The 72089-nt window shown below is 36.4% G+C and overlaps 1 protein-coding gene across 1 annotated transcript; it reads left to right on the forward strand.

Moving 5' to 3' along the window:
• Window positions 1–19791: 19791 nt before the first annotated feature.
• Window positions 19792–55528, forward strand: LOC131155607 (E3 ubiquitin-protein ligase SP1). The gene is made up of 11 exons (XM_058108854.1): window positions 19792–20382; window positions 20509–20561; window positions 27002–27126; window positions 27212–27307; window positions 28091–28228; window positions 28338–28403; window positions 52037–52149; window positions 52237–52347; window positions 53160–53203; window positions 53295–53403; window positions 55102–55528. The coding sequence occupies exons 1-11, from the start codon at window positions 20309–20311 to the stop codon at window positions 55202–55204; spliced, it is 1032 nt and encodes a 343-aa protein (XP_057964837.1). The 5' UTR covers window positions 19792–20308; the 3' UTR covers window positions 55205–55528.
• Window positions 55529–72089: the final 16561 nt, after the last annotated feature.

The raw sequence follows: 72089 nt of genomic DNA on the forward strand, positions 1-72089 counted from the left end.
TTAGAAAGCTTGTTACTATGAAAGCTTGAGAAAGCTTATTACTAGAGAGCACGGTATTGTTGCTAGAACATGAGGTACAGTACAACCACACATTATTCTTGAGTGTGGGTATCGAGATAGTCGATTTGGTACGAAGGGCCACTGGTTGAATTACGGGTCAGGGTGGTGATGGCCAAGTCGGACTGGAGAACATGTTGTCTGACTAGTCTGGTGTCAATCAGGTCTAGATCAGAGCATTATTACCGCACAACCCTTTGCCATAGGGGCAATTAATGGCTTAGTTATGAAGTTTCAAAGTTGGGATGAGTTCAACATACATATACATGATTTAAAAACTAAAATGAGAAAAGTCACAGCGTTGAGTACTAATTAGAGGGATTGTATAGTGTATGAGCCTATACCCTACCCAAACCATGAGAACTGTCGCTTATAATGAGCCAAACTATCTGTTGCAGAAATTATATATATATATATATATATATTTATATTACATGATTGAGAATGATTTAAATGTGTAACTACTTTCTTCTAGAATAAACTCATGTTGTCACACACTTATGTAATATGATCCACCTTACTGAGAAGTGTCTCATCCCAATATACAAACTTTGTTTTAGATCTTGTAGGAAACTGGTCCTAGACTGATAGAGGGACTTTGGAGCGTAGTGTTTTTATTAGTTTACGTAAGTTTTGTATATATATTGGACAGTGGCCAGGATGTCTTTTGGGGTTTGAAATAGCAGGTTATGTGTTAGTATGAATGGATGTATGTAAGAAAACAATTAGAAACTCTGGTAAATCTATTAGAATATGTATGAATGTTTATGTTTTCCGCTGTGCATGAATATGAATCTCAGTATGAATCACCCGTTGTCCCTTAACAAGGTAGGTAGTATATGTATGTTATGTATGTATAGTAGCACTCCAAACCCACCTAGAGGGTTGGGGCGTTACAGTTTTTACATACTTTACTATGTTATACTTTGGTTAAATATACAAATATGAATATAAAAACTTACTCCCGAATGGATAAACGACATGCTTCCCCCCTATGACGGGTTGTGTGGTCCGTAGGCTGGACTTAGTCCTGGCCGGCCTGCCAGTTGGTTAAGTCAACTATACTGCATGTCTACTAGTACGAATGACCATCCCATAGCTAGTCTAGACTCCAGGTGGGAACTTTACACTTCACTGGCCCACTTGACTATTCAATACCAACACTCTCCCTCAGAGACGTGTGGTTGCACTAAACTCTTCATTATTGTAGTTGCGGTACCGAATGTTCTATGGTCCATCGGAGTTCTTAAACCATACTTTACAATTTGATAAAACTACCCGTGGTCTATACACCACTATAAACAGTTACTATATATACATTCTTTTCAACCATTCCATACAATAATATAACACCAACACAACTCCAGTATACCGTTATATCAAACTATAAACTCATAATTTTAATTAAACAATACGATTTGAGTGTTTCTCATAATTATATAAACTATTGGAAAACAGGTCATTTTATACTCAATATATGTTTTACCGAAAATACCGGTTTAATTATCTCCACCATTTATTTAACTCAAAATATGTATTTAAAGTAAGAATAGAGATAACCATTCCTACTCACTTTAATTCTTTACAAAATATGTATAATAAATCAAACCAAATATTTTTGGCTGGTCAAATCATTTAGAAAATCTACTACCATAATCCATAAATCAAATCCTTTAATTCAATTAGTTCAACTTTAAAATAACAATTATTATAAAATTCCTAAACTCACAAACACCAATTTAATTAACTAATAATAATAATAATAATAATAATCTAAAATCCAATTTCAATATGCTAGAATATTTATAAAAAAAAACATCTTGAAACTTGATAACATACATACATATATATATATATATATATATAACTATCATCTTATTGATCTAGTTAATTCAATTTAATAATAATTAATTAATTAATATTTTTTTTGGGCCAGGTTACTACAAGGTGCATGGATGGATATACTTGATTTTAAGAGAGGACTCTGCCGAAATTTTTATAGTAATTCGATGTACTGTGAAAACTCTCCTAAAATGAAATTTATTGTAATTATTTAAAGTCCTAATTGAAATACAAAAGTTATTGAAGTGCAATACTTTTTAACAATATGTTGGTAAGTAATTATTATTGCACTTTTTGTTTTAATTTATTAATGTAAAAGAATATGCATATTCTTAATGAAGCTTTTTATTTTTTTTTTAAAAGAACATTTTGATATTTTTCCAATTTTGTGTAGTAAGAGGGACAATGGACATTAATTAATGTTGTTGATAATAAAAACTGAACTTTTTTTTAAAAAAATTACATTTAGAAGGCAGTGCAAAACTTGTTAGATGGTCCAGCGAATCGTTGGACCATCCAGCAAGTTTAAGGACGCATCAAAGTGAAAAATAAAGTTTTCACCAAATCCAAAGAGTTTTAGGACGCATCGTGAGCAATAAAGTTCTCATCGAACCGTTATTTAATATTTTAATATAAAAAATTCAAAAAGGAAAAGCCTCCTCAAATTCATTTTAAAATTACAAAAGCAGTCTAGTTTTTTGATATTTTATTATTAATTTAAAATAAAATATTAAATAATACTCTATTTGGGAAAAAATTTCCCAATCTAATGCTTACTTAATCTCGCAGCTTGGTGCTGTGAGATTTAACACGCATTAGAAACGTAGGAGCCCTTGTCAAGCAAATCTCGCAGCTTGGTACTGCGAGATTTAAACACGCGTCAAAAACTGGCAGCCCTCTCAATTAAATCTCGCAGGTTGGTCCTGTGAGATTTAAACACACGTTAGAGAGTTGGCAGCCCTGTCAATTAAATCTAGTAGGACCAACCTGCGAGATTTTAAATTAAATCTATTTGACTATTTGTTACTATGTGTAATTTCCGTAAAGCATTATTCCTCAATTTTGTCTATCATCTTTGAGCTAGCTAGCTAGGTGGTAGTCCAACCATGTTTAATTTTTAGGAGAGGGGTTTGCCCAACTCCAAGTCTTCCCACTATTCTATCTTGAATGCTCAAAGTTTGGACGTTGTTTCCTTTATAGGCCCCCAACTACACAGTTGTGATGCTAAAACTACCCCTAAACTGGTTGAACGTCGTTACTCGATATTTGGTCGCCTTCAACTTCTTTCGTTCCATCGCTAGCAATATATGGAAAGTGAATGCATTTCCTCTAGATATTGCGTTATGAGCAGCCTGCCGTCGGCTATTGAAATAATGTGCAACACAATAGAATGTCAGTTGCATAAGGGCTGTGATTGGGAGGCTACGAGCGCCTTTCAGGACGACATTGAAACATTCCATAAGGTTAGTGATCATATTCTCATACCTTCTTCCACTGTTGTGGAACTGAGTCCACATATGAGGAGAGATCTGATCAAAAAATGACTTCACTGGTTCCCCACCATTGTCGAGTGTCCTCTCCATCCATATGTTAAATTTTCTTACCTAATGCTCCTTTCCCGCTCGCTTAGCCATACGCTTAAGATTGACACTGTGTACTTTCATGCTAAAGTTGCTGACCACGTGTCGAAGGCATAATCAGTGGTGGGCATGTGGTGGTTGCCAATCGGGATTGCATTGCACTGCAGCGAGAGTTCTTGGAAGTCGATCTGATATAAGGCAAATGTTGTCCCTATCAGTAATAGAACGAAGACAACACAAAAACCAATTCCATGTGTCTAGTCTTTCCTCTTGAATAATGGCAAATGCAATGGGAGATATTTGCCTATTTTGCATCCGGGCACGTCGCAATTAGGAGTTTACTTTTGTACTTAGCGTACAAGTGTGTCCTGTCCACACATATAACGGGAGGGTAGTGACAAAAACCCTTAATAGATGCTGCGAACAACCAAAATATAGATACAAATGTTGCGGTGTGCTCACTACCTAGAATAGAAGTCCACCTCCACTTGACTACAATACCAAGATTGTACGCGCACATCGCTTCCATCCACTTCGGTAAAGTTTGATAAGACATATTCCAATCGTCAAATACTTAGGCAATTACCTTTTGTTTGTCCAACCAAACCTTTTTATACGAGATCGAATAGCCGAAGCAACGATCTATGAACTCTTTCAATGTAGTGATTGATGTCGATACATCACCCCAAATCATATTCACGGTTTCCCTGGCAATGAGGGACAACGTGATTCGGTTATGGTCCTGCGAGAGAAGTTCGTTCTGAAACGTGTGCGGACCACCATATTGGGTGATTTAGAATAATCGGTGTTTCATCTGATACATTGCGCGCACTCTCCATCCGCTATCAAAGTCCTTGCACCTAGCAACCCCTAACAGTTGGGTGATTGCACGACGTGGAAGTCATGGTGCGTTTAAGTGTGGTATATTCGCACTGCCGCTATCAACTAATCATTCAACCCGAATAGCATTCCCTTACTTAACTCAGACGATTCATCCCAACGAGTCACCCATATAGGAAGCTCCTCATCACGTGACAAATCTGTAGTATCTACGTCAATTACACCGTGCATAGGAGGTTCGTCCATAAACTGGACATTGTACGTGGAATCATTCGTTTCACGGGGGGAGGAGGGTGGGTCGACTTGGGGAACTCATTCGTCCCTTCACTAGTTTCCTACTCGTACGTGTCATCTTGTAAATTAACATCATTCGTGATATTCATCCCCTCGTATAACGCATTGTTCGCAATGGCGAACAACGATCCTGGACGTTTGGCTGGAACTTCTTCGCAAACTACATGATTATCCGTGCGAAGAATAAGTCTTTCGTATGTCTGCGGATTGAATGACGATCCTGGACATTCGTTCAAATCCACAATAGGCATCCCACCAACATTCGCACTTGTGTATGGTTCAATACCTTCATCTATAGTCATATCATAATGACGTGTCTGTTGGGTGTCTTCCTCCGCATCGACCACATGCTCGGCAAACGTTCCCATCTACCTATCTGCGGCGACACCCATGTGAGGAATGGTTTTGACATATAACTGCACAGTTAAATATGTCGTACCTACACAGTGTGCATCTAACACAATGCATCGACCGTAATCATCAGTTACGGGAATAGCCTCATGGAGGACTGTATCATTATGCCCTCGCATAGGGTATCTTGCGGTCACCCACAATGCATATTGATCTGGATCAATATGCAAATATTTGTATATATTCGTATACAATTTATGTAATTTAAACCTATGGCCAATTCGAATTAGTCGAACTGGCAGAGTACTATAACTAACACCTGCTGTTCCGATTATAATGTTCCCCCCTATATACAACAATACCGTCATCGGAGCACTGCTTGAACTTCCTGCCATTTAGATCTGCGCTCGAGAAAGAAAAAAAGACCTACGCAAAATAAAATTGTATGTATAAGTGATATGTGTTACTTATAAGTGATATGGTTTCGCCAGTGACGAACATAACTTCGTTAAACCAGATGTTAGGTATAATTATTTGGTCGACTGTAAAAATATTTATTAATTGGTCACAAAAATTAAAAATATCTCTAATATTTTAGTAATTTCATAATTATCCATTCATGCAAACAAAACCACAATAAGATAATTGATAATTTAATGTACTTAAATATATGAATTGTACTTAATTGTCTAAGCATTGCCTTTATAATTTATAAATTGAGTAAATATATCCATGATGATATTAAAAATCATTGGGTTACTGATTATGGAGACTTTAGCTTACCATCAAAGCCTAAGATAGACAAGAAATAAAAATTGAAAACCAAAAACTAACAGCTTATTTTTTTAATATATATTTCCAAAGCTAAAACAAATTAAATTTCTAATTAAACGAAGTCTAGTTTTTTTCCTACAATAAAGTAACAATTAAAAATATGATTAAAGTAGTAAAATAAAACAGGATACAAATTGAAAATATCACAATAACAAATAGAAGAAGGATTCTATTGAACATGACAGGATGACAATTAAAATTAAGGGGGGGAACATTTTTGAATAATGTATTATTTTTTAATTTAAAAAAAAAGTATGGTAGTTATATTTTAAATTCATAGTATCATTTTATTTTAATTAAAAATTAAATATAAAATGTACAAAATACATGAAATACAATACATGAACATCACCAATGCTCACTGGATTACACCCAGAGGAAATGCTCACTGACCAAACAGTAAAAAAAATCATCACAAAAATTTAAGTCATAAAAAACACATGAAATACATGAATTGGTCAATTGAGAATGTATAAACACATGACTTGGAAAGTCACAGAACATGAAAAAAAAAAAAAAAAAGAAGGAAAAACGCAAATAAATGAAACCTAACCTTCGGGTGCAACCTTCAACCCAAAAATCCAAACCACACTATATTTTATGGAGCTAAAATAACAATTCGAACTCAATGAAACAAATCTGAACTCAGTAAAACCAGTCAGAACTCAATGAAATAAATTTTGTTTTACGGTAAAGAAAAAATACGTACCCCATTTTCTCTTTTAAATAGCTTTACTCGCCTGACTGTTCAAACAGTCACCTTCAATCCACTCCCGAACGGTCACCTGCTCACCAAACGGTAACTTGCTCAGCCTGCTCTACTCCTGCCGTCCTTTTTGCTTGCAAATGGAGCTCTGCAAGGTTCGCGAGTGAAATGAATGAGAAAACACTAGACCAAGCAAATCTCGTAGGATGGTCTTGCGAGATTTGCCACACGTCAAATGCCGTACCATTTCTTTGTCCTGCGACTGTCACACGTCACTAGGATACTGGGCGTATTTTTAAATTTCGTAGGGCAAAACTGCGAGATTTGCTTGATTAGGGCTTTTAATTTTCTGACGCATGTTAAATCTCATAACACCAAATTGCGAGATTACGTAGGTATTAGATTGAGATTTTTTTTTTGAAATAGAGTATTATTTAATATTTTATTTTAAATTAATAATAACACGTGATGGATTGGGATTTGTGACGGAATGTCCACAAGTCCAATCCATATCAGACTCGACCGAAACTGTCCTATATTTGTACACTATCTTTTAAAATACCGCCAATCCCGTTCAGATAAGACTAGGTAGAAGAGTTTTTTCCGGTTTTAACTTTTTTTAAAAAAATATATATTAAATAATACATCATTCTGGGAAGTATTTCCCAGAATGACTCTGACGTAATCTCGCTACTTCAAGTAACAAGATTTAAACAAATCTCGCTACTCCAAGTAGCAAGATTTACTTTTGACTGAAAGGCTCGTGCTGACGCGTGGCAAATCTCGCTACTTGGAGTAGCGAGATTTTATTCGGATAATTAATGCTCTGCCAACCGCCTTTTGACGCGTGGTAAATCTCGCTACTCCAAGTAGCGAGATTTTGTTGCGATAATTAATGCTCTGCCAACCGCCTTTTGACGCGTGGTAAATCTCGCTACTCCAAGTAGCGAGATTTAAATGACCATCCACCCGGCTGTCGATGCGTGGCAAATATCGCTACTTGGAGTAGCGAGATTTGTTTCAGAATAACCTCACCCGTGCTTCCTCTTTTCTTGCGCGAACAGACAGTAAAGTTTGCTGCAGAGCCGAGCAGGTTACCGTTGAAGGAGAGGAGACCCCAGAGCAGGTGACCGTTGCGGGCTTCATCAAATCGAGAGTTATCTAACGAGATGGGGTAAGTTATGTTTTCCATGTTCGGTGCATAGATTTTTAAATTATTTTTATTTCATCCAAAGCTTTGATAAGAGGAGAGACAGAGTTTGTGATCTGTGTTGAAAGATTCGTGGATAAACACTTTTCTTAAGGTTTGTATTTCATTTTTTTGGTATTTGAATTTGATTTTTTGCCGAGAATATTTAATTTTTTCCATTCAAACTATTGTTCAATATTTAATTTTTTTTTTTGGATTGTTGTTTCATTGTAAAATGCATTATCTTTCCTTCCCTAGAATTTGTTGAAGTTTCCTCCACTCACTAAATTTGTTGAATTTCCTTTTGCTCTTTTTAATATAATTGTGCAATTATAATTAGACTCCTTCAAACGCTTTCTTTAAGATAAATGAGATAAATTCGAGTTTATGTTTTAAACTTGAAAAGTAAACCAACTGAACTTGAGTTAGATGGTATAAAATTTGCTAATCTTACGTATAGTAGCTTGAAAGTTGACTTACTTAAAAATTCAGACAATAAACTTGTTTAATAAGCTTATAAGTTAGCTAATGAAGTAGTTCATGAACGGATCAACATTTGTTGTTCTTAAGAGGCTCATTGATTTATATGGTTGGTTTAGAGTTAATTTTTAATTGAGATTATTAAATTTTATATTTTTAATGAACAAATTCATTTGTTTGTTTACATCAATGTGCAATTTTAAATTTAGTTGTAGATTTCATTAATATATAATGAAAATTTTAATATAACTAGACTTGCCTTGTTTAAGCTTGTTTTAACCTTGATCAATAAATGATTCGAAGACAAATATGGTTGAGTTCAAATTGTTTAAGTAACATACCCAAATCGCAGTCATTTTTAAAAGCTCATTTTGTTAAACAAGTTAGTTGAGCATGCTAAAGCTTAGCTTGGTTTAACTTATTTGCAATTTTAACTTTTCATATTAGGAAAGAAGTGAATTTAATGTAAAATTTATAAAAAGTAAGGACAATATTATTTTGTTTTAAAAAGATGATATAACAGAAAATGGCAGAAAATTTTTAATTACCTATTTAAAGAAAATTAAATAGATATTTTAAGTTCAGAATTGACAAATATGAAAAATATGAGAATTATTTGCAAAATTAAAGTAGCTGAAATTTGGAAATCCCTAGGTAATAATGGACTTATATAGTTGACCAAGTTATTTAACATACTTATTGAAAGGAGTAAAAACACTTTAATATTTATATATAAAAGTAACAATATATTTAAAATTTTAATAACTATTGCAGAATTAAACTTATGAGTTATACAGTGATATTATAGAAAGTGTTGTTGAACAAAGATTAAGGCTAGAAATGAGGGTTTTAGAAAATTATTTTTGTTTTATGCCTAAAAAATCTACAACATAAGTTATACATCTTCTAATAAGATTAATGGAAAAATTTAGACAAAAAAAAAAAAATCGAGTGGCTTGCTTAATTTTTATTAACCTAAAAAAAATGTCACAGACGTCTCTTAAAGTATCAAAAATGTTAAAAACCTCATTTGATATTTGTCAAAAGAAAATGAACTTTCTCTTAAAAAAAAAACTTGTTTTTTTGCAAAATTTAAAGTGAGATTTGTATATTTTTAACAAATCTCAAAAGAGATCCTTGAAATTCTTGAAATGTCAGCGGACGTCCTACAAATTCTTAAAACCCCTGGGGAGATATTTAAAATTCTTCAAACCTTAGGAAATGTGATTGTCTTTTTATCAAATTTTTGGGAAGATTAGTGTCTTTGCCTAAATTAATATACTTTATTAAAATTACCTAATAATTTAGTTCACCAATCACACTAAAAAACTTAAACTTGCAAAAATTATATTTAAAATAAATAAAAATATCCAAAGGAAGTAAGAGGAGATAAAGTGGGGAATTCATCATGAGACAAGCCCCATATGTATAAGATCCTAGGGTGGGGGGTGCCTGAGGAGGCCACAGTCCACAGAGCACCATTAAAGATCCAACGATATGAGGGTGAAGCCGGCCTCGACTAGTTACCGTCGATGACGTTGATTGGGAACACCGTAGAGATGATAGCTAAAAGGTCACATTATTAGAGGAGAGTAGTAATGAGTTTTTACCTCCCCGAATTTATGTATTTTTCACCAATATATCGATATAAATGTAGTGTTCACATTTTAACGCACTTGCCATAAGACAATCCCATTCCCATTTCATGAATCGAGATGTTATGCGTCCTAAGTAACATTTTTCCAAAAGATCCCTTCAACTCCTTTGAGTATGGCTGTTCGGATCAGCAATGAATCCTTAAAAGGCTACTGAACAAAATTGAACTTCAAATTAAGTGGCAACCCAACCCATAATGAGGCAGGGTACGAAGTACCATTTTGGAAAAATTACTCTTAAGAGCACTATTTCATAGTTCTTTAGATTCTAAGTTGAATTACAATTTTGGGAAAATCCGAAGTATATGTCATATGGGGAAAATCAATATATATTCATGTTGTTTATTCATAGACGTTGAATTCATCTATTTATTTTCTTGGTGGGAAAGTTAGGTCCAAACTATAAGTTCATTCATTTATTAGAATTTGTATACATCTATTTGGCTTATAGTTATTAGTTATTTCGTCTCATTTACACATATCACTTATACATACAATTTTGTCTTGCATAGGTTTTTTTTATTTCCCGATCGCCGATCTAAATGGCCAGAAGCTCAAGCAGTGATCCGGTCACGATATTTTTATATATAGGGGGAACATTATAACCGCATTAGATGGTGTTAGGTATAGTAGTCGGCCAGTTCGACTTATTCGAATTGGCCGTAGGTGTAAATTAAGTAAATTATATACGAAGATATATAAATATTTGCATATTGATCCAGATCAATATGCATTGCGGGTGACCGCAAGATACCCTACGCGAGAGTTAAATAATACAGCCTTCTACGAGGCTGTTCCGATATTAGATGATTATGGGTTGCATATTGTATTGGACGCACACTGTGTCGGTGAGACATATTTAACGATGCAATTGTATGTTGAGACCATTCCTCAAATGGGTGTAATCGCAGTTAGGCAACCAGACGCGCCCGCGGAGCAATTGGATGAAGTCGGTGAAGACACTGAACAAACACATCAGGTCGATGTTGGTGGGGAGGTTCGTGCTATGTCCACGATCCATTTTAATGAATATCCGGGATCGTCATTCCAGCCATCGGAGTACGAAGTACCTGTTCCTCACACATTTTCGCAGGGAGGTTGCAAAGATGTCCCGAGTGCGGGACCAGCATCGTTGTTCTCCATTGCGAACGACGCATTGGATAAGGGTATGAACATTGCGAACAATGTTCATATTGAAGACGAACACATGCACGAGCAAGAAATGGGTGAAGGGTTAAATGATGTCCCCGATGATGTGAACTTACCTCACCATGACACGGATGACGCAATGTTTGACACGCAATTCATCGGCGAGCTTCCGATGTACGGTCATATTGACCTAGCTGCTGCAGATTTAACTGCGGTCGATGAGCTTCCTATACGTGTCACACGTTGGGAAGAATCCTTTGAGTTGAGTAAGGGGATGCTCTTCGGATCGAAGGATCAGCTGATCACCGCAGTGCGAATATATCACGTTCACACCCACCATGACTTCTACGTGGTGCGATCTACTCCTGAGTTGTGGGTTGCTAGGTGTAAGGACCACGATTGCGCGTGGAGATTGCGTGCCATGTATCGGATGATACACTGTTTTTTCGAAATCACCTAATATGGTGGTCCGCATACGTGTCTGAATGAACTTATATCGCAAGACCATAACCAAATCACGTCGTCCCTCATTGCTGGGGAGATAGTGAATATGATCAGGGGTGACGCGTCGACATCGATCGCTACATTAAAGGAGTTCATTGATCGTCGATTCGGGTATTTAATCTCTTATAAGAAGATTTGGTTGGGCAAACAGAAGGCAATAGCCCAAGTCTTCGGTGATTGGGAGAAATCGTATGAAACGTTACCGAAGTGGATGAAAGTGATGCGCGCGTACAATCCTGAGACTATAGTCAGGTGGAGGTCAACTCCTGTTCTAGGTAGCACTAATAGCGCAACCTTTGTATCTGTATTTTGGTCATTTGCAGCATCTATTCAGGGTTTTCGTCACTGCCCTCCCGTTATATGTGTGGATGGGACACACTTGTACGGTAAGTACAAGGGCAAACTCCTTATTACGACGTGCCTTGATGTAAATAGGCAAATATTTCCTATTGCATTCGCTATTGTGCAAGAGGAAAGCCTCGACACATGGAATTGGTTTCTGTGTTCTCTGCGTTTGATTACCGACAGGGACGACATTTGCCTCATATCAGATCGACATCCAGGGATTATCGCTGCGGTGCAGCACAATCCTAATTGCAACCACCACGTGCGCACCACCGATTCTGCCTTCGACATGTCGTGAGCAACTTTAATACGAAAGTGCGGAGTGTCAATATGAAGTGAATGGCTGAGCAAGCGGGAATGGAGCATCAGGTGAGAAAATTTGACACCTGGATGGAGAGGATATTCGATGAGGGTGGAGAGCCAGCCAAGTCGTTCTTCGATCAGATCCCTACTCATATGTGGACTCAGTGCCACAACGGTGGAAAGAGGTATGGAAACATGACCACTAACTGATCGAATGTTTCAACACCGTTTTAAAAGGCGCACGTAGCCTTCCCGTAACAGCTCTCGTGCAACTAACATTTTATCGCGTTACACATTACTTTAATAGCCGATGGGAGGCTGCTCGTAACGCAATATCTGGAAGAAATACGTTAACTTAGCATATATTGCTAGCGATGGAAAGAAGGAGGCTGAAGGCGACCGGACAACGAGTCACGACGTTCAACCGGTCTAGGGATACTTTTAGCATCACGACTGCGCAGCGGGGACCCCATAAAGGAAACAATGTCCAAACTTTAAGCACCCAGAGGCGCGAATGCTCCTACGGGAAGTGGCAATCTTTACACTATCCCTGCTCACACCTTCTTGCAGCCTGTGCCAAGACACGGCTAAATGCGAGCCAGTATGTTGAGACATATTGGAGCACTACCGAGCACTATGCAACATATGCTATCGAATTTTATCCAATCATGCATGAGGCATATTGGCCAACTTGCTCGTTGCCAAAATTGCAGGCAAATCCTGTATATGCTCGACATAAAGGTCGGCCTAGGAGCTCACGTATACATAACGAGATGGATGCTTGGGAAGGTCGGAAACATATCACGTGTAGCATATGCCGTCAAGAAGGACATAACCGCGCAAGATGTCTGGGAAGGACACAACCTGGGGATGTAGTTGGACCTTCGCACTGACCTATAACTTATAGGTTTATGCGATTTGCGTACTCATACTCCTCGCGTCACGACAAGTTTTCAGCTGCCATTCTACTCCTTCCTTCTGAACAAGGCGATTGTAAATAAGTCAGCCGCATCTATCTACGTGAAGATTCATGAACTTGGGCCTGGGTCAAGATAACCTTTTTCCTATATTCCAAATGTAAGATCCTCAGACCACTTTCATTTTTCGATGAACACGCAAATGCTCCATGCTTAATTTGGCTCTGAGCAATTGAGTCACTGTGTTCATCAATCGAGAATAGTGTATGTTCAGATGAAAACTTGGTGAGATATTTTCATTTGTACACATATAGGATAAACTCTGAGATTTTTGTTCGGTTCCACCATACAAAGCACCGGTGACAGATACTCAATTCTGATGATTTTTATGTTAATGCTTTCAATATTCTGGCTTATTTGCAAGATCGATCCAGGGCCGTCCGATACTAGTGTACTAAGTATGGGCGATCGGCACCAGTCCAATCAAGCGTGGACTGATTCGCACGCTGATGTGTTATATTGCCGAGGGGGCAATCAGAGCGTACATGATAGGATAGACGCAGACCCTCGCATTATTCATTGGATACGTGACGCGGGTTTTTATAGGATATATCAGATTGGCCATATCCAGTTGGATTGGCATCTTGTGACCGCGTTGGTGGAGCGATGGAGGCTAGAGACACACACTTTCCACTTGTCGCACGGGGAGGCGACTATCACATTACAGGATGTCGCAGTGTTGTTTGGGCTACTGATTGATGGGTTGCCCGTCACTGGTCTTACAACTGGACCAGTACAGGATGGAGGCGTCCGTCAGGGGGGAGGACTTCGCCGCATGTGCGAGAGATTGTTAGGAGTGGTGCCTCTAGATGGTGAGCTTGTTGGTGCCCACATTCGCATGCAGTTACGCACACTTGATGTTCCTTCCACTGCTCACGGAGCGAGCAGAGATACGCCATTATAGTTGGGGCGCTGCAACGTTAGCCTGGCTGTACCGGGAGATGTGCCGCGCCGCTAACATTTCGCACTCACAGATTGGAGGAGCACTCCGCTTATTGCAGGTTTGGGCGTGGGAGAGATTCACGTCGTTAGCTCCTACACATCGCGGTCTCCGGCGTCTTATTCAGAGGGACGAGGACGGACGGACGGCCCATTGACCCAACTCCACTCGCGTGGAGGTTAGTAACTCCACTTACAATTATTTCCTTCAGTTGTACTACATACTAGTAGTTACACCTTGTTAACTTACGTTTCATTGTGTACAGGTGGAGGGATCAGTTGTTGGCGCCTAATGTTGCGCGACACATGCTGCCCTGGTACAGATTCGAGTTGGACGTGCATCTGGAGCACGAGGTAGTCTCGGTTATGTGTATTGACAGTATTTTTCAATATTTGCATATATTCCCATCCCACCTCTGACATTTACTATATGTATACGCACAGTTCATATGGGTGCCCTACACTAATGACATTGTTGCCGACCTACCAACTGGCTATGCGGTTGGGTCGGACCTCTGGGTTGCCCGAGTGCCACTCATATGTTTTCATATTGTCGAGTGGCATCTCCCATACCGAATGATGCGCCAGTTTGGCTTTCGACAGGGCATCCCTAGTCGCTTCTGTACTTCGAGGGTCGATGTATGTGGGGAGGACTTGCACGAGATTGATGGTCGCGGTCGGGGGAGCACAGATTGGGTTGCAGAGCACGCGATGTACGTGAGTATGTGGGGACATAGGCGGGAGTACATCATCGAGGGAGTGCGGGCAGACGGCACGATGCGTCCAGAGGATCCGTATTATGCGTGGTATAGGTCGATCACACGTCACTTCGTAAATAGGACTATGGCGGTCTACATGAGCCTCGTACGCTTACTCAAACGTATACCTAATTTGTTATCGTTTACATTAGCAGTTCAATGTTGTAAGCACTATTTTCGTATGCTGCAGGCTAACGTATTACACCAGGTCGACTCGCTATCATCAGACCCCGCTGTGAGCGATTTAGCGAGAGCTGGTTTGGACATTGTCTACAAGGACGAGCGACGGATCCCTACCCCACGCCTGCCCCCAGCCCTACGAGGTGGTCGAGCAACTCCAGTACGAGGGGGTCGAGCAACTACCTCCAGCCGTCCATCGAGTTCGGCCTTCTCACCGCCCATTGTACATAAGGAGTATATGTTTGGGCAGTCCGCACCGTATGCCCCATTGACAGCTGCTGATTTTGCGGGACCCTCCAGTAGACCGACGGATTATCAATCTGACTCTGCCGCGACGCCATCGATGTCATACTTACTAGACGACCCTCTCGATGCAGAGGAGGTGGACGCACCCGGGTTGCCAGCTCGGACTCGTCCAGAGACTACATACGACATAGCTCCCCGTCCGCTTCACCTAGAGATGGATTATCCATTACGTATGGGCGGAGACGACAGACATGTAGCCCCTCGACATGACCGGACGCCAGACACGGACGAGCAGCCAGGTGAGGGCAGACACAGACGACAGCCACCTCGACACCGGAGACGACCTCCATGCGGTACCAAGTAGGCGATATATGTATTTGTTAATTAGTTCATACATTCATTTGTACATCAGATATATGTTTACAACTTCATTTGTACATAATGTATTTATTCATTATTCATTTGGGCATAGTGTATTTATTCATGACTTCATTTGTACAACATCTATTTGTATTGAATATATCATTTGTACATAATGTATTTGTTTGGAGTATCATTTGTACATAATGTAATTGTTTGGAGTATCATTTGTACATAATGTAATTTTCTTAATTTTGAATCTATAGAGCAGCACTAGGTAAAGTGCCAAGCAGGTATCATTTAGTGTAGTAATTTGATATGTTGAATGTATACGAATCTTATAAATGTAACGTTGTGAATATACTAATATCAATTGTATTTGAAGAATGTTTTCTTTGCACAGGTGCGTGGATGGATATGGTCAATTTGTAAACAGGACATAGTAATTTGATAGGTTGAATGTATACGAATCTCGTGAATGTAACGTTGTGAACATAATAGTATCAATTGTATTTTAAGAATGTTTTCTTTGCACAAGTGCGTGGATGGATATGGTCAATTTGTAAACAGGACTCTACCAAAATTAGTATAGTAATTTGATAGGTTGAATGTATACGAATCTCGTGAATGTAACGTTGTGAACATAATGGTATCAATTGTATTTGAATAATGTTTTCTTTGCACAGGTGCGTGGATAGATATGGTCAATTTGTGAACAAGACTTTGTCGAAATTAATATAGTATTTTGATAGGTTCAATGTATACGAATCTCGTGAATATAACGTTGTGAACATACTGGTATCAATTGTATTTGAATAATGTTTTCTTTGCACAGGTGCGTCGATGGATATGCTCAATTTGTAAACAGGACTCTGCCGAAATTAGTATAGTAATTTGATAGGTTGAATGTATACGAATCTCGTGAATGTAACGTTGTGAACATAATGGTATCAATTGTATTTGAATAATGTTTTCTTTGCACAGGTGCGTGGATGGATATGCTCAATTTCTAAACAGCACTCTGCCGAAATTAGTATAGTGTTTTGATAGGTTGAATGTATACGAATCTCGTGAATGTAACGTTGTGAAATATAATTTAGTCTCTCTATGTATGCTTCTTAGGTTTTATTTCTACTTTTATTTTCACAATATTGAAAGTAACACCAAATGGGCCCCCGAGGAAAAAGGAAAAAATTCAATTAGGTGCAATTCAACTTGAATAGCGTTGAAATGTATACTCAGTAAAAGAACTGTATGATATGATGATTTATCTTTAGAACTACCCAAAAAAAATAAAATCCTAAAAAGTGTATACCGAGCCATTTGTATTTCTACAACAGTTCGTTCATGGCATCATTGTATCCTTCCACTTTCGGATGCTTCAAAATTGTGCTACTCAAGATACAAAATTTTCATGAACATAAAAATTTTAATGTTTTGACCACAAACATATTGCTAATAGATTCTTTTGCATGGAGCATTAATCTTTTGTTCATAATAAGATTGATATGGAAAGGAGGGTATGTCTTATTTTTTTAAATATAAATTAAGATTTTTTGTTAATTAATACCAAGTTGCGAATTTAGATATGAATGAACAGCTTCAATAAAAAATCTTTATTCTCGATAATGGAATTCAAACTAAACGAGGAAAAACATTGGAATACTTTGGAATCATTGAATGCACAAACCAAATACCAAGCAAAGGCACAATAGAACCAATCATTAAATCAGAAATGTAATGACAATCCAAAATCTAGAAAGTTAAACGTGAGCCAGACGGAAATAATAACCTATGATCTGTAAAGGAGGAAGTTCTATTAACTCCTATCGATAATGGATACATATATGATGAAGAAGTAAAAGTTAAAAAACATTAAATGTAGGACAGTGTTGTCCCAACTCTATATGCTAGAACATGTTAATAACATAGAAGAAGGAAATAATTTACAAATCTCTAAATTTTGTAGGATTCATGAAGGGTGAAACCGTTTTAACATTCGGAAATGTAAAGACAATCCAAAGGGGGATTGTCGTATGAAGGAGAAGCGTAATCAAAATTCAGCTTCTCTCAGCTACTCGCTGCCTTCTCTTCATTACCACCTACCCTACCGAACACTGAACTACTCTTCTTCTCTGGTGAAATCCATGGATTCTCTGCAGGCTTCAAAATGTCCGTCAGCAGCTTATGACCTACTAGCTGAGGCCGCTGCTTATTGTCTTGTCCTCTTTTCTTTCATGCAGCTGTTGCTGCCGATTTGGCATTTATTGCTGCTTGTTTTCTTCTACCCTCATTCTTTCCAAATTCTGGGCCAGCAGCTACCACATTCACCTTAAAATCTTCATCGCTGAAATCATCGTTTTCATCATCCCCATCAGATATCTCCGTAACAGTTAACGACTTTTTTGTGCTGCAGCCTTTGATACTTTCTTCCTCGCTGGCACTTGGGGAATTTCATGTTAATTCCCAACATCAAGAACAAAAAGTTTTGAAATGAGCAGAAGACTCGATAAGTATAATTGTAGTAGTCATTGGAGGAGTAATGGCTAGTCTATCTGATCTGAGATCATCAGGGTGTTCCCTTACTTGGACAAATGGTACGGTTTGGAGCAAATTGGCCAGGGTGATTGCTAATCAGAGATGGATTCTAGGAGATCTGAGGGCTAAGGTTGAATTCCTTTTCCCTATGATTCTCTCTAATCACTCGTTCTGCCTAATTTTCCTGTTTGAAGAGGGGTGTCTGGGAAGACGATCTTTAAAAATTTTCAACATGTGGACTCTAAACCATAACTTTCTCGACATTATCAGACAAGGTTGGGATGCGCAGGTCCAGGGCTTTGACCAATTCAAATTGGTGAGGAGACTTTAGGGCCTGAAAAAACCTGTAAAGGCTCTTAATGCATCCCATTTCTCCCAACAAAAACTGCACGACAATCCCTTGAATGGTGACTTGCAACTACTACTAAATGAAAGGAGGGAGACTGTGAAATGATAGATGGGAAAGGAGAGGGAATGTGAAATGATAGGTGGTCTGGGTGTGCTGGATCTGAAAGCCTGGAATCTTTCCTCGCTCACAAAAACACTTTGGAATATCCATTCTAAAAAAGACTTTGTCTGGTCCATATGCGTCAATCAAATCTACCTGAAAGGTTCAAGTCTGTGGGAGGCCAGGATATCAAATGATGAATTCTCACTATACAAAAAGCTCATTAGAATTAAGAATTAGATTATGTGAAGATGTGCGAACCACCTGGATGCATTGCTTTAGCTTTTTAAGGAATGGGACCTCGATCATTCTAGCTCTTTCATTTGCTATAACTTCTGGATAACTAAAGGAACTACGGTTCCTTGGTCCATGGTGGTTTGGAAGAGTGGAAGTACCCCTATACATGCTTTCACTCTTTCGCTGGGAATTATAAGGAAACTACTTACTTGTGATAGGCTTTTTGGGTTTGAAGGAACCTGTATTGTTCCTTTTGGTTGGTAAGAGAGTTGGTTTGACCTCTACTATTTATCTCATATGGAATGCCAAAAATAGGAAAATGTTTGAAGGAAAATTCATATCCCCAATGGAGTTGATTGTGACCATCTAGAAACATATATACACAGTACTAGGCCAAAAGGTCCCTATATTTGCTCAGGCTCTCTTAAGATCCTGAGTGTTAACTTTATTGCTTGTAATTTTGATGGAGTTCATTTCCCCCCCTATATCTGCCCAGTGTTCCATGTAAATACTCATTTTGATCAATATATTTACTTTTCGATCAAAAAAACAGTATGATAAATTGATGGATCATCGACTCTCTTTGTGATACAGATAGCGGTAATAAATAGAATATAACATTTAAATATTTCCTACTCAATAATAAAATATATAAAGATTTTTCTATTTAATTAAATATAGTTAATGTATATATATTTATAGTGTATGATTGTTCTATATTATATTTTAACTAAATCACAAAATTGTAAATTCAGCAAATCTCGCTACTCCAAGTAGCGATATTTAAAGGCGAGACCCTATTCTTGTGGAGACGCATGGCAGCGAAATCTCGCTACTTGGAGTAGCGAGATTATGTCAGAGTCATTCGGGGAAATACTTCATAGAATGAGGTATTATTTAATATGTTTTTTTAAAAAAAAGTTAAAACCGGAAAAAATTCCTACGTAGAAACCATCTGATCTGTGCGCCGACTGCGCCTAATCCTGTTCGGCCACGCACGAGGCCGAAGTGATCAATGTAACATTCTCCCAAACTGCTGCGCGCTGGATAAGCTCCGACGCAAACTGCGCATCTTAGACTCACCCCTGAGCAGATACCTCTCCCCCACTGCTTCAGCTCCTTTTTTCACCCTCTCTTCCACACCAGCATCAGATTCTCCAACTCTTTCGCTCCATTCTCATCCCCACAACTTTCTTAATCTTTCATTTCCTAACTAAAATTTGAACTAGTTTTCCTCGCATTATTCTCTTTTTTAATTTTACCTCTTCGAAGAATCACTTTGCGGCTCTTTTGTTTCCTCAGAAACCCTAAATATTTGATCCAAATTCATGATAAATTTTTTCTCTATCAATTCAGTGCTTCAGTTTCTGTACTTGGGAACCCTAATCGCACATGATCTTCCTTAATCTCATTAGCGGTCTTTTGCGCTGCCAGTTTTTGCATATGAAGACTTTTAGTGACAGTGTTGGAGTTTAGGGCTCGTTAAGATCGTCGAGATGCTTCCATGGGGTGGACTGAGCTGCTGCTTGAGCGCAGCTGCTCTTTATCTTCTCGGGCGAAGCAGTGGGAGGTCAATCCTTTATCCCCTGTTCGCTTGCTCGCGCGTGTTTAGAATTTCATTGTTAGTGTTGTTATTTTTTATTTTTTTTCCCAATACAGTCATCCGTAACATTTATCAGGTGGGTTTTGAGTGCAGGGATGCGGAGATTCTCAAGTCGGTTATACGAGTTAATCAATTGAAGGATTTGGGTACGCGGGTTTTAATGTGTTGAAACTTTTTGTACTGTTCATTAACATTATGCTTGGTTGGTAGGAAGGAAAGGTTGAAGGATGCTATTTTGTTTTATGTAATGACTAGGATTCACAGGAAGAAATGAGGTTGCAAAATTCAGCCATTGGATAAAAAGATTTCCGTCCTTCCACCCTTTCCGTTAGCACTGCAAACCAGCCAAGCCAAACCGATCTGTACCATGTTCAAGCTTGTTCATTAGGTTCTTAACTGAGCTTGAAGTTCAAAATCAGCTTGAATATACTTGTTTGGGCTTCTTGATTAAAATATGGACCGAGTTCAAGTTTATTTGAGCTGACCTTACTATGCTCCAGCTTATTGGTTGCATTTCTGAGGATACTATAGAGGCAGATTTGAGCTTAAACCGAGTTTGAATATACTTTTTCAAACTTTTTTCGTTAAAGAATAAAATGAATTCGATCTAAATCCTGCTTGCTACTGAGCTTTGGTTAATTCTAATTTAAAGGTAAGCTTATTAGATAAAGTTATGGAATGAACATGTGTAAATGTAGGCATGGAGTGGTATGATGATGCTACTATTTAGCATCATTCTATCTTAAAGACGATAGCAACTTCTCTAAATGAATTTGCAAATGTTGTCTCTTAATTCTTGATATTTGAAGTAGAGAGTTTGTTGTGTGTTTTTCAAATTGGAAATTAGGGATTGGGAAATAGTGGAAAAAAAGGACAGAGTCATATATATACGTGTATATATATTATGTATATATGTTTGTATAATGTATGCATGTATTGTTGGGTCACTGTCCGGTGCCTGTCTAAACCTAAGTTAGAGGATTAAGTTGAGCAAACTATGGGAAAAATATCTTTTGTTAAAAAAAAATCTTTAGACAAATATTTGACATCTAAGCTTTGTGAAAGGCTTATGTTGAGCAAACAATATGGAAATTATTGATAAAAATAATTTATATTTTTGGACAATGATTTGATGGTTAAGTCTATGTGGAGGCTTTAGTTGGGTTGTTGACCAAACCAGGTCGTCATGGTAATCAAAATAAAAGAGAACTAAAATATTAACCTAAAACATACGATGGTGATTTGCCCATGGTTTTGCACTTGGGTTGAAATCTCAAGTTGCCTGCTTATTTCCTTCTTGAATTGGGAATCAAACCCTTAGTAGCTCAAGAGCTTGAGGCCAAGGTTACCAAAGTTGAAACACTCATTAATCACAGATTCACAATCCTGTTTTCATCACTAAAATCATCCAAGCATTCATCAACATACTCAAATCATGATATTGATTATAAGAAAAAGATAAAGACAACATGTTTGAATCATATTTAATGTCAAAATAAGCACTATTCATGTGCCCATCATTTGTCCCATAGGAATGGAAAATCCAATGCATGCATACATATCACTTGATCAATTGAATAGCCTTGACAGGAGCTTATGCTTTTATAAAAACCTTGAGTGAATAGTAATATATTCCAAGCTTTGCAGCACAATTCCAGCTGAGTTTCATTTCTTGAGGTTTTGCACCTCTCACAATAAAGTGCACCTTCTCTTAAATGTCCCAAAAAAAAGAGAAAAGTCTTAGGGTCTTATTTATAGGGCAACAAAGTGCCCTAGATTTTGGATTTTCCCTTGGAAGCCAATGAGGCTACCAAAGGTGCAAAGTATCCCTAACAAATGATCAAGGGTCGAGGGATACCTTAAATGCAGGGCACCATGTTGGGGTGTAAAGGTGTTAAGAAACTTTGGTGCAGGGTGTGTGCAGAGGTGCATGTGGGACTGGATGTGCAGCACTGCAGTGAGCTCTCCTTTCTCCAAGGGGATACATAAAGCAGCACACTGGTTGGCACTTCATAGGCTGATTTCCTGCAAACCTCTTATGCAAGGAAACTTATAATCAGGTGAAGAACTTTCCTGTTTAGGTGTGTTTGGTATCATTGCTGTTGCTGGTTTTCTGTTTGCGTTTTTTCTAATGCAAAATGCAGGATAAAAACACGTTTGGTTGAGTTTTTTTTAAGCCCCCAGGAGAAACGGTTTTCATGGTTTTGTTAAAATGGAAAACCACAAAAAGCGGTTTCCACATTTTTTCGCAACGGGAGAAGAGGCGGCGATGCGCTGAAGGGTCTGGGTTCGAACCCCAGCCCGTGCACTTTCTGCCTTATTTTTGCTGCCCCCATTTTCTTTTGTTATTCCTAGGGTTTCATCTTTTGCCGCACAGCTCCTCCTCCCTTTCTCCCTTCTTCGTTCACCTCTCATTCGCCATCTCCAGCCGTACAGCTCTTCCTCCCTTCCTCCCTTCTTTGTTCGCCTCTCATTAGCCATCTTCAACTCACAGCTCTTCCTCCCTTCTGTGTTAGTCTCTCATTCACCATCTCCAGCTGCACAGGTCGTCCTCCCTTCTTTGTTCGCTCTCTTTTGCCTCTCTCTGTGCTTGTCAGCTGCTGGAGCTTCTGCGAAGTACTTCGCATGGCGCTTCCTCCCCCTGGAATCCCTTCTTCGTTCTCCTCTCTGTGCAGTCATCTTCAGCTCCTTGCTGCACAGCGATTGGAAGCCAATCCATCCACCATTGCAGACAGGATTTTCTATCTCTGGTATTTTGCTTGCCTATTCTATTGCAAATATTGGAATAAAATTAATCCAATTTCATTTTTTGGGGTGAGGTAGAGAAACCATGTACATCTTTAGAGGTATCCAATTTCAGTGTTTTTTTCTTCATACTCTATCTAGAAAATTTGTTGTTTCATTTTCTTTGAAAAGCTTGTCTAATATGTTAAGTTGGATAGCAATGCAATCAATATAAAGCTTTGACATGGTCCTCTGGTATTACCTACACAGAGCTTCAATTTATTGCCAAACAACAGCAAAATTGGGTACACCATAAAACATGCATTTAAATAATAAATTTTGGAAAAAAAAATGTTTGCTAGATTACAGCAGCATGCATTTGTCAGAATCTGAATATCCCTGTAGAGCAGATATAATGTAATTCTAGAAGTAAGCCTTCTCTTTTTATTAATATTGTTACTTTTAATGTTTGAGCAGAGCTGTTAAAGCCTCATATTACAACAATTCCATATTTTGAGCTGGTAATTTGCTAGTCCATCCAACAAAACAGACTTAGCATCTCATGTGTGCATATTATAGGTATAATCTAACAGAAGTCAAATTAATTTGGATTTAATGGTGCTGGTCCTGGAACTGTGTTATAAAAAAAAAAAGGCTTGGATGAAGTAGCTTCCAAAGGTTTTAAGCTTCGCGCAACACCACACACACAGAGTGCTCTCAGAATGGAGACATAAAAGTGTTCTTTTCTTCTGCTAAACAGCATTAGCAGAGAAGATGTGTTACTGGTGATTTGTAAAAGAAACTCACTAGTTCACTGTTGATAAGTAAACAAAAAAATGATAGCTATAACGTAAATGCATCACAATTAGTATAAATTTTTTAACTTTTAATACATGAAGGAGTTCTGTTTCGAAGGTATTGAATGCTACTCAAAGGTCCTTTTACACTATGTTAGTGTATAAATTAAATAACATTTAATATTCTTTAAATCAAAAGCATGATTACTGCACATGCAATACAAAGAGTTAATATTGTTCCTAAGAAAAAAAATTAAATTGCAGAGACAAAATTAAATTTCATCTTATCTATACAAAATATGTTTTCTTTTATAAACTAATATTTTTTTAATCAAAATACCCTATACATGTCTAATACATAATAACCTATGTCTACCTACATGTATTTCCCAAGTTTAACCAAAAGTTCAATCAGACAACAGTAGCATACTAACGAGAACAGTTATTAAAAATAAATGAGTACCCCGATGCATATTCAAATTGGATAATAGAATTAATGCTTTTAAGAATGATCATATCCTTTGTATACCTCCTTCTGCTGATGTGGAGGATGGATCTAGATTTTCTGGTGAGACGAGGGTACCTTGTCTCTGGGCATTCTGCGCTCTTTCATCCAGGAGTTGCAAAGCGCACACACTTTTTTGTTGCATTAAGTCCCCATTTTGCTCATGTGTGATGCCTGATTCTCCTACAATATTTATTTTGTATTTTTTTTAGTTATGAAGATGGAATCTGTTGTGATTTAGAATGATATGAATGACTGTGTGGGGGTTGAAGAGAAGGATGTGTGGCCTGAAGCAATTGAACGATATCTAATTGACTCAAATGTGCCTGTGTTTCTTTCACCGTATTGAGGAGATAGATATCATTTAAGAGACTATAGAGGAAGGGGGAGACCACAAGGCCCAACAGAGTTATTTAACTACAGGCATTCTTCTCTGCGAAATGTCATAGAACAATTTTTTGGAGTTTTAAAATTCAGATTCCCAATACTTTCAAAAATGCCTACATATAGCATTAGGAAACAAAAGTAACTGTAATTGCATGTTGTGTTGTATACAATTTTATTAGAATGAATGCTCGTCCATTTGACTTATTTGAGGAATTTGGAGAAGAAGATATGGTCATTGGAGAAGGAACGAATGCAAATGCCCCTCATCTTGAATATGATACTACCCCATCACAGCTATGCATCATTGCTCGTAAACATGATGAAATTGCTTGGAAGATGTGGGATGATTATAGTAGCGAACATCATGATTTTGAATGATTGGTGTGACTTTATTTTAATAGAAAACTACATGATTTCCACTTTTTGTTATTGATTGGTTATTCTAATTTGTAATAATTAATATACTTATGGTGGTTTTTTGTTATCTTTCAATGAATTTGTTGTAATTGGTTTCTCTGTTTTGATATTTTTATCATTTATATTTTATTTTTTATATTTAGTACTTTATGGTAACATCTAGTTCAATCATTTTCCCTCTCCTGTTCTCAAACAAATGAACAACTGTAAATAATGAATTTCGAGCTTCTTCATTATCAATGCACAAAAAACTGAGAAAGAAATTAGAAAATATTCCAAATCAATGAACAAAAATATTTTACCCATCATGAACATTTGATTTTTCTTAATTTTTAATTATATTAAAATATTTATCATTTTTAATAATATTTAATATAAAGAGAAGTGCAATGAAAAATGAATTTCCTTCATTTTTTTTCGTCTCCCTTTACTCAAACAAATGAACAAGTGTAAATAACATAACTGGAGTGGTCAGCGTCGTTTGCCCTTATTGTAATTCCAGAAGGTAAAGAAAAAATTTGAAAACAAAGAATCAAATAGATTTTTTATTTTAATTTCAGGTTAAAAAAATGAAAACAGACAACCAAACAGGTTTTCAATTTTTGTTTTCAATTTCAATGACAGAATCAAACAGGTTGCTGTTTCCAGTTTTCAGTTTTCGTTTCTGGTTTTCAGTTTTCAAATTTTTGATAGTGATACCAAATAGCCCCTTAATTTTTTAGGTTCAAAATACTATTCCAAAGTCAAGTAATTACAATTTTTTTTTAATAACGATTTTGGGTATAAAACAATGAAAATAATGATTGTGGGCTTCTAAAATTATGCAATTTTAAATGCCAGTGGCATAATACACACAAATGTACATTATCAAAATAGGTCTGATGAGGTGTGGGCCAAAATGGATTGTCTACACTCTTTAAGTGAGAACAAAAGCCCCCATTAATCCTAATGAGAACCTATCATCCTAATTCTTGGTCTGTCAAACACTTGTGAATTTTTAGCAAATAATTCTAGCAAAATGAATTATTGGAATTATCCAAATGAGAAAAGGAAAAGGAGTTGGAGTTTGTCGGATCTATGTAAACCAGGTGGCACTTTGCCATTATCCAGGCAGCCCATTGTTTTAATTTGTAAAATACAAAAAAATAAAAATAAAAAATTGTAACACCTGGTGCTTCAGGCTTTCATATAATATTTGGAGAGGCTGTTGTCCCAGCTTGAAGGGTAAAAAGCTTACCACTGGACCAAGCCTGATCATCAGTCCATTTTTTCTAATGTGTTTATACACACACACACACACACACACGCACCCACACCCACACCCACAGATATGTGCACGTGTGTATCTATATGTAAAATGTAACAACTACCCAGTGCACAAGGCTCCCATGTCATTAAGAGTCTGAGGGCAGGATGCATACTGTCTTACCTTGATGCTTGGAGAGACAATTTCCATGATTTGATTATGTGACCTTCGGGTTTGGATGTAACGCCTTTAGTGTTGAGTCCAGACTCACCCTCACTAGACCCCATGACCTCCCGAAACCATGGTTCTGAATTCTGATACCATGTTAAGCAATGATTTTACCTAGAAGCATACCTTCCATTCCTCTAATTTAAATTATAAAAGAATTTTCCCTTAAATGCTCTTGTTTGGAGTACTTGATGGAAATTACACATTTTGTGACTAATGACATTAGGATTAGCTCCTATATTTTGAAATGATAGGTTTTGTATTTATCTTTCCATATTTCAGCACAATTACTGGATACTGCGTGCAAAGTGTTACCTTTAGTTGTTACAATTTCTGGAAGAGTTGGGTCTGAGACACCAATCGACTGTGAGCATAGTGGTTTACGAGGTGTAATAGTGGAGGAAACGGTAAATGGATGCATTCTTATATTTCATCATTGCTTTCTATATGTGTTGTGATTGGTCTGCAAACGTCTTGTGATATATTCTTCAGGCAGAACAGCATTTCTTGAAACACAATGATGCTGGATCGTGGATACAAGATTCTGCTTTGATGTTGTCCATGAGTAAGGAGGTTCCGTGGTACCTGGTGAGAAATGCTAATTTTTTCTTTTCATTTTGTGTGTGCCTGTGCGTGTGCATGCATGCTTATGTGGTATTTTGTATGTTGAAAATTTTCTTGTTTGAATATTATTTAGCTCAGAATCCTCAATATGTTAAAATAATGTTTTAAAAGGCTCAATCGAGTTTCGCCTCAAGGAAAGGCATGCCTAAAACGTTTTAAGGCTCAATCTAAAATACTAAATCCCCAAAAGGCTGATGCATTACATGTTGAAACTTATGCATTTGTACAAAAGGCACAACTTTTGCGCCATTTTAGTTGAGGCATACACATTTTGAGTGTGTGATTCTCAAGTGAGATTTGACTAGAAAATTTTAACTCCATGTTCACATAAAAGGAATGTCATAATATGAGTTGATTTCTAAAATTCTTAAACCTCACCCTTTTGAAAATAGTTGAGAGTTGTATCTTAGATCTTGAAAATAATTTGAACTATGTAACAATGTAGCTTCTCTCGTCATGATTTATCTAATGAATTCAAGTTAGTAATTTTTGAATGGCCAACAAGTATTTTGCAAATTATATTTAATCTTTTTTACATTATAGTTATGTTTTTTTTTCTTCCTTTATTTTTAAAATTCATGTAATTTATTTACATATTTTTATCTAAAAATAAAATTCTCAACATGCTTACACCCAACGCATTGAGGCTTACGCCTTGCCTTTTAAACATTGTGTTAAAATTTGAGGCAAGGAATATTTTGGAATTATTAAATGCATTTTTTTTGTCCTCCCGTCATTTTGTATCAGGATGATGGGACTGGTCGTGTATATGTGGTTGGAGCTCGAGGTGCCACGGGTTTGGCATTAACAGTGGGAAGTGAAGTGTTTGAGGAGTCAGGGCGATCCCTTGTACGAGGAACACTGGACTATCTCCAAGGTCTCAAGGTATGTATTTTTTAGAATTTCTCCATGAGTCATCCAACCACTAGCCATTACTCCCCCATATGCACGCATTGTTGGCTGAAGCTTGTTTGATGTTGATTATGTTTTTAAGATGCTTGGAGTCAAGCGAATTGAGCGGGTTCTTCCAACTGGTACATCCTTGACTGTTGTTGGGGAGGTATGTTGTTCTGTCTAATCAAAATAATGGACGGTTGTCTCGTCATTATTGTTCTTCTTCTTCTTGTTATATGGATGAACTAAAGTATTTATGATTCATTGTGTTACTACAAGAATGGTCAAAATTCTGCAAGAGATAACTGTAAATGAATGGCAAGTACATGGTGGATGACTATGAAACCCTGTCTGATAGGACCTGGGATATGGCATGGATATCGACATGCCAAAATGGTGTCTCGTAAACAAATAGGGCAAAGCATTGCATGGGCATAAGACTACTTATATACAAGGGGGTGTGTGAGTTGAAATTAATTTCTCATGATTCTATTATTTGTATCATTAGTGGTCATATATTTTGTTTCAAATTTATTCAACATGATTTAGAAATAAGGCAACATGATAAGATATAAGAACACCCAAATCTGATGAAATTCATCACCTATTATTAATGAAGCTGCCAAAAGAGAATGAATTTACCATAATTAATAGAATCATAGATGAATAATAAACAGATTCACAGAAAGAAATTTTTAATAAAATTGCGTCTGGATAAAAAATTGTACTGCCCATTTTTAATATTAAATATATTTTCTACTTTATTGTTTTGAAAGCTTATTGAAATAAAAAAAAAGAAAAAAAAAGGGCTTTACAACGACTAAATTAGGGTTAATTTTGTTTGTAGGTTTAGGATAGAATCTCTAGGGTATTGTGGACTTGTGAACTTCTTTGAGCTAGGCAATTTTAGGGGCTGTTAGGGTTTTTAGGGAGATTTAGTAAGAAGAACAAGGAAAAAAGAATGAAGTTGATGATGGTTTAAGGTTCTGGTTACTTTGATCAGTGGAGTGAGACTAGAAGGATGCAAACTATAAGATATGACCACTGTCAGCTCTGAACAACATGGCAGCAGGACAACAGGATTAAGACGTAAACCCAAATGGGAAATTTGGCTGGGTTGAATATATTATTTATATTCTTTAAAGTTTTAAAAGTGTTAATAAAACAGAAAAAAAAAGTTTAAAACAACTTTTTGGTGACTTTGTCCTGTGTTAAGGTAGGGCCATGTAGGAGCAGACACCAAGGTTCAAATACCACAGTTGACAAGAGCAGTTAAGATGGTCTAAGCACTTGCAATATGGACATAGCGACCCAGTGTGATGGAGTGTTTTAATTGATGGTGGATATTTTACTTGGATTGAGGTAGTCAGCTATTGAATTCTAAACCCATATATTTTTTCTACCTCTCAAACAGATGTGCTAGAGTGAATTCTAATTATCCAGCCTAGAGCAACCTTACCACTAAGGAAAGGCTGGTAATTAATATTATATTAATAAAGACCTGGTGCGCCACCATGGTGATCAAAGGTACAACCATGCAAGGTGCACTGAGGTGCAAAGGATACCTGGAGACTAGGTGCAGGGCCGCATCTCACTTTTATGAAGCGTGCATTTATTAAAATTGCATGTGAGTTGCTATATATAATGATTCTTGATTTATGAACACATTATTACTAATATTTAAAATTTTAAATTACCAAAATATTCAATACTGGAACATAAACAGACTATATTACAAATTCGCAACAATGCGCAATGTTAATTCCATAAATTCCACAGAATAGAGGCAGAAATAAGTGGCTGGAAACAAAAAATATAGCAAAAGCGGCAGTGGAGCTGCTCTGACTGAGAAAATTCCAGAAAACAGCACTCAGTGTCCATGCCAGAACTTCCAGATAAACAAAAAAAAAGCTTCCAGAAAGAGTGGCAGAGTTTCCAAATAAAACAGCAAAAAAAGGGAAAAAAAGAAAATAAAGGGGCTCAGAGCAGCTCTGACTGAGAGCAGCAGAGCAAGAAATTTCAGAAAAAAAGTGGCAGAAATTCCTAAAAAGAAATTAAAAAGAGAAGAGAGAGAGAGAGGCGGGGGGGTGTTCAGCTTTGAGTGAGAGCAGCAGAGCTGGCTGCAGGAAGAAGAAGGCAGACTGAGAGCAACAGAGCAGAAAATTAAAAGAAATTCCAAAATAACAGCAAGAAAAAAAGGACAAAAATTTGGGGGGCGGGGGAGTGCACATATGCTCTGACTGAGAACAGCAGAGTCACTGATTTTGGCCAAAGAAGAAGAAAGGAACGAGGCTTGATCTTCACCCAAAACTTTAGAGCTGGCCCTGGGAATATAGGGTTGGCCTTGATCGTAGCTCTTCCTGTCTGATGGATGCCAATTTTTTTTTCCTGACATCTGAGAGCCATTAAATGCAAGATAAATTAAGATATTTTTATCCAATACTTGTCACTTTTTAAAAAAAAAAAAAAAAAAATAATTTTATGATCATACACTCAAATCAGATGACTGGGATGAAAAGAAGAAAAACAAAGTTGTAAGGTAAAACATACATGAGATGTGCCACACAGCGCCTGTGCCTCTTAAGGGTTGCCTTGCCTCGGTCCTTATGAGGGGTAAGCCTTGTTGCTGCAATGCATCTCACCCCTAGCCTTGACTACTATCTGCCCAATCAATACACGGTGCTTTTCCGAACCTAGTAAAGTAATATAAATCTCCATTTGATCATGCTTCTGTGATGTGATGTGACACGCAGTCATCCTGAGGCAGATGGTTGTATTGTTCTGGCTCCCTTTTTTTTTTCTCTATTTTTTTTAATTATCTCCCTTAACGTCCTTTATCGATTTTAAGTTGGAAATAAAGCAGTGACATCGAGGCAGTAAGAAAAGACTTGATAGTGTAGTGAGACAAGACTTGCTCTAAATTGAGCAGAGGTGGAAGATGACCCATACAGACATTGTTGTTGGCGGTGGTGGTGTTGTTTATGCCTTCCAACACTTTGATTATGTGTCTGACACAGCTGAATCTTTTTCAGCAAATGTGTGGTGAAATTTTTTTTTTTTTTTTTCCCAAATGAAATTCTGGATGCATACCATAGTTTTAAAACCCCTGTAGGCTGGTCAGACTGGAACCGGATTTGAAAGGAACATGGTGAATATGGCCAAAATTGGCAACCTGGCCTGACTTTGCCAGACCCACTCGATCCCTTTTAGAGAGAGAGAGAGAGAGATGCACAGGAGAAGACTTGAACCCAATACCTGAAATCCAAAAAACAGGAGCTTTACCGCTAGTGCCATGAACGGACTTAATGCTATTGTTGAACAAATTATATATATACATATCAAACATACATAATTTTGATCAATAAGAAAAAATTCATTAAAGGGCATCAAGGGGATGCAGCCCAAGTACAAACAAACAAATGGAAATCACCCACACGTGTCAAAAACAAGGACTGCAAGTGAGTCTGTAAAAAACAACCCGCTATGCTAGCTAGTTACAGTAGCAATCAAACAGTCTTTACCAACTTGTAAGGGCGTAGCTGCTCCTTCCAAAGCTCTATATCTTAACCTGCACAAAAATATAAAATGGCAAGGGGAATGAGGAGAAAGCTTTCCTCCTCTCCTTGTTACTTATTAGGGTGGATTCCTTTCTAGGTCCATAACTCTCCTTCCACTGTTCTGGCAGTAACCACCTACTGCCTGGTCAGATAAGTCGCCAAGTTTCAAATGTTCCTGGTCCAGGAGCAGTGCAAGAGGAATAGAGGATGCAATCAACAGATTCAGTATTATCCAAATACAAGAAGCTCATGTTAACAAGGGGCATCCCCCTTATCTGTAGGTTATCAAGGGTAAGAACCCAAGAGTTGCCTTCACGGAAAGAAGGGGGATGCTGTTGTTCAGATGGGTTTCCAGGGGAAGTTGTTGCTGTTTGCTGCCGAAGGAGTGAGATTCTGGTGGTTGGATTGGATATGGAATTCAAAGAGATCAAATAGGAGATGCTTTTGTTTTTGATTGGATAAAAAAAGAACTTTATTAGATAGAGAGAAGAAGATTACAACAAAAAAAAAAAGGGAGGAAAACAGGGATGATAAAATATCCTTGCAATACAACATAAAAGAGAACAGGCTAGAAACCAAGGAACAAATATTACAAAGCAAATATTACAAAGCAGCTCTATTTGAGCAAAGCAGCCGCGACCCACTGTAAATCTGACAGAGGTAAATGCTGAAAGAAACCATTTGCTGAAACCCACAGCGATGTGAGGAACGCCACTCTATTTCAAAGTGAGTTAAGGGTGACCAAGCTCTTAAAATATTCTGGCTTCTCTCTCCAACTATACACAACAGAAGACAGCCAAAAATGAGCTCTTCCTTAATGTCCTCTCTCTCCCTCCCTGACCAAACCCTTTAAACAACTAAGTACAAAACATCTCCAAGGAGGAAGGGCACAACCACACTCTCCAAAATTGCTGAACAATTTACTCCAGAGGTTCCAAGATGAATGACCATGTAAGAACAAATATGAACAGGTATATCCTCTCTTAAAACAGAAAACACACTCATAGGGGATAAGAACTTGTTAGATCCCCATTTTTGAAGCAAGTCATCGGTATTAATTTTTTCCAAGATAACTTTCCTTAGAAAGGCGTTAATCTTAGAAGGGTCTTTGGCTTTCTAAATGAAAGAACTAAGGGCAAAAGGAGTAGTGATGTAGGTGGTTCTAAGTAGCCATAGTCCTACGGTTGACCCTCTTTATAGCGCACACACAATATCACAATCTATGAGAAGAATTGAATTAACCAAGCATGAACATCACGGACATATTCTAATGATCACAAGTTGTTGAGATTTTGAAAGCATATATGATTTGGTTCAAAAACCCTTAGTTGATCATTTCATTCAAGTAATCAAGTTCACTTTAAAAGATGTTATATTAGAAGTCTTAGATCACAATTCCTAGCGTACAAATCAAATATCCCTAAGCATGGTACTAGCAAGCATGTTCATGTTGAAAATCTAGGTAGATTCAAAGAGAATGAACAAGGTTTTTCAATCAAGGATTTAGGTAGAGTTTCAAGGCTTACAAGGTACTTTTAGTGGCTGTTTTAGATGGTCAAACAAGGAATTGAAATGAGCTTACCAAAAGGTTCGGAATGTCAAACACCAAGACACACGAGTACTCGATCGCACTGTGAACAAGCTTGTTGATCCTTAGGAATCTTGAGACAAGAATGGAGCTTGAGGTGGTTGTGGATGTGAGCTATGAAAGAGGTGTGGGTGTGTAGTGTTGATGATGACGTTGATGTTGTCGTGGTCTCTCACCACCCAATCTCCGGGAAGAAGGAACGTAGCCTTACACTACTCACTCACAAGGAAAGGAACAAGATTCACAAGTTCAAGCAAAAGCTTTTTTTTTTTAAATTGATAATGCAAGATGCCTTTCACAATACAAGTGATGACATATTTATAGCCTTACATGCACATGACTTGCACATGGCTTCTTAAAAGATTAAAGAAAGTACAAAAATAAAATAAAACATGTAAAACATAGGTAATGAGGTTTCTAGGAAATAGTTTGTCATAGGAAATAGGTGCCTAGGAACTAGAATAATTATGATAGTGGAGTCTAGGAATTTAAAATGAAACAAAGGCTTCTTGAAAACCCAAGACTCTTTGACTTGCAAGTTGTCATGCTTTTTGAAAAACCAAGATTCTTTGACTTGCAAGTCATCCTCTTTCCAAGCTAGCTTCTAAGAGAAGCTTCAATTGCTGCAAATAAAGTTCACATCAATGGTGGACTTCGGGTGGTCGTCCATGTGTCACAATATCTGCGAAAGATACTCGAGGTGCATGTTGATCCCCATCAAGTAGCATTAGGAGCATGAGTCAAATGAGAAAAGAAAGATTTACAAGAAAATTCCCTAGAAGAATCTAAGCCCCAACTCTTGTGTGACTCCTTTATTGGAGCTGAAAAGTATGAAGCATATTGAGCAAAGGAACAAGCTTGTTGATCCCTTCCTCATTAAGGTTCCTTACGAAATGAAAATCCCAGAAATGGAATCAACCAACATTTATAGAATTTGAAAGAGTTGGAAGAAAATGGTTCGATCTTCTTGCTCTATTTCTTAAATAGAAATATCCGTGAATCAGGATCCTAATATTTTGATATTGGTATCTGTATAAGCTGCCATAAAAATCTGTAAGATGGTCAATTTCCCTGTCAAGATCATTTTTGACTGAATGAATAATCCAAGAAATCCTCTGACCCATATTTTAAAGGTGGGTACTGATTTGAGAATTCTTATCACAAGCTAAACAGAAAATGGAACAGAATTTTGTACTGAGGGGAGATTTGCCACACCAAATATCGTGCCCAAAAAAAAAGTATCCCCATTCCCCACTTGAAAATGTTAGAAGAGAATATGTCATTTTAATAATTAGGTTGTGTTAATGGGGGTATTTTTGCCCTTAAGACTATTATTATTAATCATATATGAGGGCAGACCTGGAGCTGTATGTAGACTCCAGGAAACTGCCGCTCAGTTTTTCCCTCTCTTTTCTTCTTTTTCTCCTTTCCTCTTCTCTCCTTCTCTTCTTCTTTCCTCCATCTCGAACTTTACAACGTGGTATCGGAGCATTGATCTCCTTCAAATCTGATTTATCTGAATTGGTTTTGATACTCTGTTTTTCATTTTTTTCCTTATCCACTCCTAATCAGTCCTCAAATCTGATTTTCTGGTTGGTTTGAGAGTTGTCTAGTAAAATGCTGATATAAACTCAGTTATACTAACTTTACAACATACTGCACAACCCCTCTGAGTTAGGTTGTGCAGCATCCTTTGCAGGAAGCTGTGTGTTTTCATGGTGATTTGCTGATGTGAACTCAGTTATGCTCTGGTTCTGATATGCTGCTGTTCCTCTGTCCATATGTTTGTGGTTTGCTGATGATGCTGTTTTGATGACATGTATTTGAGATTGATTGCTGGTTGGTTTTGATTGGTGTTCAAAATATTTATTTCCTGTTCTTCACTGCATTCGTTTCCAGTTGCTGCCAGTTGTAATGCCTCTAGCTGCTGCCAGCTTGTTTATTAAATGCATGCAGTACTTTGCTGTGGTCTGCCTGTTCTTGGTGTTTAAGTAGTTCCTCCTAGAATATTGCAAGCACAGTTCTGTAGTCATAGCTGTCTATTGAAATTCTGGATTTTGGAGAATTTGAAGTGTTGTAAGCTCTGTTTTATTTTATTTTTATTTTTAATTTTTTTAATTTTTTTTCTTCTTTTTGGAATTCTTGAAAGTGTTGTTTGTGGTCATGGCAGCAGTTGTGCACTATGACGAGGAGTTCGTCGTGGTAATTCTAGCATTTGCACACATTGTGGAAAGGAAAATCATATCATTAACCGCTGTTGGGATCTCTTTGGGAAACCAGTTTGGGCCAACAAGTCTCTTGCGAAGGGTGATTCTATTATTGTCACTTCAAACACACCTACCCACTCCACTTGGGAGTTGAGTACATCATCCACCGTGTCCCGAGAGGAGTTTAACAATATCTTTTGCCTGTGTTATATGTGCCTAAATTCCTATTGACCTGCTATCAGCTTAATCAATTAACTAAGTCTCATAATTGTTCTGTGACCTTTCCTTCTCATTGGGTTAAGATCTCTGAATGGAGAAGAGGATTAGTGGAGGACTTGAGAAGAATGGCCTATACTAATTTGATGGTGGTCACGGTGGATCCAATTCTTGTCATACAACTTCCTCAATTTCTACTCATGGGGTTTCTCATCAGTGGTTTCTCATCAGTTTGGGTTATCCATTCCTTCAAAAACTGCAACAGGTTTTTCCTATGTTCCAAGGCCATTCTTGTTTTGATTGTTCTGTTTGTTAATTGGGAAAGCATGTTAGGACATCTTTTCTTTTTAGAGTCGAATATTGTAGTAAATTATTGTTTTCTCTTATTCATTCAGATTTTTGGGGTTCGTGTAGAGTCAAAACTTTGACTAGTCATCAATATTTTGTGCCCTTTGTGAATGATTTTTCGCTCATGACCTGGATCTATTTGTCGAAAGATAGGCCTGAATGTTTGGATGTATTTACCTAATTCTACTAGGGAATAAAAACCCAGTTCGACATCGGTATTCTAATTTTTCTATCTGATAATGCACTTGATTTTGTTCAAAATATGCTTTAGTCTTTTTGCTTGGCCAAAGGGATTATTCATCACACATCATGTATGCATACCTGCAGAATGGAGTAGTTGAATGAAAAAATAGACATTTACTTGACATAGCACGATCTTTACTCCCTCGTACGCATGTTCCTAGAACCTTTTGGACCAATGCTCTTCTCACAGCCTATTTTTTGCTCAATAGGATGCCCTCAAGTGTTCTAAGGGGACAAATTCCCTTCTCCATCGTGTACCTAGAAATATCCATGTTCTTTGTTGTGCCTCATGTCTTTGGATGCACATGTTTTGTTCATGTTCCACATACAGGTTTGGACAAGCTCTCTCCTTGTGCTGTTAAAGGGTACTCGAGAACACATGAGAACTCAGAAAGGATATAGATGTTATGGTCCCCACACTCATATGAAATATGTTAGTGCTGATTTCACCTTTTTTTAAGGGACACCCTATTTTTCCAGTGTTAGGTCCTCCTTGGATGCATCTATTTTGATTCCATCAATGATTTATAGTCCCCCCTCTAGAGAAATCTTTTGCCCTTCTCCAAATCCATTAGTTATTGATCTAGAGAAACAATTGAAAGTTTATGAATGACGGAAAGCAAGCATAGACATCACTATCACCATGCAGGTGCCTCCTCTGCCTATCACTATTTTGACTTCTGGTTCTAGAGATCCATCCCAATGTGACTTGGATTTGCCCATTGCTCATCGAAAAGGTTCTCGAACATGTGCTCAGAAATTCATGCACTTGCTAGTTTATTTCCTCAGTTTCTATCCCTCCCTTACATGTTGATGCACTTGCTAACCTTTGGTGGAAGCATGCAATGCTTGTAGAAATGGACGCTTTTACTAGTTGAGGGACATGGGACTTGGTGGATCTTCCTTCTAGTAAAGAGTTGGTTAGGTGTCATTGGGTCTGCACAATCTAATATCTTCCTGACGATTCTATCGAACGATTTGAGGCACGGTTGGTTGCCAAGGGGTACACCCAAATGTATGATATTGATTATTTTGAGACCTTCTCTCCGGTTGCTCAATTAAATTGTGTGTGTGTATTGATCTCATCAGCAATTAATTTTGATCAGCCCTAATTACAGTTGGATGTGAAGAATGCCTTCATGCATCGAGATTTGCAAGAGGTATACATGGAGCAATTGCATGGGTATGATGCTTAGGGGGAGGATGGTAAAGTATGCAATTTGCGTAAGGCCATTTATGGTTTTAAACCGTCTCCTTAAGCCTGTTTTGACAAATTTAGTGTTGTAGTTTTGGCATTTGGCTTTATCCAGTGCTACTTTAATCATTTGGTTTTTTGTCCACAAAACAAAGACAGGTGTGGTATTTTTAGTAGTTTATGTCGATGATACCATCATCATTGGTATTGACCATAGTGGGATTGCATATGTTAAGCAGTAGCTTCAAGAAAAATTTCAAATCAAGGACGTGGGTATTCTACGATCCTTTCTTGGTATTGAGATTGATTGGTGTAGGAAAGGGTTTGAATCTATCTTAGCGAAAATATACGTTGGACTTGGACTCGGACTTGCTAAGTGAGACTGGTTTGTTGGTAGCTAAACTAGTTGATACTCATGGATCCCAATGTGAAGTTGTCTAGGGATGTTAGACTAGACTTTGAAGACAAATGTCGATATGGGCAATTGGTTGGCAAGTTGATCTACTTGACCGTTACTAGACCTGACATAACTTTTGCAGTGGGGGTGGTGAGTTAGTTTATGAAAAATCCCAAAACACCACATTAGGATGCTGTTTATAAGATTTTGTGGTATCTCAAAGGCTCTCTAGGCAAAGGTTCGATATATAAATGTAATAGAAATTGTGAGATTTTGGGATAGTCAAATGCAGATTGGTCTAGATCTATTGATGATCAAAGGTCTACTACTGGATATTGTACATTTGGGGGTGGTAATCTTGTTTCTTGCTACAGCAAGAAACAAACTACTTGAAATTGGAATAGCTTTCCCAAGAGGGGGGTGAATTGGGATTTAAAAATTTTTATTCCTCATTTTTAATTCCTTTTGTGTTATAACAACAATCAATGCTCAAATACAATCAAAATTAATTCAGAGTAATCACAATCAAAGTAAAATTATCAACCACTCAATTCTTGTAATAATAGCCCTGTATCAATATGAAAATTTGCTGAACTTGTATAAGCAGTGTATCACACTTACACTTCTTCCCAATGTTCAGCTTTTAATTAAACTTTCAGTATAATAAGTTAAGGAAGATCAACCAACATAGTTCCTTTCGGTTTCCGCAATCAATGCTGATTAATCCAAAAAAAATTACCTTCCAGTTTATTTAACAACCGAACACTCATAATTTATGAATTTTAAAGCAACCACACAGATTGTAACTTTTGCTAAAAAAATAAAGAGTAGGGAAGAGAAAGAAGAACACAAGATTTTATGAGGTTCGACTTCAACACAGTCTATGTCGTCGCCCTTAGCAAAACCACCAAAGGATTCACTATCACCGTTCCTTTATCAGGCGGAACAATACCAGTTACAACACTCCTTGGGTAAGGCTAGAGCCTGCCTTCTCCAAACAATATCCCCTTATTTGGTCCAACGATTCAGCACTCGAACCGTCAATCAATCTATTACAAAGATTCAAAACAAGGCGTACAAGAACTTGCTCCTCAAAGAGCTGATTAGTTCAAATTGAAAAACTATGTACTTCAGTAAATTTAGAATATGAAAATTCAAGATGGAGCTCTAAAGATTTGTCACCGTAAGTATCTTTCAATAGATGAAAGAATCAACAATTGATGCACAATCTCAGTAAGAAACTTAGCAAGACTTCAGAGATTTTCGTGAGTGATGAGAGCAATAGAAAACTTTCAGAATTTCAGTAGGCTTTTAGAGAGTATGATAGTTGAATTGATTTCTTGGTGTCTAAATTAATGAACCTTGAGGGTATTTATAGATGAGGAAAGACTTCTTGCTTGTTCCCCAAGTTTACTTGGAGAAGGGTCTAAGTTGTAAATTTGTTTGGACTTCAAATAATTTAAATTTCAAAAATATGCCCGTTGGAAATTTTAAAATCTGCCGCGAGCCAGATGATTGTGAAGTCACTGGCAGTCGTCTGTCCATGTATATCATACCCATTTTTTCAAACAGAAAGGTGGCAGTCGGCTGTCCTCATGGTAGCAGTCATCTGTCACTAAACAAATCTATTTTTCAAAACACACAGAATGGTGGCAGTCGGATGGCAGAACACACACAAATGACTTATTGGTCACTGGCAGTCGTTTGTCAGTTGCTTGACAGTTGTCTGTCAGGCTTCTGATTGTGTTTAAAATGCTTTAAAAACATGCCAGTTGTCTGTCACCAGACAGTCGTTTGTTCAGCAGACTTTCTTACTTTTGAAAAACATTTTTATCTCTCTCATTTTTGCTTAGATATTCTTGGAGTATAAACTTATTTAACTTTGAAAGACATGTTCCAAGATTTTAATACTTCAGATTTCTAAGTGTGTCTTTGCCTAATAAGCTTCAAAATGAAAATTCTTATTTGAATCAACTTTGAAGTACTTACAAAGGTTGTTCTATAAACACATTTGAGACACCTTTGCTTTGAGTCCTTTTGATGCTGCTCTTTAATCTTTCAGACTTCTATGAGCTTTCATCCTTGTTCCTTGATCTTTGTAAGCTTTCATGTCAGTGTATGTGAAATTTGAGCAAATCATCTTTGCCTGAAATAATATCACTTGGAAACACATTAGATAACTTTACTTTGTTATCATCAAAACCAAGAGTTTGTAAGCCTAACTAGGCCAACAATCTCCCCCTTTTTGATGATGACAACGAAAGAGCAAAGATATAAAATAAAATTAATGCTCCCCCTGTCAATAAGCATAGACTTAAAATAATTGCATTAAGACATAAGGTCAAAAGTTGTTTCAGATTTAACATATAATTCATAGAACTTATAGTACATCAAACTGAAACAAATACATACATATTTCAAAACTAGAAACAAATACATACATAAACTCATAGACTTTGCTCACACACATACTCCCCCTTTTGACATCAACAGAAAGGCATAAGACATCTAGGAACTGAGCATGTGTAGCATACACATATCAAAAAGTTCAAATTTGAAAAGTCTATAGTCAAGTATCAGAAGTTGTGTCACTATCTTCAGCAATTCCTTTTCCTTTGGATTGCTGTGACCCTTCTTCTTCATCTTCTTCTTCTTTTTCAGCTTCTTCTTCTTCTTCTTCAGCTTCATCTTCTTCTTCAGCTTTAGCAGTGCCTTCTCCTGATTTTTCCTGAGAGTCTTCATCATCATTCTCATTACTCTCTTTATCTGAATCAGTGACATTTTGTGTGACATGATGCTCTATTTTGGCAATGCGTTGGTCCAGTAAAGAATATTTATTATCAATGTTTGAGATCTTATCCTGAAGAGAAGCAAAATTATCCCTCATTTCAGAACTGAAGCTGGAGTAGTGCTGATAAAATGGAAGAAACCAAGGAGGCATATGAGCTTCTTCAGGAGTTGGATTCCTTTCTTCTTGTGCTGGTCGTGCTGGTCTATTGCCCCTAAACATCCATCCTTCGGTGTACTTTTTGTAACCCATCCTCTTTAAGGTAGTGGAGGAGAATAGGTTGTAGTGGGTTCGCTTCACCAGTTTGGAAGATGGAGTGATGACTTGAAAATGAGCAAATACTAAGGAAAGAATGCCACCATATGGAAGCCCAATTCTAGGAGATTCGAGCTTCATAATCATCCATTTAAGTACAAGGCTGGCTAAATCCAATTTCTTTCCTTTTAATATGCACCACATGACGAAACAATCGAAGAAAGACGCATGATCAAAGGATCCTGACCTCGGAATTATATTATAAGCAATGCTCTTGTGAAGGATTTGTGCTTGGAGATTGTGCTGTTTGTATGGTGGAGGATGTCCAAAATGGACGGGTTGATCGTTCATCACAAGAGGCAAAAATTCTTTTGGTGAAAAACGCTGCTCCATAGTCCACTGTTTTTCTATTGGATTGCACTCAAAATCCCCATGCTTGATACGAAGTATTTTCCGTAATGAGTGTGGAGTAAGTGTTATCTTTTGGCCAAAAACTTTAGTATCTAATCCAACGTCTTTCTTTACCAAGTTTGAGTAGAAAAGTTTAATCTGGTCAGGATATTATCCCTTAACTTGGTGAAGAATGAACTTATCCCATCCTATATTTTTGAACAACTCAAGGATTTCAGGGAAGTTTTTTTCAAAGAAAGTAACATCTAATACCTTATAAAACATTGGATCAATTGTAGTGATGTGATTTTGATACAACGCTTTTGCGTGAGATGAGACCAGCCATTTCTCTATGTCGTTGTTGCTTGCAACCTTTGAAGAAGAAGAGGATGCTTTGTCCTTTTTCCCGACTGTTTTGGTACGTGCCATTTTGATGATGCTGAAATTCGTGAAACCCTAGGTGTGAAGGAATGAGGATTGTGATGGATTGACGTTGGGAGGAGGTTTGGAGAGGAGAAACTCTGAAGAGAATGAAGAGGAGCTGGTTTTAGAGCAGAGGAGACGTATGGACAGGTGTCTAGGGGTTTTAAAAAGAGTGTTTTTATGTTAAGAGACCATGAACCGCCGCGATACAGTCGTTTGTTACCAAGTGGACAGTCGACTGTCAACTGTCTTTCCACATAGGCAGTAGCTTGTCAGTTGCCTCCCAGATATCTGGCAGTCGTCTGCCCTAAAGAAAAATTCGATTCTCTTCTAGTTAACCTCTCTTACATGTAACATTCCTAATTCCCGTCGGATAAATACAAATTGATCTTCAGCTAATGGTTTTGTAAATATATCAGCTAATTGATCATGAGTGTTAACAAATTCAAGTACTATTTCTTTCTTGTCTACATTATCTCTTAAGAAATGATGACGTATATCAATATGTTTGGTTCTTGAATGTGATACCAGATTCTTTGAAATATTTATAACACTTGTATTGTCACACTTTATAGGGATTGTTTGGTATTGTATTTTGAAGTCCCTTAATTGTTGTTTCATATACAATGTTTGAGCACAACAGCTCCCGGCTGCTATGTATTCCGCTTCAGCTGTAGATAATGCTACGGAATTTTGTTTCTTTGAAAATCAAGAGGCTAGTGAGTGTCCTAGGAAGTGACAAGTCCCACTAGTGCTATTTCTATCTATTTTGCATCCTGCATAATCCGCATCTGAATAGCTTATCATTTCGAAGTCAGTTCCCTTTGGATACCATAAACCTAAATCAAGTGTGCCTAGTAAATATCTAAGGATTCGTTTAACTGCGATTAAATGTGATTCCTTAGGAGCCGATTGAAACCTAGCACACATACAAACACTAAACATGATATCCGGTCTACTTGCTGTTAAGTAAAGTAAACTTCCTATCATTCCTCGGTAATCTTTGGTATCTACTCGTTTTTCTTTTTCATCCTTGTCAAGACTTGTTGAGGTGCTCATGGGAGTTACTATGGGTTTGCTTTCCTCCATATCAAACTTTTTTAACATGTCTTTGATATATTTAGTTTGATTTATGAATGTTCCATTTTTAGCTTGTTTGATTTGTAACCCTAGGAAGTAATTTAATTCCCTCATCATGCTCATTTCAAACTCTCTTTGCATAGTTGTAGCAAATTCGTTACATAAATCTTCATGAGTTGCTCCAAATATGATGTCGTCAACATAAATTTGTACTATAAGCATATTATTATTTTTGGTTTTTATAAATAAAGTGCTATCTATCTTTCCTTTTGAAAAATTGTTTTGGAGTAGGAACTTGCTTAGTCTTTCATACCAAGCTCTAGGAGCTTGTTTCAATCCATACAAGACTTTAGTTAGCTTGAATACATAATTTGGGTTTTTAGAGTCTCAAAACCTGGAGGTTGTTTAACGTAAACTTCTTCATTTATATAACCATTTAGGAATGCGCTTTTTACATCCATTTGGTATAGTTTGAAGTCTTTGTTGATTGCATAGGCAAGAAGCATTCTTATAGCTTCCATTCTTGCTACGGGAGCAAAAGTCTTTTCGTAATCTATACCTTCTTCTTGACTATAGCCTTGTGCTACTAGCCTAACTTTATTTCTTACAACTACCTCATTTTCATCCTTTTTATTTCTAAACACCCATTTGGTTCTTATGATTGATTTATCTTTGGGTTTAGGTATAAGTTCCCATGCTTGACTCCTTTCAAATTGATTTAGTTCCTCTTGCATAGCTATGATCCAAGAATCATCTTTTAAGGCTTCTTCTATATTCTTGGGTTCATCTTGAGACAAAAAAAATATAATGGTTACAAATATTTTTTAATGAGGCTCTGGCGGTTATTCCTTTTGATGGTTCACCAAGAATTTGGTCTTTTGGGTGACTTTTAGCATATCTCCATTCTTTAGGTAGTTCTAGATTTTCAATGGTGTTTTCATTTGAAGCTTCATCATTATTTTCTTCTTTTATTTCAATATCTTCTACTTTTTGTAAGATATCTTCTTTTTCATATTTCTTAACTTTATTGTCACAATTATTTGATTCATCAAATGTTATATGTATTGATTCAATAATAGTAAGAGTCCTTTTGTTATAAACCCTATAAGCTTTACTATTTGTAGAGTAACTTAAGAAGATACCTTCATCAGATTTTGCATCGAACTTTCCTAAATCATCTTTAGTATTAAAAATAAAGCATTTACACCCAAATACATGAATGTAGCAAATGTTGAGTTTTCTACCTTTCCATAATTCATACGGTGTTTTGTCTATACTTGATCTTATGGATACTCTATTTATAATGTAACAAGCTGTATTCACAGCTTCTGCCCAAAAGTATTTAGGTAGATTATTTTCGTTTAACATGGTTCTTGCCATTTCTTGTAGGGTTCTATTTTTTCTTTCTACAACTCCATTTTGTTGTGGAGTCCTAGGTGCTGAAAAATTATGGTTTATTTTATGTTCATTACAGAATTTATCAACATTTTTGTTTTTAAATTCCCTACCTTGATCATTTCTAAAATTAGTTATATTATAACCTTTTTCATTTTGTAATTTCTTGCATAAGGTGATTAGCATGTCACAAGCTTCATCTTTGTTTGCTAATAATAATACTCAAGTAAATCTTGAATAGTCATCTACTATTACAAAAACATATTGTTTGCCTCCTAAGCTTAAGGTTCTAGTTGGACCGAATAAGTCTAGGTGCAAGAGTTCTAGGGGTCTTTTAGTAGATATGTATTTTTTCTTTTTGAAGCTTGTTTTAACTTGCTTTCTTTTTTGGCATGCATCACACACCTTATCTTTTATGAATTTAGTATTTGGTAATCCTTTTACAAGATTTTTCTTAGATAATTTGGATAAAAGATCCATACTAGCATGTCCTAGTTTCCTATGCCATAACCAGCTTATTTCATTCATTTCTGCCAAACAAGTTACGTTTTGTTTTATTAAATTCTCAAGGTTTATACACTAAACATTATTTATCCTATGAGCTATAAACAAGATTTCATTGTTTTTAGGATTTTGGATAACACATTTTTCTTTCTTAAAAGTTATTTCGAACCCTCTGTCACTTAATTGGCTAATGCTTAAAAGATTGTGTTTTAATCCTTATACTAATAGCACATTATCAATAGTAAGGGAAGGTTCTTTACCTATTTTTCCAATGCCAATAATTTTACCTTTGACATTATCGCCGAAGGTGACGTATCCCCCATCCTTTTGTTTTAACGAAGTGAACTTGGTCCTATCACCAGTCATGTGCCTTGAACACGTGCTGTCCAAGTACCACTTGTCCGTTGACGGTGATGTCCTAAAGCATACCTACAATGAGGGATTCATTGTGTTAGTCTTTGGAACTCAAATTCTTTTAACTTTCTTTGTATTGTTTTTAGTTCCATTATTGATTTTCCATTCTTCTTGAACTTTAACATACTTTCTTTTTAGTGGGCAATTGAACATTACATGACCTTTAGTCTTGCACTTGTAGCAAGTGGTGTGTTCATGTTTGTTATTTGAAGAAGTACTAGCATAGTGCTTGGCTTCTTTAACAAAGTATCCCATGTATAATTTTTTACTCTTTTTATTTGTTTTACCATTATAATCTATTCCTTCTTTATTTCCATGTAGTCTTTACTGTCCAATCATTTTTTCAAAATTTTATTTTCCTTTGGTAAAGTTATATATAACTTTCTCCTTATCCTCTACTGATTTCTTAAGTTCATTTATCTTTAAATTCTTTTTATTCAAATCATTTACATGAGTTTTGCCTAACTCTTGAGTTATTTCATTTACTTTCTCTTCTAACTTTTTATGCAAGAGTCTTTTTCTTTTTCAATGATTTTGGAGGATTCAAGTTGCTTCATCAATTCTTTATTTTGATCTTTTAGAGTTATGTTTCTCTTGGAGATTTTTATGAATCTTTTATGTAAAGAAAACAACTCAGCTTGTAATTCCTTATAGGAAGGCATACTATCACAAGACTCATCACAAGACTCATTGTAGGATTCTGTTGAAGAGTAGTAGGAATTTACCTCTTCCTCATTCGCCATGAAACATATAGTTGCCATCTCTTGTCCACTTGATTCATTTTCCGTCTCGCTGGAGCTTGAATCATCCCACGTGGCCTTCATAGCTTCCTTCTTTTTCTTCTTGTCTTTCTTGAGCAACGGGCAGTCCGACTTGATATGCCCTGGTTTATTGCAGTGATAGCATATAGGAGGTTTATTCTTACCTTTATTTTCTTTTCTACTTGTCTCTCCTTTTTTAGATTTCTTTTTGTTAAATTTTCTAGGAAACCTTTTATTTTTCCTATAGAACTTGCCTAATCTCTTAGTGATAAATGCTAGTTCGTCCTGATCTAAGTTGCTTGATTCACTTTTCTCTTCACTTGAGCTGTTACTAGAGGCTTTTGATGCAATGAATCTTTTATGTTTCGGTTCAGGATTCCTTTCCTTTAAAGCCATTTCATAAGTAAGTAGTGAACCAATGAGTTCATCTAGAGAGGTGTTATTAATTTTTCTACCTTCTGTGATAGCTGTAGCCTTTGGTTCCCATATGGAGGGAAGACCTCTTAGAATTTTTCTAATCATTTCGTAGGTAGTATAAGTTTTTCCTAAGGCACTTAAAGAATTGATTATATTTTGTGTACATATTTGATATGGTTTCATTTGAATTCATCTTGAATGCTTCATACTCGCTTGTTAACATGTCTATCCTATTGTCTCTAACATCTATTGTTCCTTCATATGTTTCTTCTAATTTGTCCCATATTTCTTTAGCCGTCTTGCAGGCCATGACCCTATTAAATTCGTTAGCATCTAAGGCACAATATAAAGCATTTAGAGCGCTTGAATTGATTTGAAGCATTTTAAAATCTGAATCGGTCATATCCTTTTTCTCTTTTGGAATCTGTTTTCCATCTACTATCTTAGTGGGAATAAGGTCTCCATCCATAACTACTTCCCATGCTTTCCAATCCATGTGTTGGAGATAGATTTGCATTCTCCTTTTCCAAAAGGTGTTGTTGTGTTCACAAAAGATTGGTGGACGGGTTGAGGATTGGCCCTCACCGAAGGGTGGTACTCCTATATTTACCATTTGATCTTTTTATAGTTTCTTGTTAGGAATTACTATAACTAGGCTCTGATACCAATTGAAATTGGAATAGCTTTCCCAAGAGGGGGGTGAATTGGGATTTAAAAATTTTTATTCCTCCTTTTTAATACCTTTTGTGTTATAACAACAATCAATGCTCAAATACAATCAAAATTAATTCAGAGTAATCACAATCAAAGTAAATTTATCAACCACTCAATTCATGTAATAATAGCCCTGTATCAATATGAAAATTTGCTGAACTTGTAGAAGCCGTGTATCACACTTACACTTCTTCCCGATGTTCAGCTTTTAAATAAACTTTCAGTATAATAAGTTAAGGAAGATCAACCAACGTAGTCCTTTTCGGTTTCCGCAATCAGTGCTGATCAATTCAAAACAAATTACCTTCCGGTCTATTTAACAACCGAACACTCAGAATTTATGAATTTTAAAGCAACCACACAGATTGTAACTTTTGCTAAAAAAATAAAGAGTAGGGAAGAGAAAGAAGAACACAGGATTTTATGAGGTTCGACTTCAACACAGTTCCTTTACCAGGCAAAACAATACCAGTTACAACACTCTTTGGGTAAGGCTAGAGCCCGTCTTCTCCAAACAATATCCCCTTATTTGGTTCAATGATTCAGCACTCGAACCGTCAATCAATTTGTTACAAAGATTCAAAACAAGGCGTACAAGAACTTGCTCCTCAAAGAGCTGATTAGTACATATTGAAAAACTATGTACTTCAGTAAATTCAGAATATGAAAATTCAAGATAAAGCTCTAAAGATTTATCACCGTAAGTATCTTTCAATAGATGAAAGAATCAACAATTGATGCACAATCTCAGTGAGAAACTCAGCAAGACTTCTGAGATTTCGTGAGTGATGAGAGCAATAGAAAATTTTCAGAATTTCAGTAGGCTTTGAGAGAGTATGATAGCTGAATTGATTTCTTGGTGTCTAAATTAATGAACCTTGAGGGTATTTATAGATGAGGAAAAATTTCTTGCTTGTTCCCCAAGTTTACTTGGAGTAGGGTCTAAGTTGTAAATTTGTTTGGACTTCAAATGATTTAAATTTCAAAAATATGCTCGTTGGAAATTTTAAAATCTGCCGCAAGCCAGACGATTGTGAAGTCACTGGCAGTCGTTTGTCCATGTATATCATACATATTTTTTCAAACAGAAAGGTGGCAGTTGGCTGTCCTCATGGTAGCAGTCGTCTGTCACTAAACAAATCTATTTTTCAAAACACACAGAATGGTGGCAGTCGGCTGGTAGAACACACATAGATGACTCACTGGTCACTGGCAGTCGTCTGTCAATTGCTTGACAGTCATCTGTCAGGCTTCTGACTTGTGTTTAAAATGCTTTAAAAACATGCCAGTCGCCTGTTACTAGACAGACAGTCGTCTTTCCAACAGAGTTTCTTACTTTTGAAAAACATTTTTATCTCTCTCATTTTTGCTTAGATATTCTTGGAGTATAAATTTATTTAACTTTGAAGAACATGTTCCAAGATTTTAAAACTTTGAAAAACATGTTCCAAGATTTTAAAACTTCAGATTTCTAAGTGTCTTTGCCTAATGAGCTTCAAAATGAAAGTTCATATTTGAATCAACTTTGAAGTACTTACAAAGGTTGTTCTATAAACACATTTGACACATCTTTGCCTTGAGTTCTTTTGATGCTGCTCTTTAATCTTTCAGACTTTTATGAGCTTTCATCCTTGTTCCTTGATCTTTGTAAGCTTTCATGTCAGGGTATGTGAAATTTGAGCAAATCATCTTTGCCTGAAATAATATCACTTGAAAACACATTAGATAACTTTACTTTGTTATCATCCAAACCAAGAGTTTGTAAGCCTAACTAGGCCAACACTACTTTCAAAAGATCTAGTGCTGAAGCGGAATATCAAGCTATGGCTCATACTGTGAGTGAGCTATGTGGCTGAAGTCTCTAATTTCAGAGATGGGATTCTTGGTAACAAAGCTAATAGCTGTGTTTTATAATAATCAAGCTGCCATTTATATTGCTAGCAATCCAGTGTTTCATGAGTGGACAAAGCACATAGAAATTGATTTCTCATTTTGTGAGGGATGCTGTGTTGAAGAATGTCGTGAGGACTCCCTTAGTGAAATCTGTCAATCAATTAGGCAATGTTTTTACGGAGCCTTTATTTAAGCCCTTCTTGTCTAATTTTGTTGCAAGCTGGGGTTAGATGATATTTATGCACCTCCAGCTCAGGGGGGGGGGGGGTGTGTTAGAAGAGAATATGTTATTTTAATATTAGGTTGTGTTAATAGGGGTATTTTTGTCCTTATGACTTTATTATTAATAATAATATATAAGAGGACAGACTTGGTGCTGTATGTAGACTCCAGTTCTTTCCTCTCTTTTTCTCCTCTTCTCTTCTCTGCCTCTCTTCTTCTCCCCTCCATCTCTGACTTTACAACAGTAAACTGGTAAGAGAGAAAAAGCTATAACAACATTTCTGGATGTATTTCCAAACTCTTAACACTCTAAGCTCCTATCCAAACTCTATCCACCCCATTATGCTAAAGACCATATTTTGAAGTGATGATTCCTCTCCAAAGGTAGTTGTTCTCCTTCATGAATCTTCAAATCCATTGGCCAAGGAGAGATTTGTTGGAAGTAGAGAGATTTAAGCCCAATGCATCCATTTCAAATTGTGTGTTTTATAGCCCTACATTTAACGAGATGACATTTGAATTCTTCCCTGAGCTCCTTCAAAGGAATCTTCTACGAATTCCTTCTAACCTTTTGGCAACTAAGCAAGATATGGGAAGAGGGACAAAAAATAGACTGGAAGATAAGTCAAGTTTTTCTTGATGAGTTTAAGTCCCCCACCTTTTTGATGGCTAGTTCCTTTTTCATCAAGCTAGGTTTTCTCAAACCTTTCAATGATGGGGTTCCAAACTCCTTTGTATTTTGAATTTGGCTCCAAGATGGAGAGCAGGGTAGGTAATAGGAAGTCCCCTGCTCACGTCCCAAAAGGCCAGCTTGGTTCTGTCCCCTACTAGAATTATTTCACTTTTTCCCAAATTCACCTTCAGGCTTGAGACTGTTTCAAACCCAAGAAAAGTGCATCTACGGTTGAATATTTGCTGAGGATTCTCTTCACAGAAAATGATGGTTTTGTCTGCAAAAAGAAGATGGAATACTTCCATTTCACTCCAATTCTTCCTGATATTGAGATCTTTGAGAAAGCCTTCTTTGATGGTTTAATTCAACAATAGGACCAACAATTCCATGACCAAGATAAAAATTAAGGGGTGAAAGAGGATCATGTTGCCTCATATCTCTATAAGAGCAAATAATTCTGATGGGCCACCCTTGAAGAGCACTGAAAAAGTTTGGGGTAGCAATGCATTGTTGGACCTATCTACACCAACACTCCTTTGATGGGCAAACACATGTTATAGGGGCGTGCACACGCATACACATTACACAGAGATTAATCAAATAAGTTACTCACATATCCTAAAAGTAAATTTTTAATTGAACGAAAGATTTTCTCACTAAATATTTGCGTGATTTCTTATTATTATTATATTATTATAAAATATTTCAAGAATATTTTTTAAAATAATAAGGAAAATAGTACCAAAAATATCATTATTGTTGCTATTAATTATTTTCTATTCCAATTATCTAATAGGTAATTATGACCAACATATTTGTGTGCGTGTGCGCGTGTATTAGCAATTCAACCACTAGTTTGATTGACTGTTCAAACTGGTCCAACTAACCCAGTTGCTTTCACCTGGCTGGTCACCAGTCTAGGTTTTAAAATCATAATGCATACAGTTCATGTACAGTCTGTTGATGTGTGTGGGTCCATGTCCAAAATGTGTTGGACATGAGCATGTCCTTTCAGGTAGGTTTTCTTGTCTGTCGTGGATAGCATTGACACTGTACTCTGTAGTACTGTCACTGTATATAGCTTGTATTTGTCTGTATCAATTTAGCAATCCTTGTATGGATGATACAATATGCATTTGAATTTTGTGATGTACTCTTTGTGATGTTTTAGTGGTTTCCTTAATTACTGTGTCATCAACCATGGCTAGCCTTGTAACTTCATCAACCATGGCTAGCCTTGTAACTTCCTCTTAAAAGTTCCTCTAGATATGTGTTGATTACACATCACCTTAGAAGAGCTTCCATGTTCCATTTTTATTTTGTGAATTTTCTATTTAATTTGATAACCCAATAGGCATGCTGAGATCACACTGCTGCAATTATATTGTAACATCCTCTTCTCATTTGATTGATAATGTATGTTATTCACCACTTTTGCAAGGCATGCATTCTCCTTAACCATGAACTTTATGCATTTAGGCACGTTTTTCTTTTCCTCTCTTTCTGCAATCTACCTAAGATTAAAATACGTACTTATATTATCTCTTGACCATACATTTTAACATTTAGTAGTGCTTTCTGGACTCGTCAATTATTACATCCGTTCATCATTATTTTTGTAACATCCTCCAAATGGAAGCGATTTGCAACTGCTTAATATATGAAACTCCCTGCTTATTTTTGCCCATATCATTTAGATCCTTATGCAACTCTTTCATATGAAAAGTGAAATGTTGTACCAGCTGAAATGGTCCACTATAAGACAACTACTTTTTCCAGCAGAAGTGGCCTGGCCGTCAGTCTGAAAATATTTTTCCCATGGTCCAAAGGAAGGTTCCTCACAATCCAAAGGGACTTCGCAACAGCTTAATGTATAAAATTTTTTCCTTGTAATTGTATTGTTTAGTTGATCATGTGTTTTGTTATTTTTATGAGAAGACTGAAAACTTATTTTTGTTGTATTTTTTGCCATTGTCAAAACAAGTGGCTTTAAAAGTTGGAGTGATGATTTGCAGGGAGGTTGTTATCTTGGATTATGGACTGTAAGCCCTTAGGCATGTTCATCTGTTAGTACTGTTATTTATTTTTTTTCTTCTTGTGGTTCCTAATGTATCATCAGGCTGTTAAAGATGACATTGGAACATTACATATTCAGCGACCACACCGAGGTCCATTTTATGTGTCTCCCAAAAGTATTGACCAGCTCATTGCAAATCTCGGGAAGTGGGCAAGGTTGTTTTTAATATACCTATTGTAATAACTTTCTTCTTTCTTTCACCTGTCTTTTCAACATTTAAGTAATAGGGATGTGCCTTTCAGGTGGTATAAGTATGCATCGCTGGGATTTACTGTATTTGGATTTTATCTGATTGCTAAGCATGCCATCCAAAATATCATGGAAAGGAGACGTCGGTGGGAACTGCGTAAAAGGTATGGTTAACTTGTGTTTCTCATTGTTGTTTCAAACTAATACAACTGCAATGGCAAAGTTCTTAGCTTCTTGCTTCTCTTCTTTTCAATAAGCAACCGCAATTCTATTAGAAAGCGCCCAAAAGTGGGTTCAACCTACTTATCCGAAAAAAAAAAGAGAGAAAAAGTAAAAGAAGAAAAGAAATTAATGAAAAAAGGGGAAGGACCCATCTGACCATTCTTATTGTTAAATAGCATATGAAAACAGTAATATTGACTTTGAAGATTAAAACCATAATAGGTGGGTTTGAAAGCAATAAGCCTTCTTGAAGGACCTTGTAGGGTATTCTTATTGAGAGGCTGAATGCATGTTTTGACAGTGCCAGGAGTCCCAGGACGTTATTATAATTAGGTAACTTTACACCCTGCCCTGTGTCCTGATGACTGTGAACTAGCTTCCAATCAATGTCTTTTCCTAGTTAGATTTTGCAGAGTTCCAGTAACAGAAGGTTAATGAAGGTTACTGTAGTCAGGTGACTTCCCCTTCAACGAGTCTTTGTGTAGTGTGCATGATCAGTCTTGGACTAGATTAATGTTCAAGTTACTTGTCCAATTTACAGTAGGCCAGGTGTAGTTGTAGGGGAAAGTAGTGGATAGAAGAACATCATCTACCTTCAACTAAATTCCATATGAACTTTTTATTGATGCCGAGTCCAATTATTCCAATAATTCAATCACAAATAGTATGAGTTTTTTGTGGATGGCATTGATCCACTCCTGTTCTCAATTTTCTCTTGAAAACAAAAGAAGCCTTATAAAATTCTACCATGCAGGGTTCTTGCAGCTGCAAGCAAAAGATCAGGGCAAGATAATGAAGGTTTTCATTGATTGTTTTCTGTCTTTGATTTCTTTTTCCTTTTAAAAAATATTCCTAGCTGTAGTACTGAAATGTTGTGAATGTTTTTCAGATCCAAATGGAAAAGCTGAAAATGATTCAGATAGTGCTAAAAAAGATCGACCAATGCCAGATCTCTGTGTGATATGCCTAGAGCAGGAATATAATGCAGTTTTTCTCCAGTAAGCATCCACCAATCTCTTTCAGTGTTCAATTTTTCTAATTGACGAAAATTGTTAGATGCCCGAGTCTAACCGTAAGGGTGCATGCCTTCCTCATATTCCTTCCAATTGTAATTTCTTTTCAAAGATGTTGCTGCTGTGATAGTGAGAGGAACTATTCTAGATTGCTTACATGCATGGGTATGAGAAGAGTAATGAATTAATGGTTGGATATATTTTTTGCTGGCAGTCAGCTTGTGGGAATAGCCCTAGCTTTTGTTGATCTCAGAGTCACAGATCAGATGTGAGGATTGTCTGATTGGGTCCACGTCTCAGTGAATGAGAAGGCATGTTGTGGATCTCAATAAGACCTTTCTGTTTAGCATGTAGTGAAGAGTAGTTCCATGTGCCTGAAGAGATTTGGAGGGATGCTGCTCAATCTAAAGGGAGAAAGGTGCTGTTGCTTTGTGGGACCTCGCCACTCTGGCTTACAAGGGTCTTTTGGTACCACTGTTTTTTTTTTTGGGGGGGTGGGGGAGGGGTGCAACCTGTTGAAGTGAAAACTGAATACAGAAAATAAAATCAGTAGAAACTGAAAACTGGAAACTAGCATCCTGTTTGGTGCTTATGTGCACAAAACTGAGACAAACTAAATGCGTGTTCATTATTTCCTTCCTAGAATCAAACAAGAATCAATTATACATACCACTTTTAAATCACCGCAAAATTCTTCATCATCAAGTTGTAAACAATTTAGTAGTATCACTATTCAACCTTTGAGTGTGAAAATAAGGGCGTTGCTGGGCCACAAGGTTCCCCACTTGCAAGGGTAGGGTTGTCACACTGTATACAGCCTTACCGCTGCTTTTATGCAGAGAGGCTGTTTCTTTGGACTCAAACCCTTTTCAAAGGAGCAACCTTACCATTGATCCAAGGCCTGCCCTCTAAACCTTTATGAGTGTAGCATTAAAAAATATTTAAAGTCTGAATCAAGTAAAATATGATTTGAATAAAATGCAAAAGAATACAAACTAAAAGATGTTATAAAAATAACCTAGTAATTTTGCCTTTAACTTCACCCTTTAGTACTCCAAGAATGTTTAGAGGAATTGTCTTCTTCTTCTTTCTTTTTATAAAATCAAAATTGTAGAAATTTAATGGATATCTTATTTAATTTAATTTTAATTTCATATGGCAAGTTTATTTTATTTTTTCTTGATAATAATTTGTGTGCACAATGATTCAATCCACAAAGTGAATTTATGAATATTAGAAGTATTATAGCAATAGAGGGCAAGTCTTAACCTAATGGTAAAGGTGTTTCATCCAAATCTGTAGGTGTTTCAAGTTATGGAGACAATCTCATCAAGTGTGAAGGCATGACTACGTGCATTGTGCCTTTCTAGATACCCTTTGTAGCATGGAGCCTTGTGCACTAGATTTTACATTTTAAAATATTGTTGCAATAGGCTAGCCAACAAATGAAAATACCAGATCCCCTGGAGTTTTTCTCATGTTTAATGTGAATTGGGCATGTTTGCTGTGCATGTGCACGGGGCTACGTTTGTTCCAATTCCGAAAATGATGTTGATTGTCAAATCTAGCAGTCTGAAGTCCAAATGTTGAAACCACAAAATCATGTTCTTATGTTTACTTAATGTGCTTAAATTGTTCAGTATAAATAAATTGACCAGGTGGTCTACTGGCTGTGATTTACAGGTGTGGTCATATGTGCTGTTGCATGGTGTGCTCATCGCATTTGACCAACTGTCCACTGTGCCGGCGGCGAATTGAACAGGTAGTGAGGACTTTCCGCCATTGAAGCTGTCTGTAGAGGTGTGGCAGTGATAAAAGAGGGGAATACTAGAGGAGGATTGCACTCCTCATGTTTTGCTTAATGTCAAGGCTAAGATAAACCTTTATTACGTGGCATCTTATCCTCCTCCTCAGCCAATATCCTACAGCTGCTGCCTACTAGGTTTTTAGTTTTTTGGATCTTTTCCTGTTTCTTGAAATTGTTCCATTACGATGGCCTGTTGATTCATTCACAGAGAAATTTCTTTTGGGTTTTACTTTTCCAAATTGTAAATGACACAACCGGGCATGTTGTAAATTGATGTGATATATGGAAAAAATTTTCATGCTATTTTTCCTCTCCTTTCCATTTGGTTTCACTTTTGAGATTTCTCTTAGCTTACTTTGCCTTTGTTGATGCTGGTCTTGTTGGAAAAAACTACCATTTAAGCTATCTTTTTACATAGTGTGGGCGTTGCAAGTAAATTAAGGAACCTTTGAAGGGTTGAAATGTACTAAAGTGAGGATTTAATACCGAAAAAGCATGAAGCTAGAGTTTTTGGAGCATAAAAGATTTTGAAAAAGGGCAGCTTGAAGGGTTGGAGCATGTTGGAAGTGAAAGATCTGCCTTTGTGATTTTTATGCCCTTTTACAGTTTTGGTTTTGGACTATTTGTTTTTTGGCAATATGTCAGGGTAGCCTGGGAGTGGTAAGGGAGGCGATACTGTGATATCTTCCTTTGGCAAAAAAACAAAGAAGCCTATAACAGATGAGATGAGATGAGGAAAAAAAGAAGTTTTCCTTTTTTATGTAGATCAGACGAATTGAAAGAGAATAATGACGTGTCTACAATTATTTGGTTGGTTTGGGCATTTTTCTTACAGAACTTTGAATTATTCTTCGAGAAATTCTTGCCGTATATGAAAGCTCACCATCTCAATTGATGAAATTCTTGCGGCTAATTTCATGTCTACACACCTGTACAGAATCCAGCAAGTTTACAATTTCTTTCCTGAGATGATGCCGTCCTTTTGTGTGTAACAGCTATACAAAGTATTAAGCAGTGCTTTTGAAGTTTGTTGTTTGATCCTTGTTCCTGAGAATATGATCCCCAAACCATCACATCGTGAGGAAAATTGAGCAAAGTTTTATATTTTAATACCCATTTGGAATCTTAGCTAGAAGTTCCTCTTCATTTCCTACATGTTCGTTTTAAAGCAGGCTCCACCATTATTCTCATCTCGTAGAACTGCTCATACTTTGTTCTTTCAAAAGTAATCCTTAGCTGCCATTGGGAATCTTAACCAAAATTCTCCCCATTCATTTTCAACACATAGCCTGGTTTTCACACTATGAAATCCATAGCAAGCTCCATCATTCGTCAATCTGATGTTATTAAACTGTTTATGGTCATGTAATGCTTATGCTATTTAAGTCTCGAAACACAAGCAAGCAAGACGAACTTCCTCAAGCTCTAGTTTCCTAGCCAAACTCTGAACTTTGGAATTCTTCAACAGACTTCAGAGCGTCCTGAACTCCATCATGGGCATGTGTGATAAAATCTACAATGCGTTTAGCATCAATCGTAAGCAATCAAGGCACCGCATTTCCCACCGCATACGAACTGAACCACACTCTCAACCTCCCAACAGTAGGACAGCAGCTAAAGAGGTTCCTATAGATGATTTTGCGGCCCCAGTTCTGCACAATCTTCCACACGAGAACGAGAAGTCAGTGATGACTCATGCTTCCAATCACAAGAACAAAACTAAGCCCAATGTCTCAGTGCAGGGGGAAAAACATAAAACCAGTGCAGAGACGGCTTCATTAGGAGAGGCGGTTGGGCTGCAGCAGCAGCATGCTGCTTCAACAGATGGGAAACACCGAGTCAAGAAGGAAGGAGGTAACAAATCAGAACAAGAACATATTAACGATGATAAGTTCTCCGATTACATTCATCGAATAAAGAAGAAGATGAGAGCTGCTTCAAATTTAGGCCGTGGAAAGAGTTTTTCTGGGACGGAGAAGTTACCAGACAACAGTAATGACAAGTTTTCTGATTATATTAATCGCGGGAAGCTTAAGTTCAGAGCTATGACAAACGTTGGTGTTGGGAAGAGTGTCTCCTTTAAATGAACCCCACTACTGCAATGAACAAAGAGAGAAACTTCAAAAGTGGATAAAGGTTTCCTATATATAAGGGTGGTTTTGGTGATTTTTTAAGGTCATGGCTGTGTATGTGGTGTCCATAAGCATATGGTAAGTCTGTTTGAAGTCTTAACTAGCATGCTGTTTGGCTATTGGGGTTGTCATATATTCTGCTGTCTTCAAGTTGCTACATGATGTTTGTGATTCCAATGTATTTGTGTATTTACAGTTTTTGAAAATCAATAAACTACGAAGGTGCAATGTTCTTGATAACGTTGTTATGTTTCTTGGAAAGTTATTGCCAACAATGCTTGAATCGTCTCTGATTTTTTCCAGAATACAAGAAAAGGTCCTTTTCGTGTTAGTTTTCTGCTAGAACCTTTAGGCCTACCATTGCGTGTCCAAAGAGCAAATCCTTGAAGTGTTCATGTGCAGAGGGACTAGTACTGAACCCAGGTTTCTCTCATTCATTCTCCATTTCAATTCATGGTAATTACAACATTTTCCATCATCATATTTAGATGGTACTTGACAGAATATGATTTTTGTATGGTCACATACTAGGGTTCGATAAGCCCAATATCTTCTCATAAACTCTATACTTCTACACCATAATTTTGAACTGTGAAATAATATAGCTAAGATTTCATTTTTTTTTTCAATAGAATACTTGTTTTCCACAAAGCATGTAGTGATTACTTGCATGGACGATGATCAAAAGCATGGAGCTAGGAGAAATTATGTGTGATGCCTAGATTTCAACCCGAAATAAATAGTTTTAAAAAAAATACATCACTACAAAAATGTGAAAATTTGTTTGCGAGAAAAATTAAAATTTCAATTTTAACTATGAAACCAAATGATTATATGAATTAGTTTAGAGCATCAGTTAGTGTACCAAGCATTCACCATTGGACATAAGCCTTTTTCAATTTCATTTTGCCTATAAATGAGAGCTTCTAAAATCAAAGAATACATACTCAAGTTGAGAGAAGATATTCATATATTTTTTTTATTTACAAAAGAGAAGGACACCAAGTAAGTTTAGATTTGTACGATCTTTAATTTTTTATTTTTGAATTTAATTTTGACTTAAATTAAATGTGTGTGTAATTTAAAGAAATTTATGCCTATTTTTGTATTTTAATTTTTTGTATATTCGTTTAACTTTTTACAATAATTAGTGGGATATCCATTGAAACATTTTTTCTATTTGACATAGCAACATATATTAATCAATAGATGGGTCATTGTCTAATGCAATGATAAAAAAAAACTTGTGCAGACAAGCAACAAAGTGTAGGTTTGATTTGATTTTTTTGTTGAAATATTTTCTAAAATAATCCATTTTATGGGTTCTTAAAGTCTTTCATTTATGAATTTTATAAAGCATTCATAAGGAGTATTTAAAGACAGAATTAAGTATTTAAAGACAGAATTAACTCCACCAAATACATAGAAATTTCATCATTCTCTCCTTCTCACATAAAATTTCCACAACTTATATCTTCTCCAAATTTGGGTTCTGTTTTTTGCAGAAATAGAATACCTGAAATTTATTTCAGATTCTTCTAAAGGTGTTTGTGATAAGTTTTCGTTTGCGTATAATGCAAATTGATATCAAAATTATATTCTGAACTTCATTGTATCTTGGAAACGTATTTGCTGACTCAATACATACCGATTTGGTGGGGGCAAATAATGTTTTAAGGAAAACGGCATTGTAACGTGCTTGAAACATTTTCTATTCTACCACTAATTTCTCTATTTTTTTTTACAACTTCTAATAACATTGCATAATGTTTGGAAATGCCTCAGGCCAATATATAGTTGAGACATTGGTTCAAGATCTTTTGGCATGATTTATACCCTTATATATGATGCCACTTATTTATTCTTGTGAATATTATTTTAGATAACAATTTTGTTGAACTTTGTAATATTATTTCTTGTATTTATTCTTCTTAGAGTCTCCAAGGAGACATCTTAGTGGTCAAAACTTTAGAGAAATGAGAAGGGATATGTAATAGGAGATGGGATATTAAATTATATATATTGTTATTTCTAACATACAAAATCTATTCTGCATACAATACATGTGACCATAAGTAGTTTTGGTAAAATATACCAACATATCTTGTGTTTATGATCCATAGTGTTTGGGTTAGGTTGTGGGAAAATTTTGAAGGGCCCACTTGAATTTTGAGCCAACCCTAAACCTTAAAATTTAAGCCCAGTCCAGCCTAGGCATTGAGCAGGTCTGGGAGCTCTGATAACCCATGGATTTGGTAAACTAGGAACATTAGCCATTAGCCCAAATCAAAAATTGCAGAGACGACTTAGTTTAACAGCCCCATTAGGAGAAGACTTTGACCTTTATTTGCAAGCCAGGAGACATGTCCTTCCGTGTATTCGTGTACTTATTTTCTAAATTCTACACATTGAAAATGAGTTTCTCTCTTTACATATTTTATGTTAATGAAAGTACGATCAATTTGTCACATGTCTAATACTAAAATACAAATATACGGACATGTGAAGAAGAAGGTCCCTGTATAATTTCTCGTTTGCTAGGTTATCATAGCTCTAGCATTCTCTAACAATATTATATTTAGCAATACATCATTGAGTTGTTTGAATTTCATTTTTATTTTTAAAATTATTTTGACATTTTTTGACCTTGTCCTTCTCAATCGCCTTATGAACCTCCGCTGCTCTACATGTTTAACTACCTTAACTTCCCATCAGCTCATCAATGCTTATGCTTAGCTTCAACCATGTTGAGATAAATACATTACATAATAGGAGATGCCAGCTACTTGGGAAATTTCACCTTTGGGTTAAAAGGACAAAGCATAAACAGGACGTCTTGAGCCATAAGGTGAACGGAGATTTTGATTAATGAATTATGTTACTTCAATGCTTACTGTTTGTCTATCATTACTTTCATAAGTTGCTTAATGTTTCTGCTTATATTTCTTTGAATGATAATAAAAGTGTTCTATTGGTAAACTATGGAAAATGTTAGACTGGCTAGTTAAGCACGAGTGCCTTAGCGAGCGCCACACAACCCTTCCCAAAGGTGAAATATTCAGCCTGTGACACCTGGTATCATCATAGTGTATACAGTCTTACCCTTGCATTTTATGCAGAGAAATTGTTCCTTAGACTTAAACTCGTGACCAACCGGTTGCAAAGAAGCAACCCAACCCTAATAAATTGTTAACCACGATTTTCCTTCGCCATAAGTGAGGGGTTTTCTAATAAAATTAGGAGGTGCCGCCCTTTTTACCAAAAAAAAAAAAAACCCAACCCTAATAGCAACAACAATTGTGAAGTATTATAGCAGCAAATGTCACCTGCAGCAAAAACAGCAACTATGAATTGCGACAGCAATAATAAACATGCCCTAAGAGTATGAGCTAGCAACTGTTGGCAGGCATGAGTTGCATTCTCTATTTGGTTTGGTAAAGAAAATTAGCTAGAAGTAATTAAATAAATGGCATGACTGCCTAGTGCCTGATAAGAAAAGAATCCCTATGGTCTAATACATTAATTAATGTGACCTGGTCTATGTTTTCTCCTAAAATATATTCATTGCAGGCATGCTTCACCCATATACACGTATTTATATGAGTTGGTTCTTATTGAATGGCATGTCAAACAGTGGCTGGCACTGCTGGAACATTTTTGTAATATGACAATATGACTGTCAAAATTTATAATAAAATATCATAAGAAGAGTCACACAGAATGTTGCCCAATTAAAATAAGGTTATTGAAATGATTTGTGTTCAAATGGTCTAGAGAAATTAATTAGGTTATTTCTTGAACTATGAATTTCCCTAATGTTTCACTGGGGAAGAACCACATTGAGCAGGATTTTCCCAAAGTCAAATCTCTGGTGCTAAAGAATTTTCTAAGTTTTCACATATCCCATCTTTAAAATTAAAGAAGATTTCTTGAGGTTAAATTCATTTTCCTATGAAAGGTTAAAAAATGGTTAAAAAAAAAGAAGAAGAAGAAACTTCAAACTTTGGGTCATCTTTGAAAAATTGCTCAAATACCAATTATAGCTATTCAAATATGTTGAATGATGCTGAGACGTACTGCATTTTCCTTTCTGCCCAATGAGTAATGTGATGGAGGCAGCAATTTTGACTTTTTTTTGACTTTTTTTTTTTTTCTGACAAATGGCATCCGGGGTCCTCTTGGGACCTGACCATGGGGCGCAGGGGCCTTCTTTTAACTCTAGTCTTCCTTTAAGTAAATACGTACGAGATTTGAATCCCTGACTAACAGATATGTTCCATACTTTTGTGACTGGGACAACTCACCTTGCTTGTTACTCTTTATTTTGTTCAAACACTGCATTAAAATTTTGTTCTCAATGGATCGAAGGTTGATTGAAGTGAAACAGGAGAAACCATCAAATCAACAAAACTACATTTTAGTTTCTTGATTTTGAAAATGACCATAAAACTGTGTTAAGGGTTGAATACTGAATGCAATGGCAAATCAGTTTTGGGATATATCGGAACATTTTCTAAATCTAAATCCAAAAATTTTTAGGGATAAAAGTATCCACTATTCAAAGACAATGTAAACATAGTTCAACACCAATTAAGAAATTTATCAAATGAGGCCAATTCACTGAATTTTAGACCAACAAGGTTGCATTTGAAAATTCAGATTTCAAGTCTCAAATTTGGATTCATATGATGAATAAAATACATAATTTTATATTTTATTTGATTCGAATTTACACAAACACAAATACAGAGTCCAATCTCTATTAAGGGACAATTAACTGCAAACAAAGGACTTTAATCTTTTCAGAGAACTGATTCTTTTCGAGAAGCAGGCCAAAGCAGTCAAAGAGGACCAAAAGGAAATGGAAAATTGAGGAACACTGAGAGAAATTACAGCTGCCCAATAAACGTATACTAAGGAAATAATAAACATCAAACACCCCCCTTTCCTTTTCTTTTGAAGTGTTCTTCTTTTCCTTTGCTTTTTCACAGAACTAGATTCCAGTCCAGGGAATTTAAGCAGGTTCCCTGGGGAAGGGAGAAAAATGAAAAAAGTTCTTTTCAAAGATAGAGAAATTAAGGGCCAAGCAAAAGGGCAAGCAGCCCATGACTGGCTTTTTCCATCAGCTAAAGTGACACAATACAAAACTAATAAATGAATTTAAGACCAACTCACATTTCCAAAAACAGTCCCCATCAAAACCCACCTCTCCCTTTTCTATATTTATATATATATTCATGGGAATCCCATTCCTCCTAGAACTTCTGGCTGTGGCTGGCATTCAATGAAAGTTACACAAAGGGTTGTTCAATATTTCTGTGGGAAAGCACTTTCATAGACCCACTCCTAGCTACCTAATAAAAGAAAAGGACTATGCATGTATCTGCTTCTCCAAACTTGGCTTATGGGCTTTACCATTGGCAACTCAAATGCTGTTTTTGGTGATTAGTTCACCACCCTACCCCTCCCAAAAGTAATGTCCCAAATCTTTGAAGAAGCATATGCCTTTTTGTTTCCATTTGAGATGTATATTTGATGGTTATGAAGAGCCCACATGGGGCCTTGAGCAGATTTGGCTATGAATTGAATTGCTAGCAATTCATTTGGATGGTCCATTAGTGCCTTTATTATTTAGGTGATTCTCTACCTTCCTAGCTAGCAAAGAGGAAGGGGGGGGGGGGGGGGGGGAGAGTGGGGCAGTGGGTTTAATAGCGACTAAATCTGATTTTGTTCAACTAATTAATTTGATTTTTAGAGAAAATATCACGTTTTTTATACTCTAATTATGCATTTCCGTATGGAGTTTACTTTTCCAAACTTTTTAAAGTGATATCTTCTGACTCAAAGAAGGTCATTGAGTCTAATGAATTGAGTGTCTCGTTCATTTGCTACCTAATGAATGATCAATGTATTTTTTTTTGTCGACAAAATTACTCCTTAGAAGTCAAGTAAACAAGGTGTAAATGTGTTTTATAGAACAATGATAATTTGATTTCTAAGGAAGCGTTGTCAATTAAGTTGTTTACCATATTATAATATATGTCTTCCTCAACTTCTAAAAGTACTTAACACTAGAACTAAATTTTCTTGTTACAAAACAACTTCTTTATTAGAAAAAATCATTTAAAAAATATCATTTTTTTAGAATAGAGTTGCCATGTATAATTTCATGAATAAAAAATTAACAAGAAAAATCATTTTTATACTCCATACATGGAAATGTATCCTACATATATGTAAATGTCATGTTAATATAAACGCTCAAAATTACTTCGTGAATTATGTACAATATTGTCTGCTTCGACTCATAGGTCTAACATTTATGTCCTTAAAAGGTGCTTCGTGTAGATAGGGTGAGTCTTTATCTTGTTAACCCAATAGTTAGAATTTCTTTCGATTCAACATTGTGGGATTCTAAACCCTCCTTTCATACATCATAATGAGCTCCTATTCAGGGGAGAGAGTCTATTGGCGTCTTAGTTCAACTCTTCTATTGCAAAGCATGTGTGTTGTTCCACAAATAGTGGCAATTGATGCGACATATATCTTTGTAGATTAATGAAGTGAACTTCAACTTCAGTGTTAGTTTCCATGAAATTAATATTTTGAAAAAGAAAATAGGTTGAGGATTGCCTACTTAGGCTCAAAGGAAGTCTTATATGCTTCACCCTCCACCTTGGCACTACTTGGGGTGCCCTACTTGATGTTGTCTTGCAGGGAATGGGAGCTCTAATGGTCCTTGTAAGCATCTTTTCTTGTCTGATTTGCTCAATTTTAAAGTAGCTTTTCTAAGAAAACATATAGCTTTATTTACTAAAGAGGGGAAACCAATTGATGAAAGGAATAATTTATGAAACTAGTCTTTTTATGAACTCTTTTCTTAATTGGAAGTGCATGCTATCCATAAATCACAATTCCTTGACTGGAGTATGAGATTTGAACCTTAGATGATTTGGATTTGTGTCAAACAGAGTACAAAATTACTTTAACTTTCTTTCAAATCCACATAAATATAAATTTAAACATCAAAACCATGTCCCGAAACACTACTTGAGAGGAAAAAATTGATAGATTATTTTGAATAATAACTAAGAATATATTGGTTCAATTAAACTGATGATATATATTTTGATTTTAGGATGGCGTATGCCTATAATCTTCTAACAAGTTAGGGTTACTTCAACTACAGACCAAGCATCAATACCCATGCTATGAAGAGAAATATGAAATAGTTTTCCACATCTTATATTTTTTTTCCCGAAAGATAATATATAAAAATTTATTCTAATATAACTACTCATATTTCATTATATGCAATGCAAACTGTCATAAACCTTAAATTTTCCCACACTTGTGAGGTTTGTGTGGCACTTTCATGTTGAGGATTTTTCTTAACCAAGTCTACAAAATTACATATAAGACTAATTTTCTCCTGGGCTACTTACATTGCCACTCGGTCGTGCAATGCATCATTGGTTCAAATAATTCTAAGTTTTTAGGATATGAAGGGGAGTTTAGGCGCAACGGAAAGGTTGTCACTGTGTGAGTTGGAGGCCACGAGTTTAAATGGCGGAAACAACCTTTTGCAAAAATTCAAATGGTTTGCCCCTTCCGCAGACCCCGCATACATGGGAACTTAATGGACTTGGTTGGCCATTAGAGTATGATTTAAAAAAAATTTTCAATCACTGTGTGGGATGGTCAACCCTAATGCTCCTTAGGCCCAATCCCAAGCACAAGGAGTATTGTTCTTGGAGGAATGCATGGCAGTGACTCAAATGTAATGAAAGGAAGTCCAAGCTAATATAACTAAAGAATCAAAACATTAGTAGATAGCCTACATCAACATTTTTCTCTTTTTTAAAAATGTGAGCTCGATACCAAAATAATTTGGTCAATATCAAACAATTCAAACCTCATAATTATTGAAGTTATACGTGAGAAGACTAATCGTTCCCATAAAGTAGTTTGATAGTTAATGATTACATATTTTTATCTCTTTGATTTGACCATTTCATATAATACTTGAAGACAATCATAAACTGTACAATCAAAAAAAATTTTTTACTCTCTAAAAATTGCACTGTCGACATAACTTAGGGCCCGTTTGGATTAAGGGTTTTACTTAGAGAAAGAAAAGGAAAATAAAATAAAAAGAAAACTTATTTTTCATGACATTTTCTCTTTGCATCACATACCATTAAAAATAAAAAAAGTTCTAATAAGATTTAAAATTAAGAAAAATTAAATGTTAAAAATATGTAAAATCAAAATTTTGCTCATTAAATTTGTATATCTTTTATTTTCTTAAAACTCTTTCTATTTTATTTTTTTTAAAAATATTTTTCAAGTTGAGAGAGAGAGAGAGTCTTTGAAAAGTTGGGGTTGGCTAGCCGTTGGAGGCTTGGAATGGTCTCCATCCAAATTCGGTGCCTTTTTTTTCAATAAATATTAAAAAGAAGAAAAAAAACACTTTCTAATGTGGGCCTCTCGCTCTCACGGGACAACCGTTCAGTTTTTTTTTCTTGGGTCCAAAAATGGCAATTTGCAAATGGAATGGGACCGGCCCATTTTCATGGTGGGCCCCTTAGGTCCATGCCCATGCCAAATGACCAAAACTACCCCCTGCATTAGATTCTTGTGTAAAGAAAAAGAAGATGCACGCATGGGCGCATGGCTATGTCTTTTTTTCAGATACCCAAAATTATCCTCCACTTTCCATAAAGATTTACACACATGTGCGGTGCTTGCAGCGTCAACCCTCAAGGGTATTTTCGGAATTTGGACCCATTCATTTAATCTTCCTCTTTCTTTTTTATAGTCACTCGTATTTATAGCGGTCCAAAATTACCACCACGTCATCGTCTTAAATCATACTATTCCTCCTACAATTATGTGCATAATTATTATTATTATTTTTTTTTAAATTGGCCGATGTCTTATATATCATTATCAATTGAAGCTTGCGTGTATAATATCTTAATTTTTAATTTTGGAAAGAGATTGAAATGTGCTAACATCATTTACCTCTCCCTAATGAATTGAGCTTTTAATACATACAATCATATATATATATATATATATATATATATTGACTATAGTTGATGGCCCGACTTTAATATTGTAGATATGATTTTTTAAAAAAAATCAGCATCATGAAAAATTCTTTTTCAATAAAAATTAATATATATCTGTACTGAATTTGATTCAAATTTAAATATAAGACCTAAAAGTCAAGTTTTCATACAATTTTTTTGAGTTATCAACTAATAAACAGTGTATAGTGAGAAAGGTTAAAATGAAGCGACCTAATTTATATTTTCTACCTAAGAACTTTAATTAGAAATTACGTCATGAATAATTCTTTGATATAATGCAATGCGATACAATAAATGACTGTTTGAAATTATTTATAAATATCATTTATATCCGAGTTACGATAAGTTTTTAATAATTCAGAATAAAAATATTTACTTTATAAAAAAATAACATAAATTACCCACATAATTAATTCATTTCAAATATCTGTAGGTGTAAACTCTTAGTCTTTATTTTAAATACGTAGGAGCTTGAGAAAAAAATGAAAAATAATCTAAGGTGGACTTGAGTAGTATTCTTTTTTATATTTATATTTTATATTTTTTTTATCGTGGTCTGCTTCTTTTTCGGACCCCATATGCACACGAGCTTTGTACACCAAGCTACCTTTTTTTTTTTTTTTTTTAATATATATATATATTTTATAAATGTTTTCCAAAAAAACAAAAAAAGGGTGGTGAGAAAAAATAAATAACTTTGACACCACCTATATTAATTTCAAGTATAGATAGAAATTTATGATGAAGGATCCCCACCTCCATTATTTGAAAATGATGTGCATAAAATTGTCTCCCCTTCATCCTATCTTATTGTTCCAAGGCATCACTCAATGAGGGCTACTTCCCCAATTTGAACCTTTTTGTCTTTTCACTTCAAATTGAAGTGACTTATGTCAATTTTACATAATCTTGTCAACTACCAAATGGGATATTTGATATCAGTTATGTTTATTATTTATAGTGGCAAAATAGGTTAATGGGCCGTCTTCGGGGTGAGTCATAAATGGATCAGGGTTAAATGAGTTTGGATTTAGATTAACCCGTTTATTAACGGATGACTGTTATGTAAATTCAAATTCGTTTGTTTAATAAACATGTACCTGTTTAAAAAATGTAATTTATTTTTTAAAAAAATTTGTAAACATTTCATATAAAATGACACACACATATATACTCCATTTTATTTTTAAACGAGTCATAAATGGGTCACTCGCACTCGAACCTGCCTAACCTGTTTAATAAACTGGTCGGTCCGAATTAACCCGTTTATAAATGAGTGATCTTATATTAAACCCAAATCTAGTTTAAACGGGTGGGTCACGGGTCATCTCGTTGGGTTTCAACCCGTTTTTTCACCCCTAATTATTTACCTTAGGATTTGTTTATTTATTTATTATTTATTTTTAATTAATTGGAATTCATATTCTCATATAAAGATAATGAAAAAGGGTTCACCTTTCATATCCCATATATATTTTTAAGATCCATCAAAAAATTTGAATTAAAAATTCTAAATATGTAAGATTTAAACTTTAATCATATTAAAGTCTATTTTATTCATTCGCTATAATTTGCAAGAGTATTTAAGCAAACACTTACTACCTATACAATAAGATTGACAGCAAGAAGGTTTTTAATCTACTTACCTAGATTAGAGTTGATCGGTCTCTCATATCTCGATTAGTTAACTCAAACTAAGAAAAATGAAAAAAAAAATATATATTTTAAAAATTTTAATTATATCTATTTAAACATGATAGATGAAATACAAATAAGATAACTATTGTTATTAGTCTAATCAAATATTATCAAGATAGACCAATCTTACCAAAACACGCTCTTAGAATGTATAACAATTGTATGATAAGATTATTCATAATCATAATTAATACGGGTTTCAATGTAAAGTTTCACTTACCCAAAAGCAAAACAAAACAATAAATATTGATACTTCAAATGATACAATATTATATATTTTTGAAAAATATTATAAATATATTTAAATATTTTTCTTTAAAAATATTCTTTTCACAAAATAATAAAACATCAAAATATCCTCCCTAAAATAAGATTTAACAAACTATTTTTTGGCTAGATCATTTTTACTAATATAAATTTTCAACAAAAAAATAATTTTTGTAAATAATTTTTAACTAAAACCACTGAATTTTGAATCTTAAAAAAATATGATAAATAATTTTATTTAAACAAAAAAAATAATAAAATCAGAAAATAAAACATTACTCTAAAAAAATGTTAGCGATACTTTATATTTAGTCTTAAATATATTTTTTGAAGTGCTAATACAATTTTGTAAATGAATTTTTTATAAATATCTTATTTTTATTTTAATTTGCATGAAAAACAAAAAGGGTTGTGTGGCCATCAGCGTCGGTCCCATAGCCCGTTTAGACGTCGTCGTATTGAGGGGACCTATATTTCCGTGCTGGTGGTGGGGGTATCGTGGGCATGGTGCGCAATGCGCATGAGCAGGCATAACAACCACCACTCCGATGCAACTGCTTGGGCCCACGCACACCTTCCCTTCCTCGTCTACAAGCCAACAATAGAGTCTTCCCGTGGACCCCACCACCCCACGACAGGTACCAATCCCGCTTGGTGGGCGCACACACTTTACTGCCCACGTGTCATCCACGTCATTGGTTGGCGTGCCACCTTCTAAAATAGTAACTAGCCCCGGACACGTAGGTGCACATCTCCGGTCCTCAAAATGTCCTATTAAGGTGGCCACCTTACAAGGAAAAAAAATAATTTACTAAATTATCTATACATATATTTTAGTATAATATTATTAAATGATAATTATTAAAATAGAAAGTAAAAGGAAATTTTACTTTTTATAAAATTAAAATATAATCTTCTTTTTAGTAAAGTAATATTGTTTTAGCAAAAAGGTAATTTTTATAAGTATTTTTTTTTCTTTTTCTACTTGTAGGGCGAATCAAAAGAAGAAAATAAAAGAATTTGTTACTGCCAAAAATGTCGATCTGACTTCCGACAAGCTTTCCGATTCCGATAACCTAAAAAGGACAAAAACAAACGCGGTTAGGAGGACCTGTGTGTACTCCGGGGGATCTCTCCGATGCCTAAATAAGAGAGTATTTTAAAAGAGATTATAAGCAACAGTGAAATTGTATTAGAATGAGATACCTTTGTTTCTCCTTTGAACCCTTATTTATAATGATGGAGTTTGATATTGAGGTGATTTGTCATTATGGTGCCTGGCGTGGATCACTTCGACCATTATTGGCGAGCGTGGATCACTCTGATCAATATATGGCTAGCGTCAATGGCTCTGGTCGAGCGGTTGACTTGGTAGGTGATTTCCCCCATTAATGTCGGGAACTGGTCTTCTTTTTACTTTAGGGTAGGTAATATATTTGGGGTAAATCAGTTGCCTCGCCTTAGTTTCGAAGTTTTGAACCATATTCCCAAAGTTCAAAAGTTGTCCTTATTGGGCTATGTGGAGTCTAGTTATGTGTTGATTTGGGTGATGATCTGATCCGGAGTAATGATGCGTGGTTTCTTAACTAGAGATTTCTTGGGTTGACCACTCACTCGAGCTGATGATGTAGTGTGCGAGGCTTGCCGAGCCGATCTCTTCAGTTTCGGCTCATCCGAGCCAACTTCTGTGTCCAGCTCATACGAGTCGATCTTCATGTATGGGCAACTCGCCAAGCCGGATTCGCAGGCTTGCTGGCTTATCCGAGCTAATTTCATCTATGCTTGGCTTTTGCCAAGCCGAACTCTTTGAGAGGCATTCGTGCCGAGTCGAACCCTTTGGGAGATATTCGTACTGAGTCGCTCTTCGAGAGGCATTTTCTATCGAGCAACTCTTGCTAAGGCATTTTTCTTGCCGTACAACTCTTTGGGAGGAATTTTTGCTAAGCAGCTTTTGCTAAGGCATTTTTCATGCCGATCAGCTCTTCAAGAGAAATTTTTGCTGAACAGCTCCTTCTAAGGAATTTTTTCCTGTCGAGCAGCTCTTCGTGAGGGATTCTTCCAAGCAGCTATTGCTAGGACATTTTTTCCTACCGAGCAGCTCTTTGTGAGGGATTCTGCCGAGCAGCTCTTCAGGAGAAATTTCTGCCAAGCAGCTCTTGCTAAGGCATTTTTCCTACTGAGCAACTTTTCGTGAGGGATTCTACCGAGTAGCTCTTGCTAAGACATTTTTTTCCTGCCGAGTCACTCTTTGAGGGGAATTTTTGCTGAGTAGCTCTTTAAGCGAAAATTTTGCCGAGTAGCTCTTGTTAAGACATTTTTCCTACCGAGTAGCTTTTGGTGAGGAATTTCAGCCGAGCAGCTCTTACTAAGACATTTTTCCTACCGAGCAACTCTTTATGAGGCATTTCTGCTGAGCAGCTTTTCGTGAGGAATTTCTGCTAAGCATCTCTTGCTAAGGCATTTTTCCTACCAAGTAGCTCTTTGTGAGGCATTTTTGCCAAGTAGCTTTTCATGAGGAATTTTTGCCAAGTAGCTCCCTGTGGGGAGTTTGTCTGGCCTAATGAGTTGTGCTCATTTTTGGGCCATTCTTGCTTCGCCTAATGAGCTATGCTCATTTTTAGGCTATCTCGTGGCCTAATGAGCTGTGTTCATATTTTGTGCCTTATGGCCTAATGAGTTGTGCTCATCTTTTGAGCCGTATGTTAGCCTAATGAGTTGTGCTCATATTTTGGGCTGGTCTTTGTTTGCCTAATGAGCTGTGTTCATTTGTTGGGCAGTCTTTTGGCCTCATGAGTTTTTCTCATCAGTTGGGTCAATTTTGCTTAATGAGCTGTGCTTACTTGTTGGGTAGTCTTCTTGTCTCACAAGCTTTTCTTGTCAGTTGGGCCAATTTCTCCTAATGAGCTATGCTTATTTGTTGGGCAGTTTTCTGGCCTCACGAGCATTGCTCGTCAGTTGGGCCGATTCTTCTTTGCCTAATGAGTTGTACTCACTTGTTGGGCAGTCTTTTGGCCTCACGAGCTTTCCTCGTTAGTTGGGCTGATTTCGCTAAATGAGCTATGCTCATTTGTTGGGCAGTCTTCTAGCCTCACGAGGTTTGCTCGTCAGTTGGGCCGATTTTGCCTAATAAGCTGTGCTCATTTGTTGGGCAGTTTTTGGTCTCACGAGCGTTGCTCGTAAGTTGGACCGATTTTACCTAATAAGTTGTGCTTATTTGTTGGGCAGTCTTTTGGCCTCACAAGCGTTGCTCGTCAGTTGGGCTGTTTTTGCCTAATGAGTTGTGCTCATTTTTTGGACAGTCTTCTGGCCTCACGAGCGTTACTCATCAATTGTGCCGATTTTATTTTACCTAATGAGTTATGCTTATCTTTTGTGCTGAAATCGAGTAGCGTGACAGAGAATGCACTTATAGATATGTACACAAAGTTTGATAATTTAATAAAGGCACACAAAATGTTCAAAAATATGACTAACAGAGGTGCAATTTTAATGAAACAATCTCCTTTCGGAGTATGCTAGATTGGGTCAGAGCTCCCTAGGACATTGGTTTGCGAGACGTTTATGAGAGTGTAGGACTAGAACTTACTTGTAAGTCCTAACCCCCTAGGGCTGCTTCGCAGCTTGCTACTCTCTTGCTTCTTCCCTATTTTGGAGGCCTCCCCTGTATCC

This window comes from Malania oleifera, chromosome 5 (assembly GCF_029873635.1).
Source record: "Malania oleifera isolate guangnan ecotype guangnan chromosome 5, ASM2987363v1, whole genome shotgun sequence".
Lineage (NCBI taxonomy): Eukaryota > Viridiplantae > Streptophyta > Magnoliopsida > Santalales > Ximeniaceae > Malania > Malania oleifera.

Bases quoted from the DNA above. Each gene is read 5' to 3' on its own strand.
- LOC131155607 (XM_058108854.1), top strand. From the start codon at position 20,309: ATGCTTCCATGGGGTGGACTGAGCTGCTGCTTGAGCGCAGCTGCTCTT. The intron at 20,562-27,001 runs GTACGCGGGTTT...TCCATATTTCAG, and splicing joins TAATCAATTGAAGGATTTGG to CACAATTACTGGATACTGCG. The intron at 27,308-28,090 runs GTGAGAAATGCT...ATTTTGTATCAG, and splicing joins AGGAGGTTCCGTGGTACCTG to GATGATGGGACTGGTCGTGT.